The sequence below is a fragment of the Pituophis catenifer genome, unplaced genomic scaffold (assembly GCF_029215685.1).
Source record: "Pituophis catenifer annectens isolate HBS135680 unplaced genomic scaffold, rPitCat1.0.hap2 SCAF_2, whole genome shotgun sequence".
In the NCBI taxonomy this organism is placed as follows: Eukaryota; Metazoa; Chordata; class Lepidosauria; order Squamata; family Colubridae; genus Pituophis; species Pituophis catenifer.
In genome coordinates this window covers 239,383,526-239,455,614 of record NW_027256882.1, presented here as the reverse complement: position 1 = coordinate 239,455,614, position 72,089 = coordinate 239,383,526, and the positions used below count along the sequence as shown (strand labels likewise).

At 38.5% G+C, this 72,089-nt stretch overlaps 1 protein-coding gene across 1 annotated transcript; it reads left to right on the top strand.

Annotated features, from left to right (window-relative positions):
- Window positions 1-56,607: 56,607 nt before the first annotated feature.
- On the top strand, window positions 56,608-67,849 carry ISOC1 (isochorismatase domain containing 1). The gene is made up of 5 exons (XM_070935680.1): window positions 56,608-57,105; window positions 64,019-64,138; window positions 64,249-64,452; window positions 64,577-64,693; window positions 66,667-67,849. The coding sequence occupies exons 1-5, from the start codon at window positions 56,641-56,643 to the stop codon at window positions 66,811-66,813; spliced, it is 1,053 nt and encodes a 350-aa protein (XP_070791781.1). The 5' UTR covers window positions 56,608-56,640; the 3' UTR covers window positions 66,814-67,849.
- Window positions 67,850-72,089: the final 4,240 nt, after the last annotated feature.

The following is a 72,089-nucleotide window of genomic DNA, read 5'->3' as shown; positions in this document are numbered from 1 at the left end:
CCACTATTAGCCACAAAGACATAAATAATATCTACATACTATACAAAAGAGACAATCAACACGCCAAAAAGGGAACAAAAAAACCAAAAAGGGAACAGAAAAACCTTCCCACTAGCAATTGGCACCCAAATGAGTATAGATTAATTCCAAGAGTAACATCAGACCAACAATCAAGTAAACAACACCCCAATCAAGGAACTGCCAAACAAGCTAACAGTAAATGGTCCAATCAAAGAATCTCTAATACCAGCCCCACAAACACTGACAGGGCAACCACTAGAACAGGGGTCCCCAATCCCGAGACTGCGGCCCAGTACTGGGCTGTGTCCCATTGTAAGCAGCAGGCAAGTGGATAGGCACACACACTCATGTGCGAAGCTCCATTTGCACAAGCGGCAGATACACATTCTCACGCACAAGCCTGCCACTTGCATGGAACCATCCTGTCTCCCATCTCCCACCACCACCACTGCTGCCATCACCGGTCTGCAGAGCTAGAAAGGTTGGGCACTGCTGCACTTGAATATAAAGCAAACCCCACTCCTTACTAGCACTGATGATATTACCTAGTTTGGGTAATGAAACATCTGCAAGAAAACAATCAAGCTCCGAGATCATGAAAGACTCTTCATGTATTTTTGTTTTTATTCTTTAAGCCACTCAGAGTTTTGATACATTTGGGTGGCAATTATAATGATATTATTAGTATAAATGAGATTGTGAATTTATAAAATTCAAATGTCCATTTCTTCTAGTCTAGAATTTCTAATGAAATGCATTGCATATCAAATAAATTAAATCACCACATGTAACCTTTGCACACTCCTTCCCAATCTAGAACCATTTACTTGTTCCATATTTCATTCTCTTCATCCAGGCCTTTGGTGAGGCCTGGTGGGCAAAATCCACTTTGAATCATGTGTGTCGGTTTCTGTTTTGTTCTCATTCTTGTCATTTTCCATTCTTGTTGTTTGTCTATTTCTTTCTAGTTTGTAATGTTTTTACTCATGAACTTCCTAGAGCAGAGGTCTTCAAACTTGGCAGCTTTAAGACTTGTGGACTATGCTGGCTAGAGAATTCTGGGAGTTGAAGTCCACAAGTCTTAAAGCTGCCAAGTTTGAAGACCTCTGTCCTAGAGTCTTTGAAAATTGGACAGCATATAAATGTAATACTAATAAATAATAAACCATTCTGGCTCTTGTTTCTGGTTATCATACAAATACTTCAAGAGATAGATGGGGGGGACCGATATACCCACGTTTTTTCACAATTTGTTTGGCCTACGCAATAAAACTTCTTATATAGCACGATCTGCAACATTAAGCGTATTTTTGCAACTGTCTTGCATTTTCTAGTATCTATTGGATGTTAGCAATGTGATGCTTTCTCCCCTGAACCCACCTTGGCAGTCAGTTCTGAGCTTTTAAATATAGCAGACTAGATTCTGCAGTAGCTGATTTCCATTATTATGATTCATTGTGTCTGCAATAAAAGCAACTTATTATCTGAGCTTTGTCCTTGACTCTTCCATTGTTAGCTCTTGAGTGTTTATTGGATTGCTAATGGTGTGCTGTGGATGAACCTCTGACAACAGGAACTCCTCAACTCCAAAATTTCTACCTGGGGATTATCTCTCAGGCTCAGAATTATTAGCTGATTTGAGACTTGACTCCAGAAAGAAAAAGGAATCTTGATTATTTATTGTTGCATAACTTTAAACTTTAAATATATTTTGAATAATTATTTTGGTTAAAGACCAAATAAAATGTATAGCAATCTCTTTTTTTAAAATTACTTCCCCAGTGTTCGCACTGAGGAATAGTACCTCGCCCTATGGTATACTGCTGTAAATGGATTTGACAGACATGCTAGCAAATTGACAATATTCCCTAAATTTAGCATTTTACAATTTGGAAAAAAATATGTAATATTTCTTACATATGACATCAAAGAGATTTTCTTACCCAATTTGAATATAGCCAGCAGCTTCTTCCTGTGTTCTGCTTCCTATCACCATAGTTCTTTAGTATTATTCAGACTTAGTCCTATGAGAAAGTAAACCTTAATTATTTTTTTTTTTGTTCTGGTGAGGTGAGAAGCAACAGATCTTAGGATAGACAAAAGAGTTATATAAACTTTAAGCAGATGTTTCCCACTTTTAAGGCCAGGAAGAAAATGTCCAAGTTTATGTTGACTCAAAAGGGTAAGAGGAAAATACCTAGAATTACAAGTCTGGAGCAAGTCCTATACATATGGCTTGATTTTGGAGTGCTTCAGTAACTGATCTTCTGCATATATATGGTATGATGGATATTATGGTTGGAGAGGAAAAGGCAATTCATTCTAAGATATCATAGAATGTTGGTTGTCGCTGAGTCAGAAGAGGATGACACGGTGCAATCCTGGCATTTGGTTGCAGATCCCACTTCTACTACCAGAGGCATGCCTTTATTTCTGCTAGTAATTTCTCATGAAGAAAAGCCACATTTCTCATGGTTCAAGTGAAAGATCAGACAATCAAAACAGAAGAAATGAGGGAAATACAGCAAGTGTGGGAGCACTCAGAGTTCAGTAGGGAGCTGAAGCCTGCAGACAATGACAGTCTTCACACATGCTTAGCATATGCCAAGCTTGACTTATTATCTGAGCTGATGTTTATGATACAGTGCTCTGTGGGAACAAGGGGATCCAAGGCAGATTCTACTAGCCTGCTAACATCACTGGAGGACATTTCTGTTCTTATTTTATCCATTCAGACTTAAGCACTGAAATTAATATGAAACACTGTGCCAGATGACTACATTTTTCTTTTTCTCCCAGGTGGAATAGCATCAAGAACTGAGTGAATAGGAGGAGTTAAAATTATTTTGTCATTGTGGTCAGAAAGCAATATCCATTTCAATGAAGAAAACTTTACAAACAGTGTAGCATAGGATCTTGTTCCAACTAGTCAACATTCACCAATTTCCTTGGTAAAATATTTGCTAGAGTATGTAAATAAAGAACAGAAAGTATATGCTTCGGACAACTGTGCTAAAGCATCTGGGATTTTGTTTACACTGGAATATATCACAAACAGTACATTCTGTTAGGAAAAAAAATGGATAGAATCAAAGGAATGAAATAAAACGAGGAGGAATTCTCCCATGAATGATGAGATGCCTCTTGGCTAGTGATACCAAATCTGTGCTGCAAAACAATTGGTGGTAGCAAGGAATTAGACTTATCTGCATTTAATGGTCACGTGAATTTTGGAAATCTGAATCGGATAGCTGTACTCTTTGTTGCAGAAGTAAATGTAGCTTGTAGAAATTATTGTTGTTGTTGTTGGACAAAGTCAGGCAGATGTTTGGATTGGATTTGGCACTTTTATCTGCCTATTAAGTCTTTCCCAAGGTCCTGGGATAGGCAGATCTTTGCGGAGGCGGCATTTACTTTCTGTTGCTATCTTCTCAATTCTGGTTTTTTCATGCATTTGTTCTTAAAACTTGCTCTTGTGCAGCCAGAATGTCTAGTTCTTCAACTTTCCTGTCTGAGCCATTTCCAGGTCTTGTTGTTATCTGTTTGGCCTACTAGCATTTTTATGTACTATCCATGTAATATTTTGCTTTGTCACATCTCTTTTCTAATCTTCATTTGTTGTAGGTCAGTTTAGACTTTTCAAGACTCAATACATCATCATGATATACTAGCTTCAGTGCATCTTTTTCACTATCCTTCAGATATCTTCAATGCCCTTTTACCTTCTTCAGCTTTTGATGTACTTGCAACATTCCACATCCATCTAAACTCATTGGTAAGTAGAGTCTGCCAATGTCACTGCATGGATAAAGGACATGATTCATTGCCATTGTTTTCAGTTCTGCTTGAGCCCAGTCCACCATTCAAGTTGTATATCCAATGGCTAGAATTGCCCAGTTGTTAATTTTCTTGATAGTATTTCTTCCACTGAGTTAAGACTTTAGGATTTTCTTCACTCTCATAGCAAAAGCACTTAGACTTATATACTGCTTTATAGTGCTTTACAGTCCTCTCTAAGCGGTTTTACAGAATCAGCATATTGCCCCCATCAATCTGGGTCCTCATTTTACCTACCTTGGAAGGATTGAAGGCTGAGTCAACCTTGAGCCTGGTGGGATTTGAACTGCCAATTTGCAGGCAGCCAATAGTCAGCAGAAGTGGCCTGCAGTACAGCACTCTAACCACTGTGCCACCAAGGCTCTTATTATTGATGATGTATTCACTTATAAACTTCTTGTTAAATTGTTTGGCAATGAATGGGTATAAACTAGTCAGATCTTTCAACTAAAAACTATGCATTCATTTTCACCCGGTTCTGACCAATTCTTGATCTTCCTTGTCCTTTCTTCCACCATTTCTGCTACTTTTACGATTTCTCTCATATCAGTTTTTAAAAAAAATTCTTATCCATTGCTTTCATCCATGCTGCATTTCTTTGCATTCAGGGTATTCAGTTGCAGACATGGTCTACATTAGTTGTTTGTTTCTTGCAGTGAGCTGGTGCTTATATTTGATACTACAGTATTGGAATCTTTTAATACTTGTGCTAGCTGTTTCTTTGGAACAAATGTTAATGCAAGGAACATTTTCTATTGTTTTTGTGCTGTTCTAGATGCTCAGTTATTCTTTGTTTCAGTTATCTTTAGGCCTTTGTTCTTTCTGAGGAGAAGGCACAGGAGATGGTGCCTTCTTTGGGAATGAAAATGGGTTAATAGCTTTGATGGTTTTCTCTACTTCTGACTCCCCAGTTTGCCTCTATAGTGTGATCTACTTCTGGCAAGATTTTGATTTCTTTTTCCTTTTTAGACTTTTTTAGACCTTTCAATTCTACTTCTGTAAATACTTTATTTGGTATTATGAATCAATGTTGATCTGCTAGCCTCTGTTATTAGTCCATGCATATGTACTCTTAAAATAAAATTGAGAAATGCTACAGTGATGATCTCCTGCACTGGTATGTGCCCTATCTTCATGCTGTGATTTTTACTAAGGAACAGTTGGGTAAAATGACTTCTCTCAATGATCTCTTTGTTACAATAGGTAGAGATCACTAAACTTGTTGCCCCTCTGTAGCAACTATTTGCGTAGAAACAAAATTCACTTCTTACTAAGTATACCAATATTATTTAATAGATTACGTGCTGTCAGATCATTATTCATACCTATTCATGCTTCTTTGGAAGGGGAGGGGGTTTGCAAAATGAAGGTTACAAATCTTTATCTAAAGTTCACTTCCTTTCAATGTGATTAGGAGGATTATGACTTTTTGTAACATTTGTATTTATTCACAAATAAATAGATAGACTTTGGGAGGAAGTTTTCGCTGCAGTCAGTTAGAAGATTCTGCCCAGGGGCTGCTAGTATCAAATAATTGTCATGGCTAAGAATGCTTGGATGAGTGACATATTAGGATTTTTTCCTAAGATTATGAATTACATTTCTTAATACAGTAGAAGAAAGATGGGGTATGATGTATATATAATGAATGTTCAAAGACTATTCAAGGGGTAAATGGCAAACTTTTTTTTAGCATTAATAGTTGCAAATCATGGTAGCAGTGATGGTTTTTGTCTTATGCTTGATGTGTCATAAGCCTCAGTCATGTTTTTCATCTTTATTTCCTCTTTCTATTATAGAAATGGTCACCCAACCATATCAATCATGCGTCTTAGTATATATTATTAGTAAATATTTTCATCACAGATTCCAGTAGTAGTACCGAAAATCTGCTTTATGTACATCCAACCAGGGGTGTTTCTTCTCTTCATACAAACGAATGCATAGGAATGAAGGAAAGAAGGTGGATGGTTCAAGCCTTGATTTATTTGCTTTTATAACAAAACCTCGTTCAGAAGACAACCCAGACAGAAAGGCTCACGTTTTGACAGAGAGTCCAAACAAATGGGCAAAATGGACAATTTTCAGGACTTATAATCAGGGAGACTTCTAAAAGCCTTAAATCCCAAAGTGATTCTTTTGTAAAAGAGAAATATCTGTTTTCAATTAAAACAAACAAAATGAAGTAATTGCATAGTTATAGAGACTTAAAAACATAATTACAGCATGATCAAAAAGGAATCCAAATAAAAATGTTTCCATATTGTAATCCAGACATCAAAATAATGTAGATATCACATACTGTTTTAGGTTTGAAAAGGTAAGACAATATATACATGATTCTGATCATTTAAACTTGTTAAATAAATAAATGAATATATTGGCATTAAATAATTCCTGCTATGCTCTTTTTTCAAGCTTCCTTGCAGCCTCATTTTATAACATTGGATTATTTTATTTCTTCTCCAATATCATGTTCTCTATTTAGTGTCTTGTGTTTGCCTTAACAAGACATTATCTGCTAGTCAGCTGACAGTTCCTCCTTATTTCATCCCAGTAAAACCATTCTGCATATCTAGATCAGTGGTGGGTTTCAAAATTTTTTACTACCGGTTCTGTGGGTGTGGCTTGGTGGGCGTGGCATGGCTTGATGGGCGTGGCTTGGTAGGCATGGCAGGGGAAGGATACTGTAAAATCTCCATTCCCACCCCACTCCAGGGGAAGGATACTGCAAAATCCCCATTTCCTCCTGATCAGCTGGGACCCAGGAGGCAGAGAATAGATGGGGGTGGGGCCAGTTAGAGGTGGTATTTACCAGTTCTCCGAACTACTCAAAATTTCCACTACTGGTTCTCCAGAACTGGTCAGAACCTGCTGAAACCCACCTCTGATCCAGGTTGATTGGAGATTAAATTACATGAACAAGATTACACAGAGTTTCATAGGATCACAGTTCTCTGTCATCCCTTAAAATGTTTTATTTATTTGTCATATTTATATCATACTACAGTGTTACCGAAACTCCTGGATTGCTCAAATGAAGACTATTTGACAAATTTTTGAGTTTAATTGAAATCAATTATTGCTGTAGCATTTTAAATTTACAATATTAATAATATTAATGGGAAAAAAATCAATTCAGAGTTCTCATTTGAGGCACAAATTACCAGGCTCAAATTACCATATCTGGACACATTATTGTGAAGACCTTGGTCTCTTGAGCAACCTATAATGCTGGGGAAACTGGAAAGACAGAAAGAAGATGATCAACAGAAAACTGGGATGAAGTCAACTACAGGGATTATGACTGCACTACTGAAAGATTTGAAGAACCAAGTTGGAAACAGATTGTCCTGCAGAAAATGTATCAATGTGGTTGCTAAAAATCAAAACTAATTTGATGGCATATACAGAAAAAAAGTATTTGTAGATTTTGATTTTCAAAAAAGCTTTCTGAATCAAAGCAAAGGAGGAGGAGGAGGAGCAGCGGCAGCATTTGGGAGGAGATGCTTTTTGGACTGTTGTATGGAAGCCCTGTCTTGATGCATCTTCCTGATCTTGTTATAAAAAAGGACTAGATCTCACATAGCAGAAGCTGGGATAAGCCCTAATCTATTGGTGTCAGTGTCATTTAACCTAAAAAGCTTCTACAAAGCCATAAGTCAGAGTTGATAAACCTGGGATCTTTCAGATGCTTTTAGATTTGGCATCTGCCAGCCAACTATCTGCCAGTATAGCCAACTAATCAGAAATGATAGAAATTCGAGGGAAACACCTGAGGACCTATTCTTATTCTGAGATGACAAAACCAAGAAGCAGTACAGTCTTGGGAAGAACCGAGGTGATCTATGTCAAAACTAGCCTAAAGTCTATGCCTGGAAATGTTCCAGAGATGGGCTGCTGCCAGTTCAGACCAGTTTGGGTAAACTGGTTGTTATGATTCTGCGCAGTTCGGCAAACTGGCAAATCCCACTACTGGCTGGCCCCGCCCACCCCACCTCGCTCCACCCCACCCTGCCCTGCTCCGCCCCACCCCTCCCTATCTCAGCTCGCCCACCTTGGCCAGTGGCTAGAGTCACGCCCGCACCCAGATACTCTCTGGCTTGCTCGCCCAGACCATGCAGCCCAGATGACCTCTGCGCCTCACCCGCTTGCCTGCCTTTGCCATGGCCTACAACACTGGCCATGTGGCCCAGCTGATCTCCACACCTCACCTGCTCTGCTCACTGCAGCTGCCCGTGAAGGTAAGGCACTCAGTCGAAGGGCCGCCTCGAGATGAACATGGCGAGGCTCTGCCACTTTTCAGGCTGGGCTCCCTCCATCCTTCTGCCTCCATGCCATCCACTTGCCCTTCGCCTTGGGTCCCTGGCTCTGGCATTTCTCAGGGCTTTCACCTGCATGCTACCGCATGCCCCCTCTAGCCTCAAACTACGCCCCCCAGGATGAAGCAATTTATCTGGCCTGTGGCCTGCCGTACTCAGCCAAAGGGCCATGGGGGAGGGGCAGCCCAGGTGCAGTGGGTGGCATGGGTGCAGGGGCCCGAAGCAGTTTGGGTAAGGTTCTTACCTGTAAGAAGTCCCATAGGGAAAATGCTGCAGTGGAGAGAAGCAGCTGAGTTGAATCTCCAGTGTCTCTCAGATCTTGCAGCTGCTTCTTCTGGCCCTTGGTGTTTGGCCAGCCTCAGTTGCTCGCGGATATGCTCCATGTGCTCTCCAGGTCAGAAGCTGTTTCTCTCTGCTGCTACTCTTGTTGGGAGGCATCTTGTGCACCACAGCAAAATTTAGCAGCCGTAAGCTGCTGTTTTGGGTCCTGTAAGTCCCATCCGGAAAACGCTGCAGGCCTGTGGCAGAGAGAAACAGCATTCAACCTGGTTGCTTCTCTCTGCCGCAGTGCTTTCCAGATGGGACTTAGAGGAACGCGGTGGATCATGGCTGCTAAATTTCACTTTGCTGGGCATGATGCTCTCCCAGCAAGAGCAGCTGCAGAGAGAAACAGCTGCCAACCCAGAGAGCACATGGAGCATCTCCTCAAGTGCCCAAGGCATGCCCAACACCAACAAGGGCTGAAAGAAGCGGCCATGACATCAAGCAACATCTTGATAAGTGGGAGGCCTGAGAGAAAATTTCTCCTCCGAGGGCTGCCCACCCAGAATGCTGCCACCACTCTGGAGCTCACCCTCAGGATGGATCAGTAAGTTCTTGCTTTGCTCCCTCGGAAGGGCTCCGTTGTGGAGGGCTGTGTGTCCAGAGGCTTTCTCTCCAGCCTCCCATCTGTGGCAACGGGAGGAAGAAATGCGTGGCAGGGAAGGCTGCCTGCAGTTCTTGCAGCCAAAGCCAGGATGCCTATGAACTTGTGTATGTATGACATCTTCTGTCTTGAGCAGAAGGTTGAACTATAAGACCTCCAAAGTACCTTCTAGCCTGTGATTCTAAAGTCTCTAAAACAAGGGAAGTTGCTTAAATTGAGTGTGTGTATGCGTGTGTGTGTGTGTAAGAGAGAGAGGGTGGGAGGGAGGGAGAGAGGGGGAGAGAGAGAGAGAGAGAGAGAAAGAGAGAGAGAGAGAGAGAGAGAGATGTGGTTTCTTAGGGGTGCTTTTTGGAGAAGTATCAAGAGAAATGCTAAAAGGGCAATCATTTTGGTATTAAATTCCAAATGAAATTGGGTCTTCAGGGTAAGGAGACATTAAGAACTTTCAACTGCAGGTTTCTAAAAAATCTTATTAAAATTAATGTCTAGAGACAGCTCTTTAACTCATTAGTCCAAAGGGAGCAAAAGAGATAGGCTATCTCTTAGGCAAAGAAGCGACGTCGAGTTGGCCACACCCACCCAGTCACACGCCTACCCAGCCATGCCCACCTAGCCAGTCATTAGGGCAGAGAACTGGTTGTTAAAAAATTTGAAGCCCACCACTGAAACATTCCCAACGTATTTGGTGGTGTATATTTCTCATCATGACCCTAGTATCTCTCTTCCTAGGGTACAGCAAGTTTCTTTAAGGAACCTTCCATTTGTAAGGTTCACAGAGTATTCAACTAGAACAGATTTTGTAGCAATTGCTTTTCTCTCTTCTTACTTCATTATCTTCAATAAGAAAAAAAAGTTAGGTGCATTGGCAAAGCAATAGGCTAAAACATCTAGGTTCTCTGTAAAACTGCAAAAAAACCCCAACACAGAATGATATAATGAAAGCATCATTTTCAGCAGTAATTTTGGAGTAGTTCAGTGACTTCTTATAAGCAGCAATATTTCTTGTACCTGTGCCCAGGTGCAAGAAATATTAATAGGATACATGCAACTTGTAAAACAAGCATAAGGTGGGAAAGCTCCAAAAGGCCATGCATTTTTGGATTTGTTAATTTACAAAAGAGACAATAAAAGTAAAAAGATGTTGTGCTAAGTGATATATCAATTCATGCTTGCCAGTGAAATTATTTGTTATTGTTCCATAAAGATGTGATGAAATATATGAAGCTTCTTGAAAATTGAGATTACATTTGAAAACGTGAGCTCTAAGGAAAATCAGAATGAAAATCAGATAGTTACTGTCTTCCAGGTTTTTGTTATTTAAATTCTCACATAATTCACAGGAAGGATATTTGCGATGATAACTTGTATTTCTTTCCATTTGTTGTTTTGAATTCCAAAAATATCAGCCATAGTTCTTAATAAAACAGCCTTCCTTCCTTCCTTCCTTCCTTCCTTCCTTCCTTCCTTCCTTCCTTCCTTCCTTCCTTCCTTCCTTCCTTCCTTCCTCCCTCCCTCCCTCCCTCCCATCCTTCCTTCCTTCCTTCCGCTTAATTTTAACACAAGGGTGCCCTCTACTGGCTTGAATGATAATAAATACAATGTACCTACATAACATCAAAGATTCAAACACAGTTGTCAGTAGTTATGTTTGAATTTTGCATTCAATGCTTTTCCTCTCTTGCACAAAGACCACATGTGGCATTGATTCAGTCAGGATCTATATCAGGATCTATTGCGTACCTGTTCTGTACTGTATCCCCTTTTGCCTGATGTATTATCAAAAGTGAAAATTTCAACTTTCAATTAAAGTTCACTAGATTTTGGTTCAATAACATTTGAAAAATGGCCGTGCGTCTGTCCGTCTTCATAAAACCTAGATCCGTATTTTCTGGAAATGAAATACAAAAGATCAGAGGTTTTGGGCAAAACAAAAGAACAGAACATGAACATTTTCAGTAGCATGTGTAATGGCCATTTCTACTTTGATTTCCTGCTTTAAGTAGCAAATATTGGCATTGAAAGCAAACACTGAGCTGGAATCCAGCTCAGATTTGAAGTGAGGGAAGGTTATTATCCCTTGGCAGATGTTCAGCAACCAGTGAAATGCCTGGGTGGTCTTTCTCAGCAAGGCTCTTATCTCACCAGTTTGCCAATGCAAGTAGACTAATTGGCAAATATTTTGGCAGACTCAGCATAGCAGTTGGGGAAATGAAAAAGGGGAATTGCCTTTAACATATGGTAGATTTATATAGCTATTTATGTAAGACAATTACATTAGTATAATCTCTAATACAGATATCATTGTGGTTGGAAAAATATAGGTATTGCCTGTGGTGGGCTACTGGCAATCCCTATATTAATAACCTATATTAACAACCGGTTCGCCCAGCACTGAAAATGTGAGTGCGCAGCTTCAAAAACTCAGCAATATAGGACGGGATAGTGCTGGGGTGGGGAGGGGGAGGAGAGCGGGCCCCATCCCCACCCGCAGGTCACAACTACCGGTTTGCCTGAACCGGTCTGAACCAGCAGCAGCCCACCTCTGGGTATTGCTAGTCCTCTCTTTAAAATAATGGGACATCTAATTTCAGCAAATACTTATCCATGATTTCCTCTCATAGTATCTTCATAGTTTGATAGATATATAGAGAGTATTCTTAAACAATACAAGCCACAGTTTAGCCTCACACTTCAAGAATTTATACATATGCCTAAGCTAAGGTATATTGCTTTCAAAGCATTCAGAGTTCATTTCAGACTTTTTAGACAAAGAGATTAAATCAGGGGTGAAATCCAGCAGGTTCTGACAGGTTCTGGAGAACTGGTAGCAGAAATTTTGAGTAGTTCAGAGAACCGTCAAATACCACCTCTGGCTGGACCCAGAATGGAGTGGGAATGGAGATTTTGCAATATCCTTCCCCCAGGAGTGGGGAGGGAATGGAGATTTTGCAGTATCCTTCCCCTGCCATGCCCACCAAGCCACGCCCATCAAGCCATACCACACCCACCAAGCCACGCCCACAGAACCGATAGTAAAAAAAATTGGATTTCACCACTGGATTAAATTCTTATGACCATAATACATTGTGTAAAAATGAAACAATTTAGACAGTGATAAAACATAAAAATATGAATTGGCAGCCTTGAATAGCTATAAAAAGAAAGTTGCCATGGTTTGAAGCAAATTAGATATACAGGTAATCCTCAGCTTTCCACCAAAATTGAGCACAAAATTGATGTTGCTAAGTGAAAAATTTGTTCAGTGAGTTTTGTCCCATTTTACGACTTTTCTTGCCACATCTGTTAAGTGAATCACTGCAGTTGTTAAACACAGTTGTTAGATTAATAATTAATAATCTGGTTTCCCCATTGACTTTGCTTGTTGGTCGCAAAAGTGGATCATATGACTCTGGGACACTCTAACTGTCATAAACTTGAGTCAAGCATCCAAATGTAAATCACGTGACCATAAAGATGCTGCAATGGTCATAAGTGTGAAAAATGATCACAAGTCACTTTTTTCAGTGCCATTGTAACTTTGAACAGTCACTAAATGAATTGTTGTATTTATAAAAGCTCCAGCAGACTTTTACAGTAGTCCTCAATTTACCACCACAATCGAGCCCAAAATTTCTGATGCTAAATAAGACAGCTTTTAAATTTTTATTTTATTTATTTATTTATTTATTTTATTTATTTGTTCAACTTGTATGCCGCCTTTCTCCAAAGACTAAATAAATTTTGCCCCATTTTACAACCTTTCTTGTCACAGTTGTAAAGTGGCTCATGGCAGTTGTTGATTTAGTAACATGATTGTTAAGTGACTCTGACTTCCCCATTGACTCTGTGTCAGGCCTGGAAGCCATCTTTTGCCTTGGCTCTTCAGGCCTGCCACATTTATTACTGTGGGAAACTGAGAGGTGGGATTGCATGGAGCAGGGGAGATATATAGTCATAATAACATTCCTTTCTCAGAGAGTCAAGGACAGCTTGCCCTGCACCTGGAGGGGTGTGACTAGGAGGCATCTCTAGTTGAGATGGTGCATTGATTGGACCATGTGATGAACATGTGGATGCTGAGCAAGGACCTGGACTTTCGATGGGGAAAACCTGGAAGCTTTCAGATTTGGGTTTTCCCAGATGTATAATATGACATCTCTAATAAAATGGAACTTTGAGGAACTTCAAGCCTTAGAGTTTTCTTTTGTTGGCGGTGTTACTTGGAACCTTGACACTCTGCTTGTCAGAAGGTCGCAAAAGGGATCCCATGATTTTGGGACACTGCAACCATCATAAATACATGCCAGTTACCAAGGGTTCAAATTTTGATCATGTGACTATGGAGATGGTCCCACAGTTATAAACAGTGGTGGGATTCAAGTAATTTAACAACCGGTTCTCTCCCTAATGATTTCTTCCAACAACCACTTTGCCAAACTGCTCAGAAAGTTAACAACTGGTTCTCCTGAAGTGGTACGAACTGGCTAAATCCCACCACTGGTTATAAGTTTTGAAAAATGATCACAAGTTACTTTTTCAATACCATTGTAACTTCAAACGGTCACTAAATGAATGGTTGTAAATTGAAGAGTACCTCTATTATTATCTATAATAGTAACATGCTCCAGGAGTGAAAAACAAAGTTGTTAATATGATGAATATAGAATAATTTCTGCTAGAAATTGTTTGTTAAGCATTAATCTAATGTATTATATCATCTTTTAAACTGAAGATGGTTATATGTTTACTAGCCACCTCCTCAGGCATTGTGGGAAGACGGTCGTGTTCATCTATGATAGCAACAAACAAAAGGAATACTTGTTTTTCTGAGTTATATCTGTTGAAGTAGGCTTGCAAAAAGTTACATCTTTTTAAGAAAATGTGTTAGCTGGAAAAGGTGAGCTCAGAATCCTGATTTCTTGTAACCTCCACAGTGTGGCACTGTTTTAAAACTGTGTAGAATACTATACAAAGTTATGCTTTCTGCACCTCAGTTAAGATATCATAATAGGGGTAAATGCAGTAAAATTATCACCAAAAAATGATCACAGAAGGATTACAGTATCTACCCTAACATGACATTCCATGGTGTCTTGCCTTTTTAGCTTAGAAAGCTAAAAATGGCTTACAGTGTTAACCCAGTTAATTGTTCAGGATGAGCAACATTTTGATAGAATGCATTGGTTTGTCACTACATGATACTAATGATGGTTTAGGTCAATTTTTAGTCTGATCCAGAAAAAATATCTCATATTCTTGTTTGTCTTTTGCAACTAAAGAATGTAGGCGAAGGAATAGCAGAACCTGATGATGGAGTTAAAAGAGGGATCAGCCTAGAATCTCTACATAGCAATAAGTGGACTAAGTCCAAGCCCCCTTGAATTTCATGGACCCTTATCTAATTCCAAGCAGGTGCTAGCCATTAGTTAAGAAGACTGCTGTGCACATGCTGTTTAGTAATAAATCAGTTTAATTGGACGCTTATATATGGACCTCATATTTCATGCCTCAGTTCCTCTTTCTTCTTCTGACAAGTTGAAATCCTAACTGTAATTTAGGTTAGTGCTGACACCTGCTATTGATAAGAGACCACATGTTTTAATTTAAAAAAAACGTTTGTTTAATAAAAGGAAAAAAAATAACACTAAACAAGAGAGTGAACAATACCAATAAAAGAGAATATTTGTAGCTCATGGTTAAAATGAGGAGTCCTTGGTGCTCTCTGAGGTTTGTTTTCTTGCAGATGTTTCATTACTCAAACTAGGTAATATCATCAGTGCTAGACAAGAACATCTCAGAGTGAATAATATTAGAAATAATAGATTTATTTTAAAATTCCTTCACTGAAGGTCTAAATGTGGTGTAAACATTGGGAATTGTAAAAATATATGTCAGGTTCTGTTGATATAAACTGAGTTTTAGTAAAATACCTTCTTAGACCACCATCTCAACAGGTAGACTGTTGTTGTTAGTTGCGAAGTCAAATCCAACCTATCGCGACCCCATGGACAACGTTCCTCCAGGCCTTCCTGTCCTCTACCATCCTCTGGAATCCATTTAAGCTCATACCTACTGCTTCAATGACTCCATCCAGCCACCTTGTTCTCTGTCGTCCCTTTCTTCTTTTGCCCTCAATCTTTCCCAGCATTAGGCTTTTCTCCAGTGAGTCCTTCCTTCTCATTAGGTGGCCAAACTATTTGAGTTTCATCTTCAGGATCTGGCCTTCTAAAGAGCAGTCAGGGTTGCTCTCCTGTAGGACTGACCGGTTTGATCGCCTTGTAGTCCAAGGGACTTGCAGGAGTCTTCTCCAGCACCATAGTTCAAAGGCCTCAATTCTTTGGCACTCAGTCTTTCTTAAAGGTAGACTAGACAGGACTATATTAGGCTAGACTAGAGTCTCTTACCCAACTCCTGACAGGTTCTGGCCTGCCTACGATTCATGGCCAATATTTCATTTTGACGAATTACTCAGAATTAGGCATTATGGATGAAGTGCCTGTGGAAGACCCTCCCAAGCTACAGACAGCCAACCCAGGTGTTCAACAGCTGTGGGTCTCAGGAGTGCCTGCAGAATGTGACCTCAGAACTGTCAGCTCTTATGGGAACAGAACGTAAATGTGGCAGATGGGGAATGGAGCATGGCCAAAATTGAATGCCTAAGTAGATTGCCCTTTTTCTGTTCAGTAATATAGATATATAGCTCTGGGGAGGCTTTTCCAAAAGGTGACAGCCATTTTGAAAAAGAGCATAGGTCTTTTGCTTCCTTCATCCTATTTGGAGGGAGGGATGATGTGCTATTTATCAGAAAGGAGAAGGGAAATCAGCTAGTTTGGAATGAAATTAATCAAAGTGTGATTGAATGTTAATTAATTAAATCATGTTGAATGTTATTTGCTTTAAGATTACTCTCACAGCGAAGAAGTTATCAAATAGGTTCATGTTCCTGATAATTATTTTTAAATTAAGAATAACCATATAACCATATTTTCAGATCAATGGAAGAATTAAATTTGATGACTGGCATGAGATGGAATGTCTAAACCAGAGCTCTCCAACATTTCTGACTTTATGGACCAGTGGTGGGGTGTGTGAGATGGGATGGTTCTGTGTGAGTGGCTGGCCAGTGCAAGTACACGCAGCTCAATTTGCATGAGTGGCATGCACACATGCATGTAAATGCAGCATGTGTGCATGTGCTTGCCCCCTGCTTGTGCAGGTGAGGATGGGTATGTGCATGTGCACTCACCAGCCTTTTCTGCAGCCCGGTTGCAATCTCCTTATGACCCAGTAATGGGCCACGGCCCACAGTTAGGGGGGCCCTGGTCTAAACAAAGGGAAAAAAACTCAAATATAATCATCCTCATCATTTTCATAGCATTGTTTCCATAGGTGCAGAGTCCACTGTTCAGACTGATGAACACAATTTGTGTTCTGACGCAGCCTTAGCAGAAACAAGAAACAGACTCTTTGTCATGAAAAACCCCTCTTTATTTTCCTCTTGTGAATTAATTGCATTCACCTACCGTCCAGGCATTAGTCCTTCAAGGAGTTAACTGCAGTACAGACCTTATCAGATCCTTGCGATAATTTCAAGGCCTTGAGTCCCAGATGAAAGGCTGCAAATTAAGTTCTGGCAAGCAGTCTTTGTGGCATGAAATGCAATGAGCCAAAAACTTTAGAACTATGAACTGTTGTCTCCTACGACAATCACTCCTCTTTCCTTCTATTTATTCCCCAGCCAGGGAGGGACCACTCAGTGTCCATGTGTGCTTTGCTTCCCGAGTTGACTCCTTGTCCTCCGTTGTTCTCTCCTAACCTCTCTGCGCATACGTGCATCTTGAACAGGCCCAGCTCTTCTTCCTCCTCAGTTATCTCAGCCTCCAAAGGCAGCTGCCTCTCTGGTGGCTGGGAAATGTAAGATGGCCCTGGCTCTATTTCTGTGTCCAATGCAGAACATACATCAGAGCCTTCCCCAGACTCCAAAACTGGCCCAAGTTCCTCCCCAACCTCCTCATCGTCCGAGTCTGCCGCCAGCTCTGCTGGCAGCTGACAGGCTACAACAATCTGCCAAAAAAAACAACAACCCAAATGTAAAAATAAAATGTACTGCTATTAACAATATGTTATAGGCATTCAAAGTGAGAATGAAATAACAGTTCTGAGATATGAACAATATTTTGAACCGTAAAAACATTTACACAGTGTTTAACTATATTATAAATGTAGTTGTAAGTGCTTCCAGTAAAGTCTTTGCCTGTTTTTAAAATCTTGGCTATTGTGCTCAGGAACTTTTCCTTAACAGCTACACATCCAGTGTCTCTTGGCATAAAAACCGCTGCAGATCACCATAATTCATCAAGAACATAAATACAGTTATTATACCAAATCCAAATGAAATTATTTGGCAAGAAAACCTCTTCAACCTAATGAATAGCTAGTCCCTCATAAATCACACACCCCATTGTTTATATTACCATCATTTTCCATTGTGATGACATCAGAATTAAAAATAGAAGATAAAATTCTCATCTTCCCCAAAGTGACAAAATGTGAGTAGCTTAGAGATGATAAAAAGTCTTGTTCTGAAATCTCTGTTTATAAAACAAGTAAGAAAGCAAGCAAGCAAACAAACAAGACTTTATTATGGTCTAAAGGACTGAAGCAATTGTACACATTGTTCTTTGCACAGTATATGCTGAAGTAATAGAATTGTGTTGTAGTGAGTTTTAAGAATCCTAAAAATTCTGAGTGATAATTAAATCTGATAAATATTTAAATAGCTCACTCAAAGTGTTCAAACATCTGCCAAGATAATCATGATACAAGCAGACAATGGATTTTGTCTGGATAGGAAGGCCTCCTCTTCTACATGTTACAGTTCTTATTACAGTAACATTTTTCCTTCTAAAGCATATTTAGAGATCTTAAAACATCACCTGATGTAGTTGTGAATTATGTAATAAAGGATTAGCAAAGGACGTTTTGTTTAAGTAAAAGACAAAACAGTTCATAAGCAGCCAGATGGGAAAAGGGTTGTTGGCGACTATTAATTGGTATTGATTTGGACAGTCAACTACTGTTCGGTTCTCAAGCAATTATCTGTTTTTATACTTTTAGCAAAAGGAGCTTAGTTACCATTTTGCAATTTAGTTCTTAAGGAGATTCTTGCATTATTACAGGGGAATGGAATTTTTTGGTATAACACTTTTGCACATTTTTATGCAATTCAAATTCTGTGCCTGGGCAACAATCAGTCTAAATGAGCCTTTGGACTAGCCAGGTCTTCTGTTATGATGGTTCAGCAAAAAATAATTCACCCTTAGAAATCAAGATCTTGCTATCCTCTCCCAATTCTTTTTGATTCTTCTGTCATTATTTTACTCCATCAAACATCAGAATTGGGCAAAAGGAGGTTTGCCACATGGCCTGCCAGAACAGATCCTATGAGTACATAGGATTGATCCATCTCTGTCTCAGTCAGAGGTGGGCTTCAAAAATTTTAGCAAGGGGTTCTCTGCCCTGTTTCTGGGTGGCATGGCCATGGTGGGCATGCCTCCTGCACCAAAGTAGTGGTGGGGACATTTTTGCCCTCCCTGGGCTCCGGAGGCTTTTCTCAAGCCTCTGGGAGGGCAAAAGTAGCCTCCCCAGGCTCTGGAGGCCCTCTGGAGGCTGGAAATTAGCCTGTTTCCGGCCTTCCCGAACTTCCAGTAGGCCTGTTTTTTGCTCTCCCCGAGCCTCCGTGCACACCCTGTACTTACCTGCATCCAAAACAGCCACGTGGGAACTCCTGGGAGGGGCGGGGTGGGTGGGGCAGGGCCAGCCAGGAGTGGGATTTGGGGGTTCCCCAAACTGCACAGAATCTTAGCTAGAGATTCTCCCGAACCCCTGTGAACCCCCAGCAGTCCACCCCTGGTCTCAGCATCTAGGTACACTCATGGTCAACTAGCATAGAATATGTAGCTACCTCCTATAGGGGAAATAAAAAACCAAAACAAAATATAGAACTGCTTCTCATCTTTCAACCCACCCTAAAAGTGCTTTAGAAATGATGCAACTTTTTTTGCTTTCCGATGCTGTAGCTTTTTAAGACTATAATCCCAGAAGTTTAAAAAGACAAACATCTGATCGTTTAGAAGGATAAACATGCTTATGCAATGCTACATTGCTCTAATGATAATCTCTTCATATCCCCTTTGCTATATGTGAGCGCACTGTCTTGTCTAAACTTATCTCCCCATCCACTGCACTCCCACATGACTAAGCTTTCTCTTGGCAAAGGCTAAGCATTCCATCTCCAACACTGCCATCCCTGGCCAAACATTTGATTGGACCTATACAACAGCACAGGCTCTAATGCTACATAGATTCCTCAACTATCTATAAGAAGGAAGTGTGTTGCTTTTACCTCCTGATGGACAGGAAACTGAAAAGTATAAGCATTGGCAAAGGATTAAAATGACATCACTCTCCTCTCTCTCATTCAGCTGCCACCACCTACTGTGCATCCATGTTTAAGGGTTATGAACTCTAGCAGCTGGTCATAACTTAATATTTTTATAAGGTTCCATCTCCTCATTCTGTTAGTATGATTTCATTGTTAGTCTGTTTCACATGGTTGCTTGCAAAAGGAAGAGGAGGGAAGGGAAGGGAGAAAATGTTCTCCCACTTTGCCTTGATCCCTTGGTGTAAGGGTTCTTGCAAACCTCCTGACCTGGGAAGTGTATGGTGTTCTTTTCTACATTTTGTGTATTGTATTAAAAATCAGTAATTGTATCAAAAAGACCACAGCTGCGATATAAGGATATCTGCAAGAGGGACCTAAAGGCCCTGGGAATGGACATTAACAACTGGGATACCTTGACCTCCGATCGTTCAGCTTGGAGGCTAAAGACGCAGCATGGCCTTCTCCAATTCGAAGAGACACTTGTTCGGCAGGCTGAGACAAAGAGGCAGTCCCGAAACCAATGAAATTTGGGGGCTGGGCAGGGACAGAATGTATCTGCCCTCAGTGTGGAAGGGATTGCCACTCTCCAATTTTAGTCACACTAGATGCTGTTTTAGGACCTCTTTCCAGAGCATGATACCATAGTCTCTTGAGACTGAAGGATGCCAATGAAGTACCAAAAAAGAGAAAATCCACGTATATGCTGAGGAATTGGGTGATTTAGGGGTCATTTGGTAAAAATCCAAATAACCCCTAAATAGCACTTCCTATATCTAATTTCTTCTAACTAGTTGATGCATTTTGCAACCCCAGTTTGGTAGCTAAAATCTAGTAGAATTGCTAGGTACTACTAGTAGTAGCTTGTTGTAGCACCTATAGTAGCGACATGTTTTATGCAGTAAAGCAATCTATGCACTAGAGCATGGGTGTCAAACTCGATCATGTCACATGACGTATCGTATTATGACATTTTTGCCTTTTGCGGAGCGGGATGGGTGTGGCCTGCACGTGACACATCCAGCCTTGGCTTGCTCCATATCAGGACCTTATATGGACACATTCAGTACTGTCCCTTTATTAAATGTGATTGTCTGTTGTATTATACCATTACTTCCTAACTTTACTTTAAATTTGTCCCACCGATATTCTGAATAACTGCAGGGTCTTCTTTTGATTTGCTTACCAGGAAAAAGTGATATTAAACGGTTCAGCTTCCTCCATATTAAGGACTGACTTCAGTTGTGGGCAACTGCTGATGTGAGAAGAACGTAGTCCTGTGACACTTGAAAGTGTAAGAACCATAATGTGGTTTGCTAGCTGCAGTCTATGAATAGATTTTAATCTGTTAAATTTTATGGCATAATAAAAATTGAAAACCCTTTGAAAGCTGGGTGTCTCTTTCTTAATTTTACTATGACATCCTTATCACATGCTATTACGCTTTCTCTTAGGCAGCCCTCTGGAATTACTAAGTACAGTTCTATAACTGGATAAACTTGCCTGCCTTGAAAAGGCATGGTAACAGAAAATCTGTAGTGCTCAAGAAAGAGTCAAACAGTCTTTCATTTTTTAAAATATATAAATAATATAGGTTTGAATATTACCTTGAAAAATACTTTTGATATAAAGCAGGGTGTCCAACCTTGGCAACTTTATTCCCCAATACTGGCTGGGGAATTCTGGGAGTTGAAGTCCATCGGTCTTAAAAGTTGCCGAGGTTGGATACACCTGATATAAAGGAAAGTGGGAAGGGAGTGAGAAAGTATTAAAAAATTCCAGATTGTGGATCTGACAAACTGATGGTAGATTCAGTCCTAGACCGGAAAGAAGCTTCTGAGAACCTTCCTAATTGGGACATCTACCAAATTAATGAATGACCTGATTGCCACTATTCTGAAATACCTTTTCTTTCTGTTGTTCTTTATTAACTTTAACATTTGTATTGTAATTATCAAGATGTCCCCAACCTCCATGTATCATTTGGAGTCTTCCAGAGACTTACTGTACAATACTACACCATGTACACAATATAAACTCATGAATGACATCATGAAATTATAACTTCTACATTTCTGAAATCATGCCAAAACCCACTCTAAGGCTTTTCTATCATGCTTTAATAATTTTCATGGTCTAGTCCTTAATGTAGGAAAGATATTGCTATTTATTTTATGGGCAAAAGAGATACTGGCAGTTCATTCTTACTTGAATTTGGTGATATGCAACGCATAATAGAGATTAATTTACTAAATTCAGGGTAGGCTTTAAATCCAATAACTTCATTTGAAGGATGCAGGTTTAATAGGATGGTAGCAGTTGTGGATTCCATGGGGGGGGGGAGGCTTCCAGTATCTCTCAGCAATTCTGTTACTCTGCTTACTAATGCTAGTCATGGTTTCTTTTGGACTGTCAGACTCCTGAATGAAAAATAACTCTACAACAACATAGTACGATTGACTTGCGGGGCCGGCGCGACACACAATACATTCACATGGTGCAATAGGACTGAGTGGTTGTTGGTAGGATTCACTGGGCTAGGGATTTTTTGTGTGTGTGTCTTTCACTGTGAGTTGTATTGTGTTGTGGGGGGTGCACGAAGGGAGGCTCAGCCAATCTCATTGTATACATGTTGTACTCTGACAATAAAGATTTGAATTTTCTGTGGGTAGGTGGGTGTGCTCTTGCGCGTGCAAGAGCACACGAAAATATATATGTTATATCCATATTATCAGCATTTGCTTTCAATAACATGGCCATCCATTCACTAGATGGAGTAGAAATCCATGAATTTCATATCTCTGCCAACTGAAGTTAAGATATTGGCTGGGTTCACTTCACACATTGCATTAGTGTGGAATAGTAAACCCAAGACATTAGATACAGTAGTAGAATTTATGGCTTATGGTGCCATAAGCTTAGTCAAATGTAAAACACAATCGAGAAAATTATGCCTCAGCGTGATGCATAGAAGTAGTCTTTTTCTTTGGTGCATAAATATCTGTACCATAATGAATGTGTTACTCTTCAAAAAAGGTTATTGTATTTATTTCAAGAAATGAGCATGGTCATCCTACCCTGACCTAAATATTTTTGATGCTTTCTCCTTCATACAAGTTATTTCTCCTGCCAAACCATGCATAACAAATCTGGTAATTCCTGAGAAAGGGTAAGAACATATGTTTTTATTTATTTTACTATTATTGTTTAAATAAAACCATACTTTGCCATTCTAGACAATGGTCTCAGCCAGCAGCACAATTCAGAACGCTTCTGCTTTTTGTGAACAAGTCTCAGAAGATCCAGACACTATGCCTGCACATATACACACATTCCTATACATTGTCTCAATTATACCCCTTATATTTTTTCTCTTCGCTGTAATAAATTGGTTACAGATACCAGAATCCTGGATCTGGGTAATATGTACCCTTCTGCCCATGATTTTGCCTGACCCCAGAAATCATACATTCCTGCAGTTCTGCACTATATATGCCTCTTTTGTTCCTTCTTGCTTAGCACACTCTACTATCATTCCAAACTTGCCATCAAGGAACTGAACGACTTCAGACTGGTTGCTCTATCATCTGTAGTTATGGAAACCTTTGAAAGGCTAGTGTTGGCCCACCTGAAAACCATCACGGATCTGCTGTTAGACCCCTTGCAATTTGCCTACTGAGCAAATAGATCGACAGATGATGCTGTTAGTATGACTCTGCACTACATCCAACAACATCTTGAATCTCCAAAGACCTATGCAAGGGTCCTCTTTGTAGACTTCAGCTCAGCATTCAATACCATCATTCCAGATATTCTTCTAACTAAACTAAATCAGCTAGCTGTACCTGACCACACTTGTAAATGGATCATAAGCTTCCTAACAGACACGAAGCAGCAGGTGAAGCTAGGCAAAATCACATCAGATACCTGTACAATTAGCACATGAGCCCTCCAGGGCTGTGTGCTCTCTCCGCTTCTCTTCTCTCTATACACCAATGACTGCATCTCAAAAGATCCCTCTGTTAAAGTACTGAAGTTTGCAGATGATACAACAATGATTGGTCTCATTTGAGACAACGACGAATCTGCATACAGACGGGAGGTTGAACAACTAGTCTTGTGGTGCAACTGGTATAATCTTTAACTAAACACACTCAAAACCGTAGAAATGGTGGTAGATTTTAGGAGAAACCCTCCTATACTACCACCTCTTACAATACTAGACAACACGGTATTAACAGTAGAGACTTTCAAGTTTCTAGTTCTCTCATACCTCAAGATTTAAAATGGACACCTCACATCAAAAACGTCATCCAGAAAGCACAACAAAGAATGTTCCTTCTGAGCCAATTCAGAAAGCTCAAACTGCCCAAAGAGTTGCTGATTCAGTTCTACAGAGGAATTATTGAGTCTGTCATCTGCACCTCTATAACTGTCTGGTTTGGCTCTGCAACCCAACAAGACAGACACAGACTTCAACAGATAATTAGAACTTCAGAAAAAACAATTGCTACCAACCTGCCTTCCATTGAGGACCTGTATACTGCATGAGTCAAAAAGAGGGCTCAGAAAATATCTACAGACCCCTCACATCCTGAACATAAATTGTTTCAACTTCTACCCTCAAAATGATGCTATAGGGAACTGCACACCAGAACAACTAGACACAAGGACAGTTTTTTCCAGAATGCCATCACTCTGCTAAACAACTAATTCCCACAACACTGTCAAACTATTTACTAAGTCTGCACTACTATTATTCTTCTCATCCTTCCTATTACCTATCTCCTCCTACTTATGACTGTAACCATGTTGCTTGTATTTTTATGATTTATATTGTTCTGTTTGTTTTCTTTGATTTGATTGCTTATTAGTAACCTATGATTATCACTAAATGTTATATCTTATGATTCTTGATGAATGTATTTTTTTCTTTTATGTACACTGAGAGCATATGCACCAAAGACAAATTCCTTGTGAGTCCAATCACACTTGGCCAATAAAGAATTCTATTCTATTCTATTCTATTCTATTCTATTCTATTCTATTCTATTCTATTCTATTCTATTCTATTCTATTCTATTCTATTCTATTCTATTCTATTCTATTCTTCTTTTTCTCAGTGGCTTTAGACCTGGTTCAAAGTATTTTGTGTTTTAGGATATCTTTGAACTGTTTAAAATTGCTTTGTTCTGACTTTCAATAGCATCTGTGAACTTACATAATGAAGACTGGAAAGAGTGCTATAGAAACAGTTTGAATTTATCTGAATTCCAGTGGAATGTCTACAATCAACAATATTTCCTTTTGTTAATGAAAGGGAGAAATGAAAGCAGAGTTTACCTAGATGTTAAGTTGGCTATTAAAGAGTTTAACTTCCTGAAACCCACAAATAAATAAATAAATAAATAAACAAACAAACAAACAAACAAACAAACAAACAAACAAACAAATAAATTTATTTCTATACCGCTCTTCTCCCGAAGGACTCAGGGCATGTACAGCCTATTAAAAGCACAAAGACAGACATCAGTTAAAAATAATTAAAATTATTAAATAATTTTGGCTCAAATTTAAAACCCCCAAAATTTAAAACACCCAATTTAAAAATCATTACATTGATAGCTCGGCCTGGCAGAACAACAGGGTCTTGAGGACACAGCGAAATACACGGAGGTCGGAGATCTTACGCATTTCTGGGGGCAGTTCATTCCACAGGGCAGGGGCTCCCACAGAGAAGGCCCTCCCCCTGGGTGTCTCCAGCCAACATAACTTGGCTGATGGCACCCTGAGGAGACCCTCTTTGTGGGAGCGAACTGGCCGGTGGGAGGCTATTGGTGGCAGAAGTCAGTCTCAAAGGTACCCGGGTCCTATGCCATGAAGCGCTTTAAAGGTGGTAACCAACACCTTGAATCGCACCCGGAAGACCACAGGGAGCCAGTGCAGCTCGCGCAGGAGGGGTGTCACGTGGGCACAATGGGTTGCGCCCATAACCACCCGCGCGGCCGCATTCTGGACCAGCTGGAGCCTCCGAGTGCTCTTCAAGGGGAGCCCCATGTAGAGAGCATTACAATAGTCCAGCCGGGAGGTGACAAGGGCGTGAGTGACTGTGCGCAAGGCGTCCCAGTCCAGAAAGGGCTGCAACTGGTGAATCAAGCTAACCTGATAAAAAGCCCCCCTGGCCACGGCCGTCATATGCTCTTCTAAAGACAGCCGTGCGTCCAGGAGGACACCCAGATTGCGAGCCCTCTCTGTGGGGGGCAGGGATTCACCCCCAATAGTCAGCGATGGCACCAGCTGACTATATCGGGACACCGGAAGCCAGAGCCACTCGGCCTTGGAAGGGTTGAGTCTGAGCCTATTTCTCCCCATCCAGACCCTCACGGCCTCCAGGCAGCAAGACATCACATCAAGGGCATCGTTGGGGTGGTCTGGGGTGAACCCTTCAGTCTGAGTTGGGCTATTTTCTTTGATCATACTGCTGAACAAAAGAGTGCAATAAAAATCCTTTAAATATTTTTTTTAGATAAGTCAGCAGGATTTATATAAAGTATTCAGTAAACTTAGTCAAGTAGTAAATGCTATGTTTCAGAGGCCATGGTATTTGGTAATGAAAACAAGGCATTTGAGTCCTTCAAAAGGCCGAGATTTGTGGTAGAATCATAGAGCAATGGATTTAAGTTGTAGAAAGGGAGATTCTCTTTGTTAGAACAAGCTGGCTGGGTGGCTTTGGGCCAATCACTTTCTCAGTCCATCTCACCTTACAGGGTTGTTGTGGGGACTACAGAGAGCAGGAGCTATAGATATGCTACCTTGAGTTATACAAAATAAAGGTGTGGTAGAAATCAAACAAACAAGCAAACAAACACCCTTTTTAAACAATAGGAGCAGAAAACTCAATTACTCAGACTAATGGTAGGATCCCCTTTAATGCATGTGCTTAAGCTGCTAAAAACATCTTCCAGGAACTATTTAAGTTGGATTTCAATACTTGGATTGGAAGGTCCAAAGTGGGCGTTTTTGATTATTATGATTCTATTTTTTTTAAAACTGCACAATGCTTACATCTTTACTGCTTGATTATAACCAAGTTGAGTCACATAGTAAGGCTGTTGGTATGTATTTTAATACAGTGCAGCACTTTGTAGCAAATTGGAATGTTTATGTAGAAATGCAACACATATCTGCAATTCCTTAAACCAAACATATCTTTTTCTGTGATTGTATGCAGCTGTGACAGGGACTTTGGTTGCTTTAAGGCAGTGAAACTTGGCAACTTTAAGATGTGTGGATTCCAATTCCCAGAATGATGGCTGGGGAATTCTGGGAGTTAGATCTATGCATCTTGAAGTTGCCAAGTTTGAAAAACATTATTTTAAGGAATATCATCTGGGAACTATGGTCATGCTCCCTATTACTCCTGAACAACTTTATGCCTTTGAATTTGAAGCATGGTACAGCCCTATTTATGAAAATTTATCTATATTTGAACAAAACATCTGTAACCTCAGAAATATATTTTCCCCACTCTTATTAAAGAAATTGATTTTAAAAGAAGCTGTTGGAAATTTACTATGATTTCTTCCCTATCTTCTTGATTCTTTTTTTATATTCCTTTAAAGAAGAAGCCTGTTGCTCTCCATCCAGACGGATTGATTGATTCTGGTGCAGTTTTTTTTTTTTCAAATTGAAAATGAACTGAATATCTTAAAACTTTGAAGTTTGAAATTGGTTAAGCAAAATAAAGTCTTCCTCCTTTTTTATATTTGTATTGTGGTATCTTCTTTCAAATGAAATTTGGAATGAAGATATTTCCTTGACTTCTACACTTGAAATGTCGACCAGATTCCATGTGTGCGTTAAATGAACGTTCATTTAAGATGCATTCATTTGCAGCAGGAGTGTCCAAACTTGGCAACTTTAAGACATGTGGACTTCAACAGCATGGCTGGCTAGGGAATTCTGGGAGCTGAAGTCCACAAGTCTTAAAGTTGCCATGTTTCGACACTCCTGATATAAAGGAAAGTGGGAACTGAATATGAAAGCATAAAAAAAAAAATCCAGATTGTGGGTCTGTCAACTTGATGGCTGGCTGGGGAATTCTGGGAGTTGAAGTCTACAAGTCTTAAATTTGCCAAGTTTGGAGAGCCCTGATTTACAGGGTGAATTCACTGCTGCATCTGGTGATGGGGGTTAGACCCTTGGTAGCAGTCATTGTAGCAGTCAGTGAAACCCATCATACATTCAGAAGTGACAGTTTCATTTTAAGTGTCTGTTATTTTAAAGTTATTTTAAAGAGCCTTGGTAGTACAGGGGTTTAAGGCACCCTGTTATTAAGCTTATTAAGACCAGCTGCCTGCAATTACTGCAGGGTTCAAATCTCGCCAAGGCTCAAGGTTGACTCAGCCTTCCATCCTTTCTAAGGTAGGTGAAATGAGGACCCAGTTTGTGGGGGCAATAAGATGACTTTGTATAAATATACAAAAGGATGAAGGCTATTGCTTAACGCATTGTAAGCCGCCCTGAGTCTCCGGAGAAGGGCGGCATATAAATCAAATTTAAAAAAAAGTGTCTTGTAGAAAGAGGATGAAAGAATCAGAATTTGCCTCAGAGTTGGGAATGGATTAAAAACAGATGTCTGGAAAGAATTTTTATACCAATTTGGTGATATCAAGATATGTGAATTATATGCAGCAACTGAAAGAAACATTACTGTCATCAATCGCACAGGGAAAATTGGATCTGTGGGGATTAATTTCTTCTGTAAAATGATTATTTATATATGTGTGTTCTGTGAAAAAGTGCCTGATTACATTATTTTACACTACCCAACATCCACAGCTTTCTTGGAAAATCTGAAAAATGAAGATTAAATAAAATACAAGAATATAAAATCTCAGTGTCATAAAGCATTAATATGTTTCAGACTGATTAAGGCACAAGCTAGAAACCAGAAAACTCTGAATTGTTATGGGGAAAAATAGAAGGAGGAAGGAGTGTCGGTGTGTTTGCTGCCTTGATCTCCTTTATAAAAATAATAAAGGAGGGTTAAAAAAAAGGTAAAAATTTAGAAGCTAAGACAGCAGGGAACATTGAAAGTTGTTAGAAGTCTCTCCCACCTCTATCTGCATCCTCTCCTCCACCTCTCCCCTGCACTCATATTGTTACTCATGTGCCCTCCCAAGCCCTCTCTTGCATCTTCCTGAACCTCCCCTGCATCCCTGTTCATCCCCTTCCTACCTCCTCCACCCAGCAGCGCCACTTAACTGCCTGTATGCTTGGGACTTGCAACTTCCTGATGGCTTCCCCATTGACTTTGATTGTGGGAAACTGGCAGGAACCTTCCTTGCCAAATATCCATGGGACTTGGTTAAGAACAACAACTACGACTGCAGGGATTGTCATTGTTTAGTGATGTAATCATGCTTTATGACCGCATTGTTTAATAACAAAAATTCTCATCATAATTGCCATACATGTATATTTGCAGACATATTTATATTGATAAATTGAAGCCATGATTATATGAGTCAATTTTGCAAACCACTGAATAGTTGGATTAAAACAGATGAAAAAAATTTAAAAATGTGAACTTGATATGCCTTACTATCTCACATAAAATCAAGTTTTAAACCAGTAATCATGGATTATACTTGATTATATTTTGGGAGATGATAAAAGTAAAGTATTAGCAACTCTGTAATCATTCACCAAGCAGAATATGTGACTATGATACCCAACATTACTCATACATAGAAAAGTCAGTACCCAATGCAATTAAATAATGTGAATGATACCAAAAATTCCAGTAACACAAAACTTAAAATCAAGAATTCGAAGAAATTTTTAACTAATATGTAAGTGATTGTTCTCTTCTTCATAGACAGAAGTTGTATTTGATCTTGGTATATGATGATAATTTAGGTTTTAGAGATACGAAGTGTAGTATTAATAATTATTTTTGAGGGTAACTGGAATATTTGAAGCACATTTTTGCCCAGCAGACTATAAAAGGAAATCGGAATCCACATAAATAAATCTGGATAGTCATGGATCCTTCTACTGGATTAAAGAATTTTCCATGAATTTTGGATTCAATTAGCTATATTAAGTGAAAATTGTGTGGCTGGCATTTTAATTCAAAGTGCATCAGGTTTTGCATTTTGTTTTTGTATGAATTTATAGTTTTCCATTTTTAAAAGATTCAAAAATTAATGTAGAAAATTTAATGCAAATATGCATAATCTGCAGAAAAAATAATAGGACACAGCAGATCTTCAAAGAGTATTTCATGTTATGATCTGAATTAAGTGGCTCTTCTAAGTGTTTCCATAAGGAAACATCCTATTGGTAACTATTTTTTCTCCATCCAAAATATATGGGGAGAAGACACTAGGTAGACTGAATGGCTGAAATAGATGAACAATCAATGTCCCTTTGTCAAGGTAGAGCAAGGAGACAAACTAGTCAGCTCATATTGTCTAAGGCAGTGTTTCTCAATGTTGGAAGCTTGAAGATGGGTGGGCTCCAACTCCCAGAATCCCCCAGCCAGCACTGCTGGCTGGGGGATTCTGGGAGTTGAAGTCCACCCATCTTCAAGCTACCAAGGTTGAGAAACACTGGTCTAAGGTTTCTACATTCTAGAAAATAAGACATAGAAAGGAGATCGCTTGCAAAAAGTACAGATAGTCCTTCACTTATACCATTTATTTAATAACCATTCGAAGTTATAACGGCATTCAAAAAGGTGACATCACCGTTTTTCACACAAATACTGCAGCATCTCCATGGTCATGTGATCAAAATTCAGATGCTTGGCAAGTGGTTCATATTTATGCAGATTGCAGTGTACCGGAGTCATGAGATCACCTTTTGACAAGCAAACTCAATGGGGAACTCACTTAACCATTGTGTTACTAAACAACTGCAGTGATTCACTTAACAACTCTGGCAAGAAAGGTTGTAAAACTCACTTAACAACTGTCTTGTTTAGCAATGAAAATTTGTGGCTCAATTGTGGTTGTAAGTCGAGGACTACCTGTATATGTGTACAGTGGAGTATATGTAACAAAGTATATAATCACGTGTATATGAAAAATGCATATAAATTACATAAAGTTTTTTTTTTTTGAAATAATGAAATATTCCTATATCAGATTTAAAATGTTAAAAATCTGGGTTTCATTTATCTTTTACATTGATTGCAGTGTCCTTCAAGGAACTACCTTGAAAAACCCCAAGTTCTAAATTTTCAGATTTTTTTTACAATAGATCATTTTAGACACTTGGTTTGCGCAATAGAAGGTTATTTATTACTTTGCCTCTCTCCCTAAGAGAAATGAAAAGAAGTTACTGATATTATCAGTACCTTGCTTAACATGGTGTCAGGCTTGGGTTCCTGCAGTATTAGAAATCTTTTGAAAGTAATTACCTTTTTAGCTTTCTGTTCCCAGTTAAAGGGTGCTGTATTGTGTTGCAAGTAACAGACTGTGAAGTCTAAAAGGAAAAAGTAATTACAGAGTTTGACAGATATGGTCTAACAATTTAACGAATGTCACTGATGTGTAAATCAAAATTAAATTTGAGGTAGCTGGTGTGTTCTGAACAAACTGTCAGAACTACTAGTAGATTTATATATTTTGATTCCGGAAGTTTTCATTGTGAATATATATGGACCTAAACAGTCCAAGCCTTAAGATTTCAAAGTTTAAGATCTCCACTTTGTTTCTCAATTGTCAGAAAATCAATAGATGAGATGATAATTTCTAGTACATTAAGCAGAACATATATGTATGCTTAAACCCAGTCACGTTTTAATGAGTTTGCTCACTAACTCAAGGCCAAGGAAAAGATAAATCAAAATGAGTGTATTAGATCCCCTCATGCATTTTTGCAACCTAAGATAAAAGACAAGCTGAAAAATATTCCATTCCACATGCAGAAGCTATCAGACTTTGACACTAGTGATGAAACAACCTTTACCTTACCTGAGTGCTGCAGTGAATCTTAATAGGTATAGAGCAGGTCCTATGGGATCTATAAGCCTGTCATTAGAAAACAGTGAGTCTTATCATTCATTATCAGCCATTTGAGGCAACCACTTCACTGCCTGACCACAGAATATTTCACTTTCCAGAAAAACAAACAAAAGAAAGAAAGAGAGTGGAGATAGGATATATAGACTTGGTAGTGCTACTGGGAAATGGAGCGGAAAACAATAGTAATTTGGAGCTAGTAATAGGAAAAGGAAGTGTAATGGGAAAGGAAGCACTATTGTGAAAGGCTGCCAAAATTAGGGAAGACATACCTGGAAACAATGTAGGGAGACTAGGCCTCACAGTAAGCCTATAGGAAACAATGTAGACAGTATGTAGCTGATCACAGAATCATATGGTTGGAAGGAAATTTTATAGACAAAGGCCCAACCCAGAGCAAAATCATAGGTATCATAGGTAAAATACAGTACTATCCAAATTTTGCTTATAAAACTCAAGTGATGGAGCATAAAGAGTTCCATTTCTTAGTATTTCCACATCTTAACAGTTCTCAGGAACTTTCTCTTTATTTGAGGTTTGGATTAGCCCTTCCGCTTGTTGATTTTTGCTCAGGCAAGAAATAAAATCATGCCGTCTTATCTGTGGCAGCCCTTTAAGTCTTTGAAGATGGTTATCATATCTCCACTTAACCTTCTCTTCTTTAGGCTAAAAAACTCAGTTCATTTCTTCATTAGTTTGTCTGTCCCATTTATATGGCTGCCCAATTCACTCAAAATGACTCTGGGCAGTACACAATAAAACCTACTATTAAAATTTACCACAAAACAATTAAAGCAATAAACTTAGACAAAAGCAAAATAATAAGAGGGAAAACATTAAATATGATACAACCAATGCATAGGTTCCCTGTTACTAGAGCATGCCCAGGCTTGTTGGGGAAAAAAAGCCAACATATTTTAAGGACTTTCCAGAAGGCCATAAAGATAAGGAGCTAACCTTATCTCAGGAGGGATGATGTTCCAGAGGGCAGGTGCCATGGCAGAAAAGGCTCGTTTCCTAGGTCCTGTCAGATGAACCTCTTTTGCAGACAGGACCTACAGCATGCTTCTGCTAGGCAGATCTGATGGGATAGATAGACGTACCGGTAATTGGGAAGAGGTGGCCAGATAACTTGGTCCCATGCTATATAGGGCTTTAACAATTCTTCACAGCATTTAGCCTCCAACCCTTCATTGCTCTTCTCTGAACACTTTCTAGTTTTTCAGGTTTTTTTTTTTTTTTTTTTTTTGGAAGTGAGATAATCAGAACTAGAAAAAATATTCCAGGTGCAGTCAGACTAATGTAGTTTAGAGTAGAACTATCACTTCCTATGATCTCAGCACTGCTTCTTTGTTGATACAGTCCAAGAATGCATTAGCTCTTTTGGCAGTTGTAGCATACTGCTGGCTCATGTTTAATTTATAGTCTACCATGACACTTAGATCCTTCTCAGAAGTACTACTGCCAAGTATGTCACTGTGTATGTTCTATCTGTGCATGTGTTTTTCCCTAACTAAGTACAGAATCTTACATTTCTCTCTAGTAAACTGAATTTTGCTGGATATGGCCCAGTGTTCAAGTTTATCAACGTCCTTTTGAACCTTGAGTCTATCTCTGGGTTATTAGCAGTCCCTCCCCTACAACAGTCAACAGTCTCCATAGTCGCATATTATTGTTTATCAAAATAGAATGAGATTGGCTTGTTAATAACAATTAGAGATGAAAAAATAATCAGAGTGACCAGGGTGTTTGGTGATAAATACTCTGTTTCCCTTAAAATAAGACATCCCCTGATAATAAGCCCAATTGAGCTTTTGAGCACAGGCACTAAAATACCCCCCCTGAAAATAAGCCCTCCCTGAAAATAAGCTCTCCCCAAAAATATTTAAACACATGCACAGCCGGTCCCCGCCATTTCCTCTGGTTAGGGTTAGGGAAACAGAGCTGGAAATCAGGTAAAATGGCAAGAGGAGCCCTGTCTTGCTCCATGCGCCCCAAAATAAAAAGACATCCCCAAAATAAGGCCAAGCACTTATTTCAGGGTTCAAAAAAATATAAGACAGGATCTTATTTTCGGGTAAACACGGGTAGGAATAATCATTCCTAGAAGGAGCATTACAATATAATTCCAGTGTTTCCATCACTTTTTCACTGCATAGGTACAATGTCTGCTTAAAAAGGATGTTTCAATATCTCCCTTCAACAATTGCTGATGGAAGGTGTTGTCATGCAACTGATGTAACTGGCTATGTGTAGTAAATGTTTAGAGTTGCTCAAAAGGATGATCTGAACAATAGTGACAAATCTGATTGCAGCTCTGGTACATGGTTTAGTGTGCTAGTGTATATACATAGCCTATTAAGATGATGGCTGCCTGTTAGATGCCATGGGATTTTAATTTTTCACATATTGCCTAACACCAGAGAGACTGGCAGCGGTCAGTCAAAATTATGGGAACCAAGCTGGAAAAAAAATAAATTTAGCCAGTACAAAAGGATGTAAATCTTGGCAGACATTTCTGTTTTAAGTAGGCTGGTTTCATGGAGAAGCATCACATTGGAAATTCAGCATGGTGTCTGGAAGATATAGTTCAAAAACTTAGATTGAACTTTTCCAAAGGGAAGAAACTACTGTAATACCCAACTGGACTCCAAGGAGGAACTGAGTGCAGGCCTGGGTGGAAAGACTTTGACCACTGCAATAATGGGTTGGGCTCCTTTAGAGAAGTAGAAAGATTGTACAACTGAAGCTCTTTTCTTCATATTTAAGCTGCTATAGCAGGCATGTTGCCCATAATGTGGAAAACAATCCTTAGGTATTTGAAGGTCTTAACTTGTTTTATTAGATGGTTGTTTAGCTGCCAGACATGTGTCCTAAGGCAGTGGTCCCCAACCCCCGGTCCGCGGACCGGTGCCGGGCCGTGGAGTACCTGGCACCGGGCCGCGCAGCGGCCGGGGGACATGAACGCTGCAGCGCAAAGGCTCCTGGGCCGTGCGCAATGGGCCGTGCGCAAAAGCTCCTGGGCTGTGCCCCCACCCCTGCGCGCGCTCAGCGGGCCACGGCGATAAAAAGGTTGGGGACCACTGTCCTAAGGTATTTGGCAAACACCAGACCTTGGCTCTTGAATAGCTAATTTCTAGTAGTTCTTCTTGAGAAAGGACATTAAGTGTATAAAATGTCCACTTCAGGACATCCTGCATCTGAAAGAACAGCACAACAATATCTGCATATAGAAGATGAATATGACCCGTATCCATATAAAAGTACATCCTATGTCTCTAGTCTGTCTGCTTTTGTGGATGTGTTTGTAAAGTAAGCTTAATGGTTTCTGTATATTTATACAATAGTATATTTTTCAGACAGCCTGATGAGAAGAGAAACTAAGGTAGGATTCATTTACCTGATTCCAAACTTTTCACAAGTTATTGGAAGTTATTACATTTATTACAAGTTATTACAAGTTATTACATTCAGCAATTCGAGTTCTGTCAAATAATTATTTCACAGCGTAGCATTCTTCCCTCCTCCACCAAAAAAAATTGCAATATATTCAAAAATATGGGAAAACTAGATGTAGGCATTAGTGGGAAAGCTGGATAGAGAAAAAGAATGTTGAATGCTGAAACCATACAGAAACTGAAGAGAAAGTCAGAGAAAAGAACTATTCAAGAAGGTAGAGAAGGTCATGCATTTGCAGTCATGTAGGGTAGGAGAAGATAACAGACAAGAGAGGAAGGTCAGAAGATGGATGAAAGCTATATTTTAACAGCCAGATAGAAAGATATGAGTGGCTGGAATTTCAACTAAATCAGAATGCTATTCTAGCAATGTAATAGATTTCTGTTGCTATATGCTGGGTAATTTGCAATGGATAACACATTTGCTAGGGCAAATCAATATGCTAATTATAACCTTTAAAATTCTACAAAGTCAACTATTGTGCCCCGCTTAGACATGCAATTTTTCATCAGTGGTATCATTCATGACCATGTGAAGGTACAGTTCCTCTGTGGCAACACTCTAGTTGACATTTTTCCTTAGGATATCTTCTCTCTCTGTATGTGTGTTCTTTGTTGATTATTTAAGTACTCTTTGTTGTTGTTTAAATTGCTTGAGTTTACTTTTCTTTGCTGCTGTTTTTAGTTTGCTACGCATTTTTACTATGTTTAATTGTTTTATTTTTGGAAGCCAATTTGAGCACCTTTTTGGAGGAGAATAGTGGAAGAGAAATGTCTTAAATAAATGTATTGAAACTAGGAAACTCTTCTGTGGTTTGTGCATAGAGAAGACAATCTAATGTGAATTTTCCTTGGGAGAACATCTTCAGTGGAAGCGCTACTGCTGTATTAAAGATGTTATTCCTAGCTTCCTAAACTCTACTGAGTCATCTAAATTGTAGTAAATGAGAATATTTCCATCTATAGAAAAATCAGCTCTATCCTCTTTGTCCTTTGGATGGCTTCAGTTCTTCTTTACTAGCTGATGTTCTGGCATCCAAAGTTAAAATAATTTTAACTTTTTGATCTTCAGATGCACTGTCTATCCCATTTCTAATTGAGTTAGCAAGAAAATTTCTTCTGTGGTAGAGGTGGGAATGAAGAAGACAGCCACAAGCTGCAGTTCTTCAAGAAAAGAGTTATTGTAAAGGGAGTATGAATAAGCTTTCCATCAACATTTTTGAAAATACAATCAATATTGTTCAATGGGATGAAAGTGTAACTTGCCATTTAACAGATTGGCTTTTTATTTAATGTGCATTTACTTAATTTATTTCCTATTCTTTGTGAGGGTCCATTTTTGTTTCTTATTTTATTTACCTGATTAATGTTTCTCTTTGTGTCTACATTAACCACAATAATTTTAAAAGCTTTTTAAAAGGGAGATATGGATTACCGGAGATTTCACAATATTATTCAGGGTCACTTAAATTTAAGAAAATTCCAATTGTGAAAACTAACATCTGGAAAGTCAGATAAAATGTTTCTGATTCCACCATACTGTACTTATTGAAAAAAACTATCCAAGCTTGTTTTTCATTGATATTAAATCCTTACTAAAATCATATCTGTGAAAAGGCAGACAAAATGAAGGATGTTTGTAGCATGGTCTGCCTGCAAAAATCTGGACAATCATCAGATGGTAGCAAAGAGGTATTAAAAACATTAACTCTTTTCTGTTTTCTAATCGTCATCCAGATTTTTTTTTTTACAGTCCAGATCTGGGATCCTTATTGGAAGGCAGTCAGTTTGAAAACTTTCTTACTTTGTAAAACATCTTACAGTTCTGAATGACAAATTTGTCTATGAGTATCAGTTTAACATATTCAAATGAATAGAGTCATTGCAAAAATGTTATGAATAAAACACTAGTTTAAGCAATCCTAATTAAAAGAAAATGTCTGGCTGGAAGAATAGAAAGCAGAATGTGGATCCAGAGAAAAATAAATATTCACACTCTAGCAGATCTCACTAGCTGCCTCTACTACACAAATTCTAAAAGACTGCAATCTTCTACTTATTATGTGGACCTTATTTCCTATAAGTGGTTCATATTGCATTGGCTATAAATTACTTTCCATATACACTTTAACATTTTAATATATTTCAAATTTACAAGAGGTTACTTTCAATGGGAAGATGAGTTTAACCAAATATCTTTAAGATGTTTATTTTTTTTTATTTTTATTTTTTTTTTAAATTTGATTTATATGCCGCCCTTCTCCGGAGACTCAGGGCAGCTTACAATGTGCTAAGCAATATTGAGCATTACTAAGTCCTGCCAGCAGATGTCATCATATAAATGCAATAAAGCTATTTTCTATTTCTATTTTAAACTCTCCTTTTTCCACTTTAGTTATAATTTTAAGCGAAATCAACCCAAAATTAAAGAATGGGTGGCATAATAGAGTTCAGAAAAATAATGATTTCATCATTGTTTTATTTTGTATATTGTTTGAGAATTTATTCATCAATATAGTTTTAATTTTGCATTTCTCTCCATTGTTATACATTTATATAAATACTTCCAACAACACACTGTTAAGCAGCATAAACAACTTTTTTGGGGAGGGGAAGGGCCACATCAATATCCTAACAATAATTGCAGTCCATAAAGGGATAACTGCCATGTTGATCATGTTTGGCAGCTAATGGAGCAGCGGCAGCAATGAAGCTGGTAATATCTTTGAGGCAGTGGTAGAATTCAAATTTTTTTACTACTGGTTCTGTGGCTTGGTGGTGTTGTGACTCTGACCCCCGAGGCCGACTTTTCGGAGGGAGAAGGCTCCGAACATGAAGGAGAGAAGTTGGCCAGGCCTCCCTCTCCAGGACCCTCCTCTCTGGCAATGCCTCAGGTGTCTCCCGATGGAGAAGAGATTGGCCAGGAGCCAGGTATCTCCTCGCAGTCGGACAGTGATGGAGATAAGTCTTGGCTGGATCCACACCAGCGTCGGAGAGACAGGCGCACGCAGCAGAAAAGGAGGCGTGCCAGAGATTAAGCTGAGTCACTGGACCACACCCACAGGGGATAAAAGGGGGTGAGGTGGCCATTCAGACTCTGTGACGGACAAAACAAACTACTATCAAGTCACATTGTATCTTTGAAACAACGTTATCTGCCTTGGATTTAATATGGACTGGACTTGACAATTCTTGAACTGTGTGTATCTTGTTTGGGTTTATCTGTCAGAGGAACAACCCCTCCCTCTGAGTAAAGTTCTTGGCAAGCAGCTACTGGGTTGCTGCCAATCCTCTTATCGAAAGAATTTGTTGTCTGCCAGTTTTATTTAACCCCTGGCTATCTGTTTGTGTGCGTGTGTGAGACGGGGACAGAACAGGTGGGCATGGTAGAGAAAGATATTGCAAAATCTCCATTCCCACCCCACTCCAGAGGAAGGATACTGCAAAATCCCATTCCCACCCCACTCTGGGGCCAGCCAGAGTGGTATTTGCCGGTTCTCCGAACTACTCAAAATTTCCACTACCAGTTCTCCAGAACCTGTCAGAACCTGCTGAATATCACCCTTGCTTTGAGGCCTGGAGGCTCTTGACAGTGGTTTTCTGGGGCAGAAGAGATAGGAATAACTAGGATGTCATGATGGCACATCCTTCCTGGTTGCAGTGATTGTGAATATAAAAATGCCAGTGGTCCATACAAGGCTTCTTTGGCAGCGCATAAATTCTACAAGCCTCCTTTAAAGCATACATATTTAAACAGAAACACTTGGAAATATATTTTTAGTAACTGATCATGAACTGAATGCCGCAATATCCCTACAATAAAGTGATTGAGATTCAGGTCTTCAAGGCTACTGGAGTGTATGATGAACTGAGTAACTATGACAAAGATCAAGGAACTGGTGAGTAGACCAGTTCCCTGGATCTTGTTCAGATAAGGAAAAGATGGAAGATCACCCATATATGCTCCAAATGGCTGCTTGTTACAAGAAGAATACAGGAGAGCAGTTTTCCACAAGTGCAGGGAAATTATGGGATTAACTATCTTGCTCACAACTGCAAGGAGGATACTAAATTTACAAACTTCACTTTCTAATCATTTTCAGAAATAGCTGATTAGCCACTTCTAAGCTATTAGAAACTTTTGGAACAACACGTTTGGAAATTTGAAATAAGTCTGTTTTCAATTCTAAATGAAAGAATTTTTTAAAAAAATCTGGAATAAACAACCAAAAACTAAATCAAAATTTAATCTTAGGAAGATACAATAGGATTAAGGATCCAGATAGAATTGGAATATGGAAACATTTACATTAATATTTTGGAATTGATTATAAAATACAAATAAGTTATCATGGGAAATAGATCCTGCTTTGGTTTTGAAACACAATGTACATTTCGTTATTTCGAAAACTGACACTAGAGGGGACTAAAGATTTTAGGTAGAGGAAATATATACAGACTTTTAAGATAGCAGTAAAAATATTGGAGTCTTTTGAAGAATGGAATCAGAAAATAATAGCCAGAATTTCAACAATTTCAGTAATGATATCTGCTTCTATGGATAGACTATGTTCAAAAGATGTTATTGAAGAAATGGCAGATGTAGAACAATTTTTACCCGAAAAAATAAGAGATAGTATCAAAAATGGATTTATAATGAACAGGCAGAGAGAATGACCTATAAAGGATATTTCATTGGATCTATAAAAGAAACTGGTTGAGGTTTTAAAATTTAAAAGGGAAATAGACATGGCAAACTATAAGAGTGACCTTAATAAATTTTTCATATTGAATTTACAAAAGAGGCTTGTTAAACCTTGGAGAACTCTGTGTGATGGAACAAAGAATAAATGAAGAGAAATTAAATCCTAATGACATTTGAATGAACAAAAGATTATAACTGTTAAAATGAAAAGAAATGAATATAAAGTTGGTTTATTTGATCAAGTTAAAGTAAGATATGTTGTTACTTCTAGCTACCTTTTATAGACTTTCTGTAGATGCCAGGACTGAAAAGATGATATTTTGGGATTTGTTTATGGATAAGAGGTGAAATATGATATGAAGAGGTAAATGTTTGTAATTTTAGAGAGGTAAAGAGTTATTAAATTTGTTTATACTAATTGTGATGAAGGTTGGAAGTCATTTCTTTATGTATTTCTTTTCTCATTCTTTATAATATTTTTCTCTTTTTTTCTTTTTACTCATTCTTTTTTATTTTAGTTTGTATAAGATTTCACTATTATAATATAAATTCTTAAGAAGAAATTATATACAGTATAATAGATTTAAGTGCTTCACAATCAGCAGGCACTTACCACTGTTGTTGTGTCCTGTTTTGCCATTTATGCACTTCACAGCCACTTCTGACAAGCAGAGTCAATGGGGAACACAGCAGTAAAATTACAAGTTGTGGTCACATGATGTCTCACTTAAAGACTCCTGGTGATTTACTTAATGGCCATGGTGAAGTGGGGTCATAAACCTGTTGCTGTCATGTGATGTCTTAATAAGTGTGTCACTTGGCAGTGGAGTTTCTGGTCCTGATATGGTTGCTAAGTGAGGACTACTTGTACTTTAATTCCTATGTTAGGTGACTGAAACTAATGGTCTCCCTTAGAATTCTAGGTTTCTAGGAAAAACTAGACTTGCTAGCTTTCTTAGGTTACTGAAGAAATATAATCTGCATTTGTTTTTGTTTTAGATGCAAAGAAAAGAATGTTGGTACTACCAGAGTTTATGAAATAATTAATACATTAGACTTTGTAGATGTGACCAATGTTTATAGAGTTTGTAAGCAAGGTAAACAAAAAAAATTATCATTGTATCTTATAAAGAAGGCAAGCAAATTATATTCTAGTAAACAAGCTCTAGTAAAAGAGCTTGTTGATTGAAAGGTCGGCAGTTCAGCGGTTCGAATCCCCAGGGCTGCATAATGGGGGTGAGCTCCCATTACTTGTCCCAGCTTCTGCCAACCTAGCAGTTCGAAAGCACGTAAAAATGCAAGTAGAAAAATAAGGACCACCTTTGGTGGGAAGGTCACAGGGTTCCGTGTGCCTTTGGCATTTAGTCATGCTGGCCACCTGACTATGGAGACGTCTTTGGACAGTGCTGGCTCTTTAGCTTTGAAATGGAGATGAGCACTGCCCCCTAGAGTCGGGAACGATTAGCACATATGTGCGAGGGGAACCTTTACCTTTTTAATGCAAGAAGGTATCTGTGCATATGAAGGATTTTCTCAGCATTTTTTCGGCAATTTGGTCTGTGCCAGTGGTGAAATCTGAACCGGTTTACTACCAGTTCGCTGGCTGTGCATGCGCCAAATGTGTGCGAACATGTACAGTGTGCACTAATGTGAGTTGTGCATGCACATGCGCAGTTTTTCTTTTTTTTAATTTGATTTATATGCCGCCCTTCCCCGGAGACTCAGGGCGGCTTACAATGCGTTAAGCAATAGCCTTCATTCTTTTGTATATTTTATACAAAGTCAGCTTATTGCCCCCACAAACTGGGTCCTCATTTCACCTACCTTAGAAAGGATGGAAGGCTGAGTCAACCTTGAGCCTTGGAGAGATTCAAACCAGCAGAAATTGCAGGCAGCTGTGTTAATAACAGGGTGCATTAAACCACTGTACTATCAAGGCTCCTGGCAGTGCCCACCAAATGCGAGCTCTGAATGCGCACATGCAGTGCGCACCAAAAGGAGGCTTGGGTAGGTAAGTAGAACAGCATGCGGGGTGTGTGATCAGCTTTGGTGCGCCTGGGAACCTTTTAAAAAACGTTTTAAAAGCATTTTTTTACTACCGGCTCGGGCGAATAGGTAATAGAAAATACTTTCAAAAAGTAAAAAAAAAAAAAGGTTCCGGCGATCACATAGCACAGCTATGATTGTTGGAGCCTTTTTTTTTATCTTTTAAAAGCATTTTTTTACTACCTATTCGGGCGAACCGATAGTAAAAAAATGCTAAAAAAAAGTAAAGAAAGAAAACGCGCGTTGCTCATAGGAACTTTTTTTTTTTACATTTTTTACTACTGGTTCGACTGAACCGGACCAAACCGGTAGCATTTCACCCCTGATCTGTGCCGTTTTTCTAGTCTAGAAGAAATGTTGGAATAGCAGGGTGGCTGCAGAGAAATCCATTCTGTTAATACAGGTGTGAGAATCTTTAGCCTATCTACTAGTTTTCTGCACCTCACTTATGGAAATCCTTTCTTAAAATGTTATCCTACCCTGCAGTGATGGGAGTCAAATAATTTAACAACCGGTTCTCTGCCCTAATGATTTCTTCCAACAACCAGTTCACCAAACTGCTCAGAAAGTTAACAACCGGTTCTCCTGAACTGGTGCGAACTGGCTGAATCCCACCACTGCTCCCCTGCAGCATACCCCTTTCCATGCAGAAGTAAGGAAAGAGTTATCACTTCTATGAATTTCCTGCTAATGGAAAATAACTTTTGTCAACCTTGAAAAGGGATGAAAGCTTCTATTCTCCATCAGAATTAGCATGGCAGAAGATGGCTATTTTGTCCACTGAAAGTCACCCATTTTATGAAGAGGGTGGGAAATTAATGGTTTACAAAAAATGCAAGAAAGTTAAGTCTCATTGGATCATAGTTTATGTTTACAACTAAACATACTTAAAAGTATATACTTTTGCTCCAAATATATGTGGTATGTAATTTATTTTCATCTCCCATAAAATAAAATTTAATCCCAGTTTTTTAGTATTTTTGTCCACACACTTGCCAGCTTCAAATACTGAATCTGCACTGTTAATCATCATTTAAAAGAGTACCATAGAATGTTAATACAATGCCAGAAATGCCATAAAACAGACCCTTATATGGTTCTAAGACAAAGAAACTCTCTAACTGGGTTCAATTGTGCTTAGCTTCCAAGCACTGACAAAATTGGCCAGATACTGCAGCTATAAGATTTACTCATTCACCCTGTGTATATTAATGTTCAAACCTTTTCTCATTTTCTGGCTCTCCTCCCTGCTGCTTTATTGTCAGTGGCATCACATAGTACCATGGTTTGCAGGCATGAGCAACTGTAGCAAGTGTCAATGTTATCCAGGTCAGGCATCAAAGGCTGGCATGATTAATGACTTATGTAGACAACAAGCTGACAAAGCAATCTACTATTGATCTAGAATGCTTGGTTGCTCTTCACTGCTCAGTAGCAAAGTACCCGTTAGCAACAGAAGAATCAGTCTAAGACATTTCTTTCTTGTGATGATAATAGCTTCCTCCAAAGACTACTACAAAACAGACTCAGGACATATTTAAAAATGGGGGTGGGGGTAGGATAAAATGAGAAACTGTATCTGATTGCACTAAATAGCCATTAATTGATGTTCTATTTAGTTTTCTAAGTTGGGTTATTTTAGAACTCATTTTTACATCAGTGTATAGGGGTGTAGCCACAAATACATGCTTTAAACTTTTAAGATTGTTACATAAGAAGGAGGCCCAAATCATAGGCTTCCTCTGAGTTACAAGTACAGTTACATAATGTGTAATTCAATGTGACAAGATTTATCTACTGTACATATGCATATTTGAGAAGAAAATGGCATCATAAATTATTAATACTTTCCTAATTTATCTAAACTTCCTCTCTGTAGATGTTAAAAGCACAGAAAATGATCTGTTAAAACAAAACCAGAAGGCTGAAGGATGATTGCTCCTTCATATAATTAAATGACAACAAATGTAATTACTATTTTTATACAATGTTATTAACATATGTAATTTCTCAAGCTGGGCTGGCTGTACCAAAAAATGAAGCCTCAGTTGTCAGCCTCAGACTGGGTTTACAGGTAAGGGAGCTCTATTAGCACCCATAATGTAAAAAACTGTATGTGCTAGTGGTGGGGGTGAGTTTTCTTGCTGGAAAGGCATGGAGACATTGGACTGTTAGCTGGAGGAAGGATAGCACATCATAGCCATGCAAGAAAGGAAGTTTGTGAGAATAAAATACAGAAGAAGGAGCAGGGAGAGACAGGAGGCACAATCTTTTCATACCTCACTAATAACCCATTATATTTTAGATTAATTCACACCAACTTCTCAGGGGTTTGCATACATATCTGTTTTCTAATGGTGTTTCTTGACTCACTCTGGGAAACAATCAGTCAGCAGCTCAGTGACAGAGGAAGAGATATTAAGAACCAGTTAAGCCTTTAAGATGCTATTTTTGCTCCCTCTGGCCCTATTACCAGCCTGCTTGTTATCCTCTTCAATGGGATGCAGGCACCAAATAGCAGTCATGAGTGAAAGAAAGAAACATTCCTCTGGGGCAGCACTGAAAAAAAGAGCCAATTAAGCTGTTCTCTCTTAGACAGGCAAGAGCTGTTCGGAGATACGCAGACAGAAATGCACACAATGGGCCTTCTAGCCTCAGTGTGAACTTCATCATCTATATTTATAACTCAACAACAACAACAACAATAATAATAAAGACGTACCCATACAGTGTTTCTAAAAAAAATGTAAGTCTGAAAACATTACAGTATAATAGAAGTATAAGGTTAGTTTGTAATAAAGCTTCTTTCATTCACTTAATCCTGGATGACAATGCTCAACATGGCCTGTATCCCTGAAACCTTTTTGGGCATGGAAGGGGAGGGTCCATTCTTCTGAAATGTACCTTCTGGGATTTTGAGTGTGGCACCAACTGCAACTCCAGGGCAGAAGTGGGGGGTCCTACTGTTGTAATTGTGAATGCTAGTAGGATCTCATCCTCAGACAACACTGGATGTGAAACCTTTTTTGTGAGGTTGGGCCATAGGGGTCAGTGATGATTGCTGCTCACTTACCTTCCTTCCTGCAATGTAGTGGCACCCCTCTCTCTTCTGGGCTGGCAGTGCAGTTCCCCAGGTTTATGGTTCTGGGAAACTTCAGTCTACCATCTCTAAGCCTGGGGTTGGAGGTAGTGCAGGAGTTCCTGGCAGCCATAGACTTGGCCAAATTCATTCATGGGCCCTACTCAAACATGGAGTCACACATTAGATCCGGTTTTTGCCTACAGGCAGTTGTGCAGTTATTTGACTTTGGGGGGCATTAACATCAGTCCCCCAAGACCTCTATCTCTTGGCCCTAAAGTTCTATACAGCTGCCTCCCACTAAAGAAAGATAGACCCTATTCGATCAGCCACCTAATAGACTCACTGTGGTTTCATAGAGAGCTTGGGGTTTTTTCTTGAAACTCTGTTACATGCTTTGGAGAAGGCTCTTGTCACGCCTTGGAATGAGCAAGTGATAGGGGCCAAGAACTGAATTGCACCTGTGCAGACTCTTTGTGTACATAGATCTCATATAGCCACATGGTTTTCCATGCAGCTCAGAAAGATGAAGCAACACAGAAGACATCTAGAGCACCACTGGAGGAGACAAAGAGTGAGGTCATGCGAGGACAGGGAAGAACCTATACTAGGACATACTTTGTGGTGATACAAATGGTACAATGTAACAATTTTTTCGCCCTTATTGCATCTGCAAGTTGCCAACTGGTTGCTCCTGGGTAAGGAGGAGCTGGGAATGCTCTTACTCGATTGCTTTAAGGAATGTTCTCAGCATTTGTCAGATAAAGTTGCTCAACTTCACTCGGACTTGGCTCTGGCTGAGCAGATCCTTTGGAGGTGAGAGAGACACATCTGAATCTTGTTATCTAGGAAGAATTTGATCTACCTGCTCTTGAGAAAGTGGACAGGGTCTTTGGGGCTGTGAACTTGGCAACTTGCATCTATGTCTCTCCTGGTTGGTGAAGGCCTCCCAAGAGATAGTATGTAGTTGGATCCAAGTGGTGATTAATGTCTCTTGCTGGAAGGACTAGTACTGGCTCTTCTGAAGGATATTGTGGTGCTTCTTCTCCTTAGAAATCCATCCGTTAACCCAAGAGTATTACACAAATTTTGTCCAGTCTATCTTTTCTTTTTAAAGAAGGTTGTTGAGAGAGTGGTTGATACACAGGTACAAAGGGCCCTGGATGCAATCGATTATCTGGATGCTTTTCAGTATGATTCAGGCCAGGACAAAGCATGGAAACAATATTGGTTGCACTTGTTGATGACTTTTGGAAGGCTTGGATTGAGATGGTGCAATCATTCTGGCCCTCCTAGACCTCTCACTTAACTTTTGATACTATCGACCTTCAGGATTGGTTTCAAGGATTGGGAGTGGGAGGTACTGCACTTTAGTGGTTTTCTTTTTTACTCCATGGCCAGTTCCAGTCAGTGTTGGTGGAAGGGGGAAATGAAATTGCTGGTGGGAGGTCATCAGTATGCTGATGATACTCAAATATATACTTCCACCAGTTATGATATGCCATGATTTTGTTGGCTAAGTGCCTGGAGGCTATAAGGGTCTAAATGGGGAAGAATTGGCTTCAACTCAACTCTGGGAAGATGGACTGGCTCTGAATCCAGGTATTTCATTTTTGCCGCTGGATGGGGTGACACTCCTCTGGACTGAGTTGGCACATAATCTGTTTCAGGAGCAGGTAGCGCCATGGCTGTGAGGGCCTTTGCACAGATTTATCGGATGCACCAATTACAGCCTTCCTGGACCAGGAGACCTTGCTCACAATCACTCATGCCTTGAATTATTGGAATCTGTAACACATGGGACTGCCCTTGAAAACCACCTGGAAACTGTAACCGGTCTAGAAAGCAGCAGCACATACAGTGATGGATTTATCTGTGTAACACCTTATTTGTGTGAGTTGCACTAGCTCCCAATTTCCTTCTGGGTGCAACTCAAGATGCTACTTATCTCTTTTAAAGCTCTGTATGGCACAGCAGGAGGTTATCAACAGTACCACCTTTCCCTAAGTATCTTTACCTGTCCTATTAGTTCAGATAGGATGGAGAACCTTAAATATCGGAATCTTATGGGATTTAGGAAGCATGTACTAAACAATGTAAACTTTCTTAAAATTGTGGAGCTGATGGCTATGTTCAGGATTGTAACTCAGAAATCTCAGTGAAACAGATATCTCCCAAAATTTAAATGGACCTGACTTTGCTGGGGGTTTTTTAGATTTTAAAAACCCAGCTTTTTTCCAGAGCATTGGACCAAGCTGCTGAATGAGCTCATCTTGATGTGATGATTGTATCATTTGTTTTGTTTTCTGGGAGCACTGTATGTGATGTGATGGTTTTGCTGTTTTGTGTGTATTTGATTTAATGTAATATTATTTTTAATTTTACTGACGTGTTAACTTGTAAGCCACCTGGAGTCCTTTGTTGACAAGTTGGCCATATAAATCTCTAGAATTAATTAATTAATTAATTAATGAAGTCCCCATTCAAAAAATCTTCATATTCCATTTCTTCAGAAAAACAAATTAAAATGAGATCATGCAGATACTGACCTCAAAAATCATGCAAAAGATATTGGCAGTTGGGAAAGTCAACAAGTTCAGTTACTCTGAACTGCACAGCTGATAATGACTTTATTGGTCTGTAAATGTTACAGTACAGACTGTCAGATAGCTTATTATAGAATATATTGATATTGACTTCACAACAGGATCGGGTATAACAAATGTGTGCCTTAACATGCTGCAACAAACAGGGAATTGTAACAGCTAACAAGTCATGTAGAGGTACAACAATGCTGCCAAAAGAAATGAAAGAACAGAGGGGTGCTGTAAGAGCTGAAATTTCAGCTCTCAAGCTTGTTTGGTCTCATGAAATCTTTGTTCATTGAATTTGGTGGTTGGTAATATTTTATTAGTGTCTAGAAAGACTGCTGGATTTTTAAGATAATTCAAAGCACTATCTTATTACAGGCAGATTTTGAAGCAACATGTGGAGACATTCTATTTGATCCTCAAACCAGTGAGTGTCATAAGAAAACCACACGTCAGGGGGATAAAGCCTATTTAACATTGAATTAGGAAGGCAGATAACAATCCACTGTGCATGATAATGCTTTGACAGGAATTGCTCATGGGGAAGAGTATTAATAGCAAGAGAAGGAATTTGAAAATAAAATAAATTACTTTTTATTGATACACCCCCTTCCTTTAATTTCTTATCAATTACTAGCTACTTTAGATATTTGAATTTTGCATCAAACATTAGCAACTTGCTGAGCCTTCTTTACTTCACTATGCATCTAAAAATGCCCATTTTTCCTAAGGCATTATTAAATTAATGCTGCAAATCAACATGCCATCATCTTTTCCTCAAAGACTATTTTCACAGTTCTTTATCTTTTACTTTCTTGTTCATTTTTTTGCATACTTCTTAAGATTCTAAAAATAAAATAATAAAAAAGAAGCTAAAATGGATAAAGAAAGCTATTTGCTTAGAAATAAAGGAGAGTATGGCTAAAGACAGACTTAGATTTAGCATCCCATGCTCCTTCCTGAAATAAAACATTAAAGATATAATTGTGTATTTTAGTTCCAAAGGGGTTACTGGAAAGCAGTGAAATACACTCAAGCGGCATATTAAGGATTAAAAAATACATGACTTTAGTATTTAAGATCTAAAATACTACTCTTTTCAAGGCAATGTTTCCTTTTACTGGTCCAAAAGAAAACAATGTACTGACCTCATTTAAAATATTAGAATGATTAAACATATATAAATGTTATGGTGGATATAACAGTATTCCAATAATTTGTCTAGGTTAATGGAGGAAGAGAGCCATGTTACTTTACAGCAGCAAAAAATTAGGAGGTACCTGATAGAATCTCTTCTGATTACTGAATTTTATTAAAACACATAAGCTTTCATGAACTTTAACTCAGTTCATCAGATACATACATTTCCTAGATTATGGATGGAAAGACGGATGATGTCAGTCATCTTAAAACTTTATTAACATGTGATAATATTATCTGTCCAGGATTGCTTGTCCACTGTTTTAAGACTCCAGGTAATGTGTACGCCATATTGCAGATTAGGGCTGTGTAATTATCCAGATTTGAAGGGGGAAAGGGAACTAAGAATACACACTTTTTGCATCTATTAGCACCTCCTTAAATCAAATGTGCCATGCAAACTGAAGAAATGGCTGGATTTCTTCAAGGAGTTGCCAACAGATGAGACACAACCACCCCCATGCATTCCAAATATACTTTTTCCCTTTGAAGCTGGATCACTGCATAGACCTGTGGTAAAGATCCAGCTCTTCAATGTAAGAATAAAATTTGTTCAATAACATATTAAACCTCATATTCTGACATCAAAAGCACTTTACAGCATATTTCAGGGATCAGTGGTGCTTTTAGCTTTGCTTACCATCTCCATTAACAAGATGGGATTATGCAACACACTAATGAAAAACAGGGATTACACTAAATTGAAAGAGAAGTTTATCCCTTGTAAAAAGAGCCTGTAGTACAGTGGACTAATGCACTGTTATTAACATCTGCTGCTTGCAATTACTGCAAGTTCAAATCTCACCAGGCTCAAGGTTGACTCAGCCTTCCATCCTTTCAAAGGTAGGTGAAATGAGGACCCAGTTTGTGGGGGCAATAAGCTGACTTTGTATAAATATACAAAAGTATGAAGGCTATTGCTTAACGCATTGTAAGCCGCCCTGAGTCTCTGGAGAAGGGCGGCATATAAATTAAAGCAAAAAAAAAAATGTAAACAGATTAGAGCGATTAAAAAAGTAAGAGTTAGAATAGCAAAATAAAATTTTCAGTAGTACAAGTAGTCCTCAGGTTACAACCAGTTGTTCAACAACTTTTTGAACTTACAATGGTGCTGAATGAAGGGACTTGCGACTGGTACTCAAAGTTCCAGCTGTTGCAGCACCCCCAAAGTCGTGAATAATGTTCGGGAGCCTGGAATCAGCTTGCACTTACAACCAGTTACCTATATTCAATGATCTCCATTTGTGATCTTTCCTGCCAGCTTCTGTCAAGCACAGTCAATGAAGAAACTGGCATGGAAGTTCACTGTTGTGGCTCCGTCCTCCAAGCCTATCTTATCGGAGGGAGAAGGCTCCGAACATGAAGGAGTCGGCCAGGCCTCCCTCTCCAGGCCCCTCCTCTCTGGCACTGCCTCAGGTGCCGGCAGGAGCCAGATGTCTCCGATGATAGTGATGGAGGCAATCTGTCGTTCCTGGATCCACGCCAACGAAGGCGTGATAAACGGTTGCAGCAGTTGAGGAGACGTGCCAGGGATTAGGCTGAGTCACTGGACCACACCCCAGAGACTATATAAGAGAGTGTGGTGGCCATTTAAGACTCTGTGACGGACAAAAACTAACTCTGGCTAGTCACTTTGAACAACGCTTAAATCTGCTGAAGGTTTCTTGTTTTGAACTGGACTATTTGCAAACTGTGTGTATTTCTGTTTATATGGTGAAGGGATACTCCCGTTTATTGAAGTAAAAGCACTTGGCAGTCGGTGCTCGTCTTGCTGCCAAGTTTCTGATAACAAACTGTGTGCGTGCCAAGTGCTTCCTTTAACCCTCGGCTGGCTCTGTGTGTGTGTGTGTGTGGAGACGGGGACAGAACAGTTCACAGGTCACTTGGGTGTCCCCCTTTCTTTCTTTGCTCACACACTACATTCCCTCCTTCCCCTCATTTGCACAATCTCTGCACCTTCTTTCGCTGATCTCCCTGCATACATGAATGCAGCTACCTTACACTCTGTCTTCATGGTCTCCCTGTATTATCATTTACCCATATCATTCCCTGGCCTGAATTCACACTATACCAAGCACTCCCCAGCTTACGTGTGGTCTGTCCTAGGCCTCCTCCATTCCCCTGTGGCATATCTGCACTAGTTACCTAGGACTCCCTCTGCTTCTCGTTTAATGATCCACACGTGTTGGGTTATGACAACCAAGACTGCCTGAATTGCCTTCGCTAAGTAATGTAATTCTGTGACATTGTACTTTATTTGTTTGTTTGTTTGTTTGTTTGTTTGTTTAACTTGTATGCCACCTTTCTCCAAAGACTCAAGGCGGCTTATGACTACATCCCTTAGCCACAGCAATCCTGGTCCCAAGTGCAGTTATAACTCAAGAACTATCTAATAAGTACCGGTAACATTGGAATATAGAAATGCTGTATCTGGAATGGGCAACATATTAGAAAATATATTAGAGCTTCATTCACAACCTGGCACCCTAAAGGTATGTCCTCTTCTATCCACACAGATATTCCTTTGTCCATTTCAGGGGGCTGGTTCATAACAAAGATAATGCAGTTGGATAAAGGAATATTGAAAGGTGAAGTTTGTTGTGGAATCTATTTAAAAGATAAATAAATGTTGAGAACTGATCTTTTCAATGCTGACACTATTTGGCAGATCAAATGATTATTTATAATCATTTTAATAATATTTAATAATAATTTTATATAAACGAGTCCCATGTTGCATTATACTTAGCCAATCAAAGTCTACATTTATAGGCAAACCCAGTCATAAGTGCAATCAAGTGTTCATTGTGCCATAAAATTTTCTTTCCAGTATTACAAACTGCATGATAAGTTTATAAGAGCCTTGGTGGCGCAGCAGACTAAAGCAGTGTTAAGTAACACCAGCTGCCTGCAATTACTGCAAGTTCAAATCTCACCAGGCTCAAGGTTGACTCAGCCTTCCATCCTTTCGAGGTAGGTAAAATGAGGACCCAGTTTGTGGAGGCAATAAGCTGACTTTGTATAAAAAAGAACACCGCTTTGTGGGGGAGGGGCGAAAGCCCTACTAAGCAGGTATATACAAAAGTATGAAGGCTATTGCTTAACGCATTGTAAGCCGCCCTGAGTCTCCGGAAAGGGCGGCATATAAATCGAACCAATAAATAAATAAACCTGGACATATAAAACCTCATTATTATTTTCTGTAGTAAGGATTTGAGCATTCTAATGCACAAAATAGAAAAAAATCCAAGTTTGATAAGCTGTATTAAAATAGTCTTTCTAGAATAGTCAAATGCTAAAGAGATACTATATTTAATTTAGAATGGAGAGGATTACTTTATACTGCTGTTTTTTGAATGCTAGTTATTATCCATCTCTTACTGTGCCATTCTTTGCATGATTGCTCAGAAATAAGTTCTACTGAATTAAATAAAATTTACTGCCGGATTTTAACCATAGGCTTAATTCATCAATTCAGATAAAAGATATGATGGGTCCTTGGTGCTCTCTAAGCTTGTTTTCTTGCAGACTTTTCATTACTCAAATTAGGTAACATCATCAATGCTATTAAGGAGTGCGGTTTGCTGGACATCAAACTGCACTCCTTACTAGCACTGATGATGTTATCTAGTTTGGGTAATGAACCGTCTACCACAGGGGTGTCAAACTGGCAGCCCACGGGCCGAATGCGTCATGCTCAGGCCACATCCACCACAGCTCTGCGAATGGGAAAAATGTTGCAAAACTTTTCTGGTTTTTTCTTTTTTCTTTTCTGGTTTTAATTAACAAAAAACTAACAAAGAATTGTGCGGGAATGCAAATAGAACTTTGTGCTATCTCTTTATCTAAATATTTAGTTCTTTTGGAATCACACAGGAATATACAAGTTAAATTAATAGGATTTTTTAAAAAAATTGCAAAGGCCATTACCAACAACCTATTTTGTGGCAGAAAATTTAGTAACTTAGGTATAAAAATATCAAGGGTGAAAAGTTATATAAACAATGGTTTATGTAAGGATATCTAATATATCACTACCAGAAAGAATAATACTGCTATAGCTTTACAATAAATACTGACAATATTAATTAAATTAAAAGGAATAAAATGGGCAAGCAAAGAGAAATACCAATCACTGGAAAAAGGCACAAAAAGTGAATAAATGCATATGCACACATGATTTGCATGTTTAATGTAGTAGTAGGACAAATACAAAGTAATTCTAGAAGTCATACCTGTATCACCTAAATTAAGGATATTGAAGAAACTATATGGTTTAGCCAAGAAAATCTGGCAATTCACCAGAAAGGGCAGTCAAAATCAGGAAGATAATTCAGACCATACTTGACAACAAATGATGTAAGGAAAACAAAAGATTACTGTGGTTCATTGCAGATAAGCATATAATAATAAAGAACCTTGAACTTGAAAGACAGCTCCAAGGTTGTCACTGCAATGAATAGACTGTCTCTCAACAGAACTGCTCAGGCTTTTCTTGAACAAATGCAAAGAACTTTGTTTAAGACTGCATCTTAAATTACTGTTTTCTTTCATGGATGTTTCTTCCATATAGAGAAAAATGTGTTCTGTCACACTTTTGTAGGATAACATGTCTATTTTCCCATTTACAGACATAAGAAGCCACATTAAGACCATTATATAAATTTGAGCTATGTGTCTTCCAGTCTATTTCAGGAACAATGTAATAGTTGTATTAATCTTTACACTCTTTGGCAGCTGGTGACCCACTTTCCTGAACTTTGTCTGTTTTGGTCTATTTTTATTCATTTTTTTTGTGTTTTCTTAATTAATGTATTTTGTGGTTTTAAGCTATGCAGATAATTTTTTAAAGTGTAGCAAATAAATACTGCAAGCAAGATAAAATTGCTGGTTCAAATTCAGTGCTTCAAAATGCTGAAAAAGGGGGAATTGATTTCCAGAAAATCAATTATGGTACTAGTATGCAACTCAGGTATCTCCTGGCTTCATAGCTCCTGCTCAGAGAGATGGCAACTGCGGCCAGGAGAGCCTTTTAACAAACATATCTTGTGTGTTATTGGCACCCTTTCCTAAATGAGGAGGCACTGAGCATTTTCACTCATCCCTTAGCCACCTCCCAATGGAACTATTGCAATGCCATTCTAGGTAGGCTTGCATGTAATGCAGAAGCATGGGGAGTAATAGGTCCACTGCAAATACCCATGTAACATCATGATTACATGAGCTGTGCTAGTTCCCAGAAACCTTATGGGTACAGTTCAAGATGCTGCTTGTCACCTTCAAAGTCCTACAAACATAAGGTAGGTTACTTGAAGAACTGCCCATCCCTGAAGGTTCTACCAGTCCTACTAGCTCTGGCAAGGTGGATATATTGTGGGCGCCTTGGTGAAATAGCATTTGGAAGGCATTGATGCATTTTAAGGAACAAAGCCTTGGAGTTTAAGACACTAACCCTTAAGAGATTTTTTTAAAATCATGAAGATAAAATTAAACAACTTCAGGGTTAAAAAAAATATAAAAGGATTATTATATATTGCATGTAATAAGCCTTGTGAAAATTCCTATACTCCAAAACTTGCTGCCAAATCAAAATTAAAGGGGAATTTATCACATTAGCTATTAAGGGGAAATTAAAGGGGAAATTATCAGGTTAACAATTAAATTTAATTTCCGTCCTTCCCATCCGTGAGTTGAAGCCAGAAAGGCAGCCCGTACTTTGTATCAACATCTGAAATTTGCTTTTATATGTTACTTTGACTAGCTACTGAGTTATATCATATCCTTTTATTTTTGCTAGTGGTGTAAAGAAAACAGGAGGAGGGAGAAGTATTAGGTATGTTCATCACTTTGAGTAATTTATAAAAATAATAAAAGCAGGATAAACAAACATCTAAAAAAAAAACTTTAAAAAAAATCTTCTGAGTTACCAAATAGTGTTTGGGTTTTGTTTTTTGCACTAGATCTGGAACAAATATAAAAGTATGCCACCAACACAGGCATGGTTGAAGTCTGAAATAGGAAATATTCAGGCAGTTTGGACGCTAGTGGTTAAGGTATCAGGCTAGAAAACAAAAAAATCATGAGTTTTACGTCCCCTCTTGACCCTGAAAGCCAGCTGAGTGACCTTGAGTCAGTCATTCTCTCTCAGCTCAACCCATCTCAGAGGGTTGCTTTTGGGAAAATAGGAAGAAGGTGTTTTAGATATGTTTGCTGTCTTGAGTTATTTATAAAAATAATAAAGGCAGAAAATAAATAAATAAATAAATAAATAAATAAATAAATAAATAAATAAATAAATAAATGAATAAATAAATAAATGTGTTAAGCACAGTAACAGAGACACAGTTCTGATTCTATTGACTCCGTTTTCATCTGTTTCTAATAGAACAGTAGCATTGTTGATGGGTGTTTCTACCCATCTGCACTTTCTGAGGCCTTCACCATTACCATCCTCATAATGCTCATTATGGCCTGACTTGTGGGAAGAACCTCAGCATCCAGCAGTGGATTCTCCCGACCAATCTTGTTTTCGTAAGAGCAAAAAAGACTGCCAAGCACAATGGTGAAATGCCATGTGTTGACATTTAATTGGAGACAGGATAGGAGAGATAACCAATGCATATAAATAATTTGATAGAACAGTGGCAATGTACTTGTGTATTTGGCTCCAGCAGTGTGCATAAGAGCCAAGGGGAAGCTGCTTCATTGCATTTCAGTGCCAATACAGGAAACATTTCCCCTTTGTTTGCACCACTAATGAAAATGAAAATGAAAGCTACTTGACTGGTTCACAGATGGATCCGTCCCTTAGCCATGGTTGGGAAGGTCCAGGACATAAGAGCCTAGATTGGCATCTCCAATTCTACCAGACTTACAGCCTGACAAATACCATTCATGAAATGCATTGATTTGGAAGTCTTCTAGTTCATTTTCAGTAGCGGACAATTTTATCATCTCAGAGCGCAACAAAGTTATGTGGAATGTTTGGATCCATAACAGTAATTTGTCACTGGGTTCTATTTTAATAATTGTGATAGAACTGGGTTCTATTTTAATTAATAATTAATTAATAATTAATAATAATTAATAAAAATTCTACCGCATAGCTCCCAGCAACCGGTAAGATCCCACAGAGTTGGTCTTCTCAGGGTCCTGTCAGCTAAACAATGCCGGCTGGCAGGCCCGCAGGGGAGGGCTTTCTCTGTAGCTGCCCCAGCTCTCTGGAACCAGTTACCTCCTGAGGTCCGGACCATCCCCACCCTACTGGCCTTCTGAAAAGCGTGAAGACCTGGCTTTTCATCTCGCTGTTGCGATCTGGCGAGATCCGGCCATGAATGGTGTGAATGGGTTTTAATTGTTTTTAATGGTTTAACTTTTAATGTTTTATATATGGTTTTTAAATGCATTGTAAGCCGCCTTGAGTCTTCGGAGAAAGGCGGCATACAAGTTGAACAAATAAATAAATAAATAAAATGAATAAATTGTGCTTAAATTTGATGTTGTAAGATGTCTTTTAAAAAAAGGGACAGTACGATTCTCTCTGCTTGACATTATTCCACATCACTATCTACTCCCTTCCATTTTCTCGGTTCGCTACATGCACTGGAGGTACCGTAATGCACTGCTGCCGGGCACAGCTGGCATGGCCCCTTTTGAGGAGGGGAACGGGCACGAGTGGCAGTCTGGCCTCCCTAAGAGACCGCCCTCTCTTCTAAACCTCCTCTTCAGATGCGCCGCGGCGAAGGCTTGGCCACGAGCCGCAGCCCCCAGCGACAGCGCCTCATTGCCGTCCCGGTCCGCTGCCTCTACAGCCCATGGTGCCCGCCCGTCTGCGCACCAGTCGGGCCAGTGAGAGCGAGGCTCTCCCCTCCCCCGCCCCACCACCACACGGCTTGCTGCCCATTTCAAGAAGGGAGCAGCGACCTTTCCCTTTCTGTGTCCCCACCTGGCCCTGACTCGCCCGTCCCAAGACAGGTTCCTATGGTGAGAAGGAGGAGCAGAAGCCGCGATTGGGGGCCTCCGGCGCCTCCTGTCTGGCCAGGCGGCGGCGGTGACAGGAGGAGGAGCTGCGCCGGCGGAGCGGAACTGGAGCGGCTGCCCGCGAACATGGCGGCGGCGGAACAGCAGCTTTCGGAAGCTTCAGCCGTCGTCGCTCCTCTCCCGCTCAGTAGCGGCGGCGGGAGCAGCGGCGGCGGCGGCGGCTCTGGGTCTGTGCCGGTGCTCTTTTGCTTTTCGGTCTTCGCCAGGCCTTCGACGGTGCCACACGGCTCCGGCTACGAGATGCTAATTCAGAAGTTCTTGAACCTCTACGGGGACCAGCTCGACATGCACCGCAAGTTCGTGGTGCAGCTCTTCTCCGAGGAGTGGAGCCAATACATCGACCTGCCCAAGGGCTTCCTGGTGAACGAGCGGTGCAAATTGCGCCTCGTGCCCTTGCAGATACAGGTGGGTGACGGCGAAAAAAAGCAAGGTTTTGCGCGCGCGCCCTGGCGTGCACGGCTGTGTGTATGTGTGTGTTTGAGTATCTTTGAGTGAATGCAAGAACAGCGCCTTCTCGATCATTGAAGCGAAGGCAGTCTCGCCATCCGGCGTCCTGTGGGAGCCTTCCACACCCACCTGACGCTGGGGGGAAAAGGTGAAATCCGCTGGACAACAGCGAAGTGGTCAGAGCCAGCTTGCGCACCTTCTGCAAGTCAGTTTTGGTTCCCTTAACAAAATGGCTACGTATGTTGGATTGCACCAACACCATTAACTAGCCAGTCAGAGTTTGTCCTAGTGTGTTGAACCAATCCATCATGGCTTCTAACATCGATTGTGTATCCTGAGAATGGGAACAACCTTTAACATGCATGTTGTGGGAACACGGGTGACATGTGAAGTAAAACATGGTTTGGGTCTTGGGCATTTTAAAAACAAAGTCTTTCCGGCTTGTACACCGGTTTAGATTAGTCCACGCGACATTGGTTATTCAATGTGTGATTGAACAATGTGTTATTCAACACATTGGTTAAACCCAATTCATTGGCTGCCAGCACCAAAAGAATAACAAATGCTATAATGATTCGGAGAGTTCATTCCCACTGTGTGTGTGTGTGTGTGCGTGCGCACGCGCGTAACAGTTGGAAGGGACTTTGGAGGTAGGTGTTCTAATCCAACTCTCTAACTTTTACAGAGAATATAACCTCTGTAGCAGAGACTCCACTTCTTGCTAGTTTATTACTTAGGCAGACTAAAGCCTGGTCAGGCTGATCCAGCAAAAAAAAGTGATGTTTTCTATGCTGAATAACCATTCTGTGGTGCATGAAGAGGATCTTGGAGGTCAGTGATCTGCTGCAGGACTACCTTCTCCCACCAAGCAATGGTTTTCTAAGCTATCGTGGACATTTCTTGGTTGGCTGTGGGAATGATCAGAAACTTGCCTTGCAGCCCGTTCAAGGGACATTTACTTCTGCAAGCTCGCTGTTCCCGCTCTCCATAGCCCAGCATTACCTCCCGCTACAGGGATTTCAGCCTCTGTTGCTTTGTGACCTCATTCTTCATCTCATTTTGCTTCTTTCTCTCTTGGCGCATACCACCATCCCCAGGAAAGAACAAATCCTTCATCTTTCCTGCTCCTCTTTCCTTAGTTGCATCTTCCCTTAACCTTCGCCCTCAGTGCTTTCAGGAAAACTCCATCACTTACCTCAAACAGCAGCAGCTGCAGTTAACCCTTGGAAAGTTCTGCACTAGATTAGGCAGTGCTGTGCTCTCTAGCCAATGTGGAAGTAAAGGGAGAGGGGTAGGCAGAAGAGAAGATCTGTGCGTGATCCAGGATGGGAATGAAGCAGGCAGCAGAGAAGAATCCCACTCCCTGCTTAGGAAATCTAATCAACACTATGTTAAGGTTGGCATCTCTATTGACTCCTTGTTCAGAATATTCAGAATGAGGAACATTGAGTTTAATAATCAGTGAATTTCGTTCAGTTTTAATGGTAGCGGGAAAGTACCAATGGATAAAATTGGATAAAGCTTGAGTATTCCCAGATCACACTTTAATGACAATTATAAATGGTGGAGGGAATGATAGTTTGCCATAGAAGGTGATCTTGGCTGAAGTGCCTTGTGAATGGGATTTCGTAACTCTGAACATCCAGATTAAACCACATGAATTGGTCCCACTGATTTTATTGGACTTATTTCTTAGTTCTGCTATTGATCTTAGCTGATCACACGAGTTTACAGGAATGCCTTTAAGCCTTTAAAGAAATTGGTCAGTCTTGTTAGCCTAAAGCTGATCTGCTGGATAGTCATAATCCAGCAATCTTTGTTGCTGGTTGTTGTCATTAACTGAATCTCTAAAGTCGTTAGGCAGGCAACTCCCTGCCAGCTTCCCACAACCAAATCAGTGGGGAAGCTGACAAGGAGTTGCAAGTCCCAGGCCCTCGGGCAGGTTGGTGGCTGCTCTGACTGAATGTTCATAGGTTGAATTATGTGGCGCAAAATATATGAACCAAAAGAAACATTTGTAACACTGAGTATTTTAGAGGTTCTAAAAAGTAAATATAGGTAGCTTCAGATTCTCATTATCAGAGTATAAAAATAAATGACTATTACATCTTTATCAATTATTAAACACTGACTTTGAAGCACCCAAACATCTTTATAACCTTTATAATGTTATGCTGTTACTAGGTTCCATTTTAAATCAGGAAGAGGGCCTTCTCAGCCATTGTCCCTGCATTGTGGAACATCTTGCCCTCAGAGGTGAGGAAAGCCCCCAATCTTTTGGCCTTCCGCAAAGGGGTCAAAACATGACTGTGTAATTTTGTGTGGGGGACATAGAGGCCCACACAACCATATGAACCCCCCCCCAACCCGGCCGCCTCTATTAGCAACTGTTAATCCCCCATCTTGGAATTCCTCACCTTCTGAAATTTTTAGAATGTTTTTATAATTTTAAAACTTTTAAGCCTAAATTATTCTGATTTTAATGTTTGGTTTTATTGTTGGCATTATACACTGCCCAGAGACCCTTTCCAACGGAAATGGATAGTTAGTTAGTTAGTAAATAAGTAAGTAAACAAACAAACAAACAAACAAATAAATAAGTAAATGAAAATTTTACAGAAAGTTAAGCATCTCTATGCAATAACATATGTTCTTTTAGAGCTCCAATGCTGCTGATTATTGAAATAAAATCAACAGAGGATAGTCAATATGGCAAACTGTGAAGTATTTGCTCTAAACCTCCTATGCAGGATTTAGAGTTACCCTTGCTTTTACCCAAGAGAGGTGTCTCAGTTTACCTTAGTTTACCCAAGAGAGGTGTCTCAATTTACCTTAGTTTACCCAAGAGAGGTGTCTCAATTTACCCCAGTTGCAATATCCATTTCATATCTTATTATTCCATTCTAGGCCATCTCTATAAAATGGAGTAAAGGAAAGAAGAGATGGCATTGGACTGCAGTTAGAAGTCTTCAGTCTGAGTAAAACTTTCCTCATGTTGCATAGACCATGAGCAAGGACATTCTGTGTTACATTATAGAACCTGAAAGCCACTGTTAGTATTTCCTCACTAGTAACACAGTCAACATTATTCAACCATTATTGTTCTGCCCTATCAGCAGTTTTCAGTCATCGTTGTTATGCCGTATCAGATAGGCTTGACATAGCCATCATGATGTTTAAGTGAGGCTATAAAATGTTACAAAACACGAGAGGTTCCAATAGAAATCTGTAATACTAGTATTATGTGCTGGAGATTGCCTGAGACCTGATGTGCAAAAAATGGGTCACTTTCTCTTTTACGGCAGTTTTTAGCCCTTGGAATTTATTGTTAAAGCATTCATTTTTCAGTCAATTCTCTTTACCCTTGACTTCTGTTAAAATGTGACAGTGGTACTAGACTGATGTAGATGCATTTTCAATATCTACATTTTATGAGTATATCAGTCATAAAAATCATTCTATGTTGTTCTGGTGTTATATTGTATATAGCATTTGTTTTACATTAAAAAAAAAATAAGATTCAAGAATTTATCATTTTAAGATTGAAGTCTTAAGCAAGACATCTTGTATTCCTGCATTTGGTGAGAAAGTTCTACACTCTGAATGAATATTTAATACCCCTGAAAGAAGTTTCATTTGGCTGGAATTTTTTTAAAAAACCTCAGGGATATGCAGTCTTTTTTTGGGTCAAGGGCTAGATTTAGCCTCAATGTTTACGCAAAAAAAGAGCAAACAAAGAAGCAGTATTGGAACAGAAGGGGAGAGAGGATTAAATGAAGGATTAAAATTAAATTTAATTTTAAAGAGCCCCTTTCTCTACTTAAAAGGGGGTGCATAATATTGAAGCTGGCTTTACTAGAAATTGGACTCCAAATAGCCAAGTATGGAACAACATTTAATCTTAATTTAATTGTTTTGAATACTGTTAACTACAATGCAGTTAATAAATAAAGAAATAAAGTCAATAAAGTCATATCTTCTATTCCTTGAAATACTACAATTCAGCCACAGCTTTTAGAGGAACCCGAAAAGGTTCTTTTTCAAGCCCTTTTTTTTTTCTTCCATGGGCTAAATTACACTATATAGCATTTTTAGATATTAATATAAGACTGCCATTAGATATCTGCTTTTTGTAATAGCTACATGCTTACATTCAGTGTTGCATAAAGAAGTATTTGGTATTAAAATGAACTTCTTAATTTGCAGTAACTTGAAAGACATACAATATATGTATGACATGCGTTTCTCTTTGATTTTGCTCGTTTGCTTGTTGCAGATACACTATATGTTTAATTACAGTTTGTGAAATAATGATTTAATTTATAACACAAGTTAAATTAGTACTGTTATAATCATATTATTTCCAGTTTCTTAAGAATTTAGGGAAAAGTACCAAGACATGTTAGAATAGTGTCTGATCTCATAGAACATCTTCAAGTTCTAGTGACTGCTTATATATAGTGAAATCAGTTTTGATGTTGGCCAGAACCTAAAATAGAAAAACAAACCAGACATAAAACAGTACAGTTTCCTTTATGTATTTATGCATATGAAACATCAATACTTCAATTCTGCTTGTTCTTTCTTCAGAAGTTAAACTTCGAGAGCATAGTTCTGTGAATGTGTACTCAAACAAAAATCCATCTGAGTTGAATCAGGCCTACTCTGAAATATGTTAGCTTAGAATTGCAACCTAAACGGTCTAATTAGCCTACACATTTTTAGGAATACTTTTATTGAAATTAATAGAATATATTCCAAGTTAATATGAACAGATTTTCAGTCTGTTCAGCTATCATAGAACTTAGTTATCATAAAGGTCTCTTTTATAATTGCTTGCCAAAACAGATAGGCAGGTCATAAATCAATTAATATTTATGTATTAGTAATATCAAATAAGTATAAAACTTGTGAATTATTCCAAGGAGAAAAATAGTGATCAGGAAATAAGAAAAATGTATTGAGGCAAATGGTGATAATGATAATGATTTTCACATGCGTATAATCACATAGGAAAAAGAGTGGATTTTTTTTTTTCTGTCAACAGCAGCTCATACTATGTGAGATGCTTCTCTGAAGGATCCCTGAACTTTCTTTGAGATAAGGAAAAAGATGCTCCTCTGTGCACATTCATTTGTCAGATTTCTATTTCCCAACAAGTGTAGAGTTGTACCTGAATCATTGCGGTCCTAGTTCAGCAGCTCAATCACACTATATCACAAAGGTTCACTTCTAGTGCTTTGGATCTAGCATTTATTTATTGATTGATTTATTGGTTCGATTTATATGCCGCCCTTCTCTGGAGACTCAGGGCGGCTTACAATGCGTTAAGCAATAGCCTTCATACTTTTGTATATACCTGCTTAGTAGGGCTTTCGGGCCCCCTTAAGCGGTGTTCTTTTTTATACAACGTCAGCTTATTGCCCCCACAATCCAGGTCCTCATTTTACCTACCTCGAAAGGATGGAAGGCTGTGTCAACCTTGAGCCTGGTGAGATTTGAACTTGCAGTAATTGCAGGCAGCTGGTGCTACTTAATAGCACTTTAATCTGCTGCGCCACCAAGGCTCTTTCTGAAAACATTTCACTGAAAACATTCATTCATTGGCATCCTTCAGTCTCAAGAGACTATGGTATCGTGCTCTGGAAAGAGGTCCTAAAACAGCATCTAGTGTGACTAAAAAGGCCAATTCGAGAGTGGCAATCCCTTACCGGTAACTGCCACTTCCCGTGCTGTTTCAATGCTGTATGCAAAGCTGGAGTGTCCTCTCCAGAGCATGAGGCCTGGGTAGATTAATATGGAGGATAGACTGTTACCCAACCAGCAGATCCTCCCTCTCCACATCGCTGAAATAGTTCAATGGAATGGCAAAGCCAATACGATTAGTTCCAGCTGCATCGCAGGAGTTACCAGAACGTGATTGTATACAGTCACGAACTGCTTCCGGGACTCCGGCTCCGGATTTTGCCTCGAAGTTGACTCCTGAAGCCTTTTCCAGTAGTAGATATAGCCACAAGGCAGTGGACGTTTGTAATTGGACTTTCCCTTCTCCTAGAAGATGGTTCTGCCGTTTTATCTGTCGTTGGGGCATGAAGCTCTCTTCCGCCTTCAAAACAGTTGACCATCTTCTCCTGTAACCCTGGATAGAGGCCCTTACAAGGTGCTACCAGCTGGGCCATCTGGACCAAGGTTTTTTTTTTAGAGAGGTATTACTCCTCTAGCACTCCTACTGAAAACATTATTGATGAAAAAATAAGATAACTACATCTCAGCAGTAATATTTGAATGAGGAAAAACAATGAATTGCTAAACTTAAAAAAGTAAGCTTTGCTTTCAAAGCGCCTTAGCAACATATGTAATATATGAAAGGATCTTTTTTATTATTTAATTTTCATGTAGTATCTTATATTTAGCCCCCCATGGTTACTTGTTTAAAGTAGATTTTTAAAAAATCTGATCAATAAATAAAATATTGGTTTAAACCCCAAGGTGTTGGATTCGTCTCATAAAGCATTCATACATTTCAAAGATAATGATAAAGATACCAAAACTATATTACTATCTTCACACACTTCAAGGATGTTTGGATTTCTCTTTCACAAACAATAGACTTCCTTACTAAAGCAGCTTGGTTTTAAAAGAGAGGTTTTATGAATTAGAAAATATTAACCTGGGAATATGTGATTCTAAGATAGGGTTAAATATTCTGCTGAACAAAAATAGTATGGCTTTGGGTTTCCACCCATTTAAAGTATATCTGTTTAAACAATGGGATCCCGAGTATACCTCCTTGAATTGAGAACAATGAGACAATTTTTAAGTAAAATGGGATGGCACCCATAATTAATATTCCCTTCTTTCTTTATCTCAGATAACTACATTGGGCAATCTTACACCATCGAGCACTGTGTTTTTCTGTTGTGATATGCAAGAAAGATTCAGACCTGCTATCAAGTATTTTGGAGATATTATCAGCGTAAGCCAACGATTGGTATGTATATTTGGTTCTTTGAAGGTCAAGTACTATTTTAATTGTACTATTATTTATATTTTATTATTTAAATAAACTTTCATTTTTCTGTGTTTTTTTAATCTTTGCAGCTTCAAGGTGCACGGATTTTAGGCATCCCAATCATTGTAACTGAACAGTATCCTAAAGGTCTTGGAAACACCGTACAAGAAATTGACTTAACTGGAGCTAAACTTGTTTTACCTAAAACAAAGTTTTCTATGGTCTTGCCTGAAGTTGAGGCTGCTATAGCAGAGATACCTGGAATCCGCAGTGTTGTTTTATTTGGAGTAGAAGTATGTATTTCATTTACCATATATTTGTAGTTTTCCTAGAGCAGTATTACTATTGAAATAAAGGTAAAATATCATTTGTAAATATAATAATTGCTGATACGATTTACTTTTATTCTTCTTCAAGACTCATGTATGCATTCAGCAGACAGCCCTGGAATTAATTGGCAGAGGTTTGGAAGTTCATATTGTGGCTGATGCAACCTCTTCAAGAAGTATGATGGATAGAATGTTTGCTCTGGAGGTAATTTTATTAGATAGTTATGTGAGATTGGTTTCAGTAATGGTTAGATTGTAACAATTATAAGTATTATATTCCTGTAGTTTCAAATATTTCTGTGGCACAGAAAAGGAAAAACATTTTTCTATTTCTTAAAACAGTATACATGTTTATGACTGTATATGACTTCCCTACCATTGTTAGCATCCATATAGTCTCTATTTTACTTATTTCTTTGGCAGCAGTAACTGAAAATTAAAAATATAAGGGTGAAAAGAGATACATTCGAAAAAAATCTGGGATAGCATAGAAAACATGAAATCATTTGTAGAATGATTTAGTTTACTAAATGGCTTACTAAAATAAAGATGTATGACAAAGGTTTCAGCTATCCTTTCTGCTTTGAGAGAAAAATCAATCTCACAAAACATAAGCAAAATCAATTTTAAATGTATCTTGATTTAGGAACAGGTGAAAAAAATTATAGTAATACCAGGCTGAAAATGGAGCAAAATCCCTAAGGAAATTAATTCTTAAAAATATTGCAAAAGGAACATCTATAGAAACAGCATATAGAAATTTGCCAGAACAGGATGGTTGCATTAGGTAACATGCTTTCTTCAGTTATTCCTTAAATGATATGATGCACTACTCCAGTTCTGATTTTTATATATAGTACGGTAATACATGATGAGCAGAGGAATCCTAGTATTTGAGACACAGAAATCTGAAACACGTGGAGTCCTCTTATACCAACAAAATAATAGAAGAAAGTATTTTAACTCTCTTAAACTTATTTTTCTTTTATTGTTTTAATTAGAGAAAATAATGATGGTAGTTAACAAATATTAAGATGCACCATTATCTTGGGATATATGCATAGATTTATGTTCTGTGGAAGAAGAATTTATTAAGCTAATGTAACTAAGCAAATTTTTTGGTTTTGATTTTTGAACTTTGGCAAGAGCTGTCTAGCTTATGCAAAGTCAATAATTGCATCTATATTTTATTTATTTATTTATTAAATTTATATGCTGCCCATTTTTCTACCAAATGACTCTGGGCAGCATCCAGACAACACTTGTCCCCATTAAATTTAGTAGGACAGATTAATCAAGGTTTTAGGTAATATAAAATGCTTGCTTATTACTTGAGGATTTTTACTGGCAATGTAATTTATAGTTATCCTCTGAAAGCAAAGAATGGTATCTTTTCTATATACTGTAGATATTGACTATTATCAAAAGCAGTTCAGTTATTCTGATTTTTTAATAATAATATTGAATGTATATCCAACGCTTCTTGTCATCCCAAAACCGAAGGCAGTTTAGAACAATTATAAAATATCAAGAATAAAACACAATACAATTACTAGAATTAATATTCTGCTAAGATCTTTGAAAGAAACTCCAAGCTCTTCCTATCTTGTTATTATATGAAAATCATCAAAGTATGTTTCCTTTATGGGACGGATTTCTCAGAATACAGACACAAAGGTGAATGTAACATAAGAGGTATCCCAAGCTTCATTTATTTCATCAAGGGCATAAAGAACTGTCTGTTAGCAACTATGTGAGTATGGTGCTTTAATGTGCAAATCAATGCATCTATTCCACATTTAACTGTTTAAATATATTCATTATGAAAAGCAAAAGGGACAAAGAAATGGGAAAATGTTGGAGTGGTATAACTGGAAGATATTACTGTCCAGACCCCCATAAAATTCTGTGAAGGAACAGGAAAAAATGAAAATTGGATGATAAAAACCATGCCCGGAAGCTATTTATTTATTAGTTTTTATATAATTGCTATTTATTATCCTTGTATTATTGATCTAAAATGTGATTTCAGTGAAGTGGAACTATTTTCAAAACAGTTGCTTTTCTGGTTTAAGATAAATTATAATGCACTGTTATGAGGAAATTGTAAAATCTGTGGGTTTATTGTTCAAATGTTTCTCAGCAGATAATCGGCTTTGTCTGTTTTCTTTTTTCCAGCGCCTTGCTCGCACTGGGATTATTGTTACCACTAGTGAAGCTGTATTGCTGCAGCTGATAGCTGACAAAGATCATCCCAAATTCAAAGAAATCCAGAACCTTATTAAAGCAAGTGCTCCAGAGTCAGGACTTCTTTCTAAAGTATAAATACTCTTAAAAGAATTTGACAGAGGAAAATGTTATGAATACATAAATACACTCTCTCACATGCAGATGTATAATCTCTCATACACGCCTATCAATTGATGTATTTTGCTTGCCTTAGCAGAATTTGTTATATTATGCTTTTCAGGTGCTGGTATATTTTATAGTTATAGCTCTTTGAGTCTTGGAGTACCGTAGGGTCATCTTCTTTTCAGAACAAAGGTTAAATTAGAGGTACATGTTTGTCAGTATTGTACTCACTGATTGTAATTTAACTCCTCAAAAACAACCCCTGTATTTTTGTGAAACCTTTTTGACTGAATGAATAAATGTACTGTGGAATTGTTTTACTTTTCGTATAATTAATGAGTAACATAGATAAATGTGTTAATTATATTTTAACATTCTATGAATGGAACAGTATTTTAAATGAAACAGGATATAGAGAAGATGGTTGCTTAATCATTAGAGAAGGCAATAATATTAATGCATAATTATTTGTGATATAGCTAGGGTGATTCTTAATTATTCAGGATTTTATTAAATGCTGTTGCAAAATCATTTATTGCAAGTTTTTAACTGGAAAATTGTATAATGTTCACTTCCAAATCCCAAGCAGTTCTGTCAGCTTGTTAATGGAAATATATGAGAGATTGATGACACTGAAGTAGGATATTTTATTTTACTTTTAAATATTCAGAAGAAGATGCTCAAGCTTCTCATTTCCAAATGTTGAAATAACTTCTTTCAGGATGTGTTGAGGGATTTATTTTTAATCCCTGAATGTATAGATTTAATGAACTCCATCTGGTTTCTGCATTAATTCTGGTAAATTAAAGATTTAGTAAAACCTGCATCAGTTTTATGCTGCATTTTGAAATACAGATGCTGAATACTGTTTTAAAAAAAGGCTGATTTAATAGAGTGTTTTGATGTACTGTTTTATAGCTAGAAATAAATTTGAGTAATCCTGCTCTTGTTATAGCTAATTCATTTGTCTTATAAATGATTCAAAGTGTTCTAACATTTATATGAAAAATGCATGTGGCTTTATATGAAATGTATTTTGCAATATTGAAAACAATCATAATACAGATTTTTAAATGAAAACAGTTCATAGTTGGAAACTTCAAACGTCTCTTAGCGCCCCACAGTCTATCACAAATGTTGGTTCTAAAAAGATGCATGTAATGTAAAGTTTGATCTTTGATTTTGCTTATAAAGAACTTGTCTCATCAGTAAATTTCCCTTTATCTTGAAAAATTCAGTCCACTGACCCAGAGGTAGCATATCATTTAAAACACACTTTACTTTAAAGAAAACAAAAAGCTGTCACAAATTAAAATGAGCACAGCATGGTACTGAGACAAAGATAAATATTTTGAAGAATCACAACTAAATATTATCAAACAGAGTAAGGAATAAATGAGCAGCTGTACATAACTTATAAATGTATTCCAATATATTGCATCATGATAAATGGATGTTCAAACAAAAACTCTATTGCCTCCCTCAATTCAATCACTGGAATTTTAACCTTATTTACTGTTGAGTATGCACAGGTGATATCCACAATGTTTTTCCATTTTTTTCTGATGTGAACAGCTATACAGAACTGCAAGTAGTTTCTCAGTTTCAGAATTGATTTGCCATGCAACATGAATAGTTTATCATTGAGGAAGAAAAGGTCCTTTCACGTGGTTACAGTTATGCACTATGCCATTCCCTGGATTAAGGTACTATATAAAATGAAACTCCTGGTTTCTTCAACAGAGATGTCCAATTATCATTTCATGACTACCTGGTACTTAATAGTTCCATGTGATATGCAGGCAGGTGATGTATTTTGTGCTATTTACATATAAATCATTTAGCTTGTGGAATAAAACCTACCCCTTTTAATAAGACTATCATTTTCCAGAGCTGTGTTCCTTAGGCTAGATAAGGCATAGATTTGTTGCTTCATAAGTATCATCAACTAGAATCTCCCTTTACTATCCTTTCCACTTCTTCCATGAGAGAGATTGAGAAAATGATTGTTAAGACCAAGTAGATAGTGATAAAGTGGAAACGTGCTCCTTCCCATCTAGAAAAGAGTTTTCTTTGTGTTATCACAGTGCTTCTGGAAGAGTCTCTCTGCCCAGAGTTTCTAAGCCTGGTGCTTTAAAGATATTGTGCTCTGTGTTCCCCTTTGAGAAGCCCAAAACCCTGAGATAGAGGGCATCTCACTTCTAATTGTATATTAGAGAGAGGAAGAATAATAATTTGGATCATTGGGTTTGGGGGGTGGTGGTTTGGGGAGGTTTTTTGGCATGGTATTAAATGCATTAAAAAAAACACTTTTGAGAAGGAATGGATTCAATTCGATTCATATAGTTCCTGGAGAATATGTTAGCCTTGTAGCTCTAAATATATGAGGACTTGTCCTCGTGTCCCCTGAACTCTAGCACAAACATACCACAAGTAACCATTTTTATATGATAGGTCATGGCATTAGCTGCCAGGGAGCTGGGTCTGTCCATCTCCTATTGGTCATTTTAGGCTATTGTGGACCTGTTCCCTCCTCTCAGGTTTCTGGGTACTTCCCAGCAGGAGAGGGCGGCCTGGGATGAAACCATCTTTCCAAGTTTATTCCCTGGTGCAATAAATAAATGTTAAGGAATACAGAGGGAGGAAAAAAAAAAACTGATGAATTTTGAGATTTGCACTAGCTAGTAAATAAACATTTGCATCTGTTCTAGGGTGAGCAGTGTTAGTGGTAGCCAATGCAATTCCACACCCAAGTTATTTCAGTGTGTTTTTATTCAGGTAATTAAGCTGCAGTTTCTGGTAATCCATCTGTCCAAAGCAAGGCAAAATAAACCTAACGGGATTTTAAAGTCCCATGATCTTGATTCAGAAATACATTGGGCCTGCTGGAATCTGCAGCTTTTGCAGGTGAAAGGAATTTTCAGATAAAGCTGTTTTTCCTAAGCACGTTTGAAGTGATGGTCTCAATGTAGATTATCCCATAGATTGGAGCAAATCAGATGCTGGTAAACTATCTGGAGGCTATTTTGAGATTCAGAGAATTCACCTCTACTATTAAAACAATTTCTAGAGGATGGCTCTAGAAATGATAGACTAGAATCCGTCTGTTCCCAAGCAGACAGAGAAAAGGCAGGAGGACATTGTTGGTTGCTCAGTTTCCTAGAATCCTTTGTTAGTAAAGCCAGGAGGAGTTGTACAATGTAAGTAGTAGTACTGAAAGCATAGCTATTTCTTAAAATTACTGCAGTAAAACACAACAGTTCTAAATTCATGCTTTCCTCTTTACCTCACAAGTGCCCTTTTTGATGACTGTGGGGGTTCTGTCACCTGGATTTTATTTTCCTAGAATGCAAAGCACAAAGGCCAAAGCCTAGCAGTAAAACATCCACCTTGTTCCATCTGCTTGGAAATATACTGTCTTCTTTCTTAGCCTCAGTGAGTTTTCTTCAAGATAAGTGGTAGGAAGTGAGTCTCATGTACAAATTATAATTTATAGAGAAAGGTGAAATCAAATGTTTAACCTTGATGACCTCCTTTGAGATATCGTGAGCACATTTTGGTGCTGTCATGGAGAGAGAGAGAGAGAGGGAGAGAGAGAGAGAGCGCATTACATAAAGCTGTATAATTTTCTGAAGAATCTTGTTCATCATAATATTCTCCTAGCATTGTCCTAAAAAGAATTAAATTGTTTTCCTCTACAGGCAGGCAATGGCTATCGGTATAGAATATATCGATATAGAATATATCAAAAGTTCTGTAACAGAGCTTGTTGTTATTGTTGTTATTTTGCAAATTGGGAATATTTCATTTGCATTGCAGTCATGAGACTCTTTAAATCATAGGAGACTGTGAATATATTTTTCACTTAGATCACTTCCACAACCAGCAACCAGGTTTGAGCAAACTTTTTATTGAAATTGATCTGGAGATATTCCAGCTTCCATATGCAAGCAGCTGTTGGGAAGACTTTGTGGTTAAAAAATGTAGCTAATCAGTACTTTGCGCTATAGAGCTTGCACACGACTGGGCCAGAGAACAGGAGGTCGCTTTTTAATGTAATAATCGAACCACATCAAAGGTGTGATCTCGGTCATATGCAAGACTAAACATTACAGTCTGACTAAAAGATTTTTTATGAACTCTCAGGAACATCTCATGCACTGAGAGTCAATACAGATGAGAAGAGCAGAGATCAAATAAATATTTCTTGTTTTATTAAAATACCTCAAGTTAAAAAGGGATGGAGATAGTCAAAATAAGTAAAGTCTTGTTGTAAATAGAATGCACAAAGATATATGAAGATATTGCAAAATGTGCCCGTTCCACTGGAATATAGAGAAAATGCATCTTAGTGTTGCTGTCCAGGGGAGAGAGGGAAAAAAAAAATTTCCGAAAAAGCTGAAATTATAAAAATTATCTGTAGATTTTTTTGACAATGGATCATCTTCTGTACTTCTATCTTGATAGATAGCATTTGGTGCAATATGTAGGTTGTAACAACGAAAAGCAATTGATCTTTGCTGGTATTTAGGACCTGCATTCTGTTTCCATTTGTAGTGTAGTAGTAGTAACACTATCAATTGCTATTATATTTAATAATGTTAATATGAAAAACATTAAACCATTTTATAGATTTTCTTATGCTCTCCTTTCATAGTTTACAATTTTGGTCTCTTTGCAAGTTGATAGGCAATGAGACAAAACTCTATCATATAATAAAGTAATATTAAATATTAATTTAAATATTATTTTAGTTAATGTTAAATAAAAAGAATGTATAGCAGAAAAGCATATTGGCTATGCATATAATTTGTCTTCAAGGCTCTTGAGGCAGCTAATGGGTTCATATTGCTAAGATTTTAGGAACTTAGCTTTTGTGCTGACACCTCTGCATATGGAAAGGATATATAGTTAGATCTACCTTATCTTGACTATAAAGACCCAGAAACGGGTGAAATGTTACCAGTTTGGTCCGGTTCACCTGAACCGGTAGTAAAAAAGGCTACTGGTTCACTGAACCAGTAGTAAAAACTGTAAAAAAAAAAAAAGTTCCAACGATCAGCTGAGCAATGCGCGATCGTTGGAACGTTCTTTTTACTTTTTTAGCATTTTTTTACTACTGGTTCTCCAGAATCGATAGTTAAAAAGGCTTTAAAAAGTAAAAAAAAAAAAAAAAGTTCCGAAGATCGCGAGTCGCTCAGCTGATCATCATAACTTTTTTTTTTTTTTTACATTTCTCTCATGAAGAT

Excerpts from the sequence above, each read along its gene's own strand:
- ISOC1 (XM_070935680.1), top strand. The coding sequence starts at position 56,641 with ATGGTGAGAAGGAGGAGCAGAAGCCGCGATTGGGGGCCTCCGGCGCCT. Across the intron at positions 57,106-64,018 it reads TCGTGCCCTTGCAGATACAG|ATAACTACATTGGGCAATCT; the intron begins GTGGGTGACGGC and ends TCTTTATCTCAG. Across the intron at positions 64,694-66,666 it reads ATAGAATGTTTGCTCTGGAG|CGCCTTGCTCGCACTGGGAT; the intron begins GTAATTTTATTA and ends TCTTTTTTCCAG.